The 72,089-nt window shown below is 42.7% G+C and overlaps 1 protein-coding gene across 1 annotated transcript; it reads right to left on the reverse strand.

The window, feature by feature from the left end:
• Window positions 1-12,059: 12,059 nt before the first annotated feature.
• Window positions 12,060-56,427, reverse strand: LOC145407669 (ionotropic receptor 93a-like). The gene is made up of 5 exons (XM_080278541.1): window positions 56,191-56,427; window positions 32,502-32,682; window positions 18,033-18,132; window positions 16,622-16,751; window positions 12,060-12,206 (listed from the first exon to the last, which is right to left on the reverse strand). Exons 1-5 carry the CDS (start codon window positions 56,425-56,427, stop codon window positions 12,060-12,062), a joined length of 795 nt encoding a protein of 264 aa, XP_080134667.1.
• Between the last annotated feature and the right edge of the window lie 15,662 nt (window positions 56,428-72,089).

The raw sequence follows: 72,089 nt of genomic DNA on the forward strand, positions 1-72,089 counted from the left end.
TTTGTTTAGTCTTACGCTACTAAAAAATTATTGCTTGTTGCCATACTAGACTTGAACTCTGCAAATTATTCCTGACTGACCCTGAGCGATAGTTGTGAAATTTCAATTAGTTCCGTTTAGGATCTCCTATTATCGTAACTAACGAACTGCTTCCTACAATTTTGAAATATACAGGTACTTTGGCATTGCTTTATTGTTTTTTGTAAGTTTTACGTATTAGGTTTCACCTCGTAGAGATATAAGGAAGAGTATGTGCACTGTCGCTGACCGAAAATTTCTGGATACTCCGCCGTCACTTCTTAGGCCGACTGTACAGATTTTATTCAGTAACGATCATAAGTTTGTTTTTTGTGTTCTTTTTTTTTTTTGCGGGGGGGGGGGGTCCCACCATCGTTCATCAGTTCTATTGCTTCGGTTTCCTTTTCAGCACGATGAAAGGGAACTTGCCCTATTCATCTCTAGGTTAGCTCTGCACCAATGTGTCATTATATGTCATTGTCTTGGACCTGGAGTTATTTAGTGGAGATTGCTTTTAAGCATATCATATCCATGCAATTTTCAGATCGTCACCAGTATTTATTGTTGGTGACTGCACTCTACCCTCTGGGGGTAAGGGTTTTTTTCAAGAATACTCCCCCAGTATCCCTGCTTGTCATAAAAGGCGACTAAAGGGTTGGCGGAGGGTTAGTGCCCCTCCCCGGAAAACAACTAACTAAAAAGACAAACAATAAGCCTTGGACAAGGACTGACCAAGAGATGGCGACCAAGGACCGGACAAAGGACATGGTTATCGGAACTTGGAATGTAAGGGGAGCGAATGATGAGGTGAAAGAGAGAGAGACTGTCCATGTGCTTGAGGGTGCGAAAGTTGATGTATACGGAATAACTGAAACGAAATGGAGAGGTGAGAGTGTGAGAGAATGGGAGTATGGATGGGGTTTATGTGCAGGAGTAGGTGAGAATGAGAGGGCAAAAGAAGGAGTATGTATAGTTGTAAGTAAAAGATGGAAGAAGAGCATAAGAGAGTATGGATCAGTTGGGTCAAGGATTGTGTGGGTAAGATTGAAAGTTGGAATACAAATGTGGGCGATTGTGTGTGTGTATGTGCCAACGCAAGATCATGCAAGCAGAGTAAGAGAAGAGTTCTAGACAAATGTGGAAGTGTGCATGGAAAAGTTTGGAAGGAATGAGTGTTTTTGATCGGTGATATGAATGGTAAAGTTGGGAATGTGAAGGTGGATGGAATAGTTGGTGAGTGGGGTGTGCCTGCTGAGACAGATGAGAATGGCAGTGCGTTAGTGGACATTTGTGCTGGGAGGGGGTTGGTGATAGCCAATACCCTCTTCAGGTACAAGATGACCCACAGGTATACATGGCGAGTGATGAGAAGGGTGGGTGGTGAACTGAATGAAAGGAAGGCAATGATTGATTATGTGTGTGTGGATGAAAGGATGCGAAAATGTGTAATGGATGCAAGAGCTTATAGAGGTTGGGGGAGTGGACTTTCTGACCACTACTTGGTGGTGGCCAGAATCAAGGTCCAATTAGGATGGAGAAATAGAAGAAGGGAGGGACGGGAAGAAGGAGTCTTTGTAAGGAGAGTGGAAAGGTTACAAGAGGATGAGAAAAAGGCAGATTATAAGAAAGAAGTGGAGGAACGATTGGGCAAATATGAATTGGAGCAGATGGGGGACGTGGAAGGTGTGTACAGGATATTTACATAAGAAATATGTGCAGCATGTGATGTGGTGTGTGGGATGAAAAGACGACGGAGGGGTGTGCAAGGAACAGCGTGGTGGAATGAAGCGGTAAGGCAGGCTGTGGCACAAAAGAAGAAAGCATACAATGAATGGATGAGAAATAGGAGCGTGGAAGAAGTTGAGAGGCGGAAGAGAGAGTTATATGTAGAAAGAAAGAGAGAGGTGAAAAGATTAGTAAGAGAGAGGATGAGGAATTTGGAAGAAACTTGAGTGTAAAGTGGAGGGACTGTAAGAAAATGTTCTGGAAAGAGGTGAATAGAGTAAGACAGGGTGGAAGTGAAGTTAGCAGGGGAGTGAAAGATAAAAATGGTAGATTACTAGTGGACTAGGGAGAAAAAGTGAGCAGGTGGAGAGAACACTTTAAGGAATTGTTGAACATAGAGGATGAAAGTAATGCGAGTATAAGTGGCTGGGGAATGGCTGGGAGAAGGAGGCAGGTGAGAAGACAGGAAGAAATCAGTAGGACAGAAGTTGTGGAAGCAATGAAGAAAGTTAAATTGGGGAAAGCCCCAGGAATTGATGGAGTGTGTGGTGAAATGCTGAAATATGGGGGAGAGATAGTAGTAGAATGGATGTGGAAAATGTGCAGATTAGCCTGGGAGGAAGGTAGAGTCCCGGAGGATTGGAAGTCAGGTATAATTATTCCTTTGTAGATAGGAAAAGGGGAAAAAGAAGTGTGTGGTAATCATAGGGGCATCTGTCTTCTTAGTATAATAGGAAAAGTGTATGGCAGGATACTTATTGACAGAGTTAGAGAAAGAACAGAGGAATTAGTTGGAGAAGAACAGGGAGGCTTTAGGAAGGGAAAAGGTTATGTAGATCAGATATTCATTCTTAGATCTTTAGTGGAAAAGTTTCTAGAGAAGGGAAAGAAGTTGTATGTGGCTTTCATGGATTTGGAGAAAGCATGTAACAGGGTGGATAGACAAGGATTGTGGAAAGTATTAAGAATATATGGAGTAGATGGGAAGTTGTTGAATGCTGTGAAGAGTATGTATGATGGTGCTAAGGCTGCAGTGCGTGTGGATGGTGAACTGAGTTAATTTTTCTCTTTGAAGGTTGGGTTGAAACAGGGATGTGTCATGTCTCCATGGTTGTTCAATCTGTACATGGATGGGGTAATACAAGAGGTACAAGGTAGAGTAGTGGATGTTGGAGTGGCCCTGGTGAGAGAGGGTAGTGTTTGGAAACTCCCTGTACTGTTGTTTGCAGATGATACTGTGTTGTTGAGTGAAGACGAAGGAGAGCTGCAAGGCTTGATGGATGAGTTTGGGAGAGTGTGTAAGAAACGGAATCTAAAGGTGAATGTAGGGAAGAGTAAAGTGATGATCTTTGAGAGAGGTGAAGTCAGTGAATGTACAGCGAGGTTGGATGGTGAGGAATTGGAAAATGTGAGTACGTTTAAGTACTTGGGTAGTGTGATGAGTAAGGATGGAGGTATGGAGGGTGAAGTGCTTGAAAGGGTACAGCAGGGAAGAAAGGTTGCTGGTTCCTTGAAAGTAGTGATAAGAAACAGGGAAGTGAGCATGGAAGTGAAAAAGTTACTACATGACAGTATTGTGTTACCAACTCTAACGTATGGAAGTGAAGCTTGGACGTTGCTGGAAGGACACAAGTCAAGAGTGAGAGCAGTGGAAATCAGTTGTTTTAGAGGAGACTGTGGCATCACATGGAGAGACAGGCTGACAAATGAGAATATAAAGGAGCGTTGTAGTGTGGATGTGGATGTGATAGGAAGCGTTATGAGAAATACACTGAGGTGGTTTGGCCATGTGGAGAGGATGGAGGGTGAAAGACTGACGAAGAGAGTGTATGTGAGTGAGGTGGAGGGGGAAAGAGGGAGGGGGAGGCCAAGGATGAGATGGAGGGATGGGATGGAGAGGTATATGAGAGAGGCGGGTGTGAGTTGGGAGCGGGGCGGTGAAATGGTGGGGGACAGGGCGACGTAGAGGCGATTTGTTTGTGGCCACCCTGAACGGGATTGAGGCGTCTGGCAATAGATAGACAGATAGACTACACTCTGTAATGTGAGGTGAGGGCTAACCCCATGTATCTGTTACTGGTGTTTAAGTTATAAATAGCCATAAACTGATCAAATATAAAGATTGCAGGTGTTCCATAAATGTCCACAAATGATGACATCTAACATATACAGGTGTTCACGAGTGTCTATATAATATCAGGGTTTTCTGAAACCTTTGCTCACCCAAATTCAATAATATATGATCGGTAACCCAAGGCCTTTGTGTGAATGACGCCTAATAATTCTTTGACATCTATGACAGCCCTTCTCACGAGTCATGTGGCAGTTGGAGGCTAGAGGCTAGTGGAGGGGGACAGGTGCCATGAATATGTAAAAATCGTCACCTCTTGTTGATACACCTTCCTATATGCCTATCAACTGTGCTGTCGTCACACGGGCAGTCTATTATACAACTGAACTAACGCGATTATTATGTTTGATCCGTGTTATGTGTGGACAGTGATGAGTTTGGCAACAGACTTAGCTAATCCTTACGCATGTCCTGTATGCACTGAGGTTATATTAGGTAGCTTGATGCAGTCCTCCAAAATAGTGAAGTATTATCAGATAATTTTAAACCATCAGTAAATTATATTTTATATTTCCTCTTAATATTCATGTTCCATTTCACATTTTCTTCGTTGTTGCACTATGCCAAGTAACTGATGTAATGTACAGTACATTTTACTGAAACTATTAAGGTACTTTTTTTTTTTACAGTGAAACTGTTAGTTTCACTGTGCCAAGCACCATAAAGTAGCTGGAAGTGGAAAATCTGGATTAACAAACCAATTCAATGGAATAAGTATTGAATAGTAAGGAGATTAACTATGTTACTTTCACTCTGAGGCGCGACCGAATTTCCTATGCTTTATGTACAGTCAGGGAAAGTTCCGCATTACCCACCTATTGAAGCGCTATTGTGAGACGGGCGAATGTGAAACGGTAGCCAGTCCTCATGTGTCTTGTAACTGTGAGTGTGAAGGAGGTGAAGGCAGGGTAGAGGAGGGTTTGTGATAGGTTGGGTATCACGTGTAATTCTGCAGTGTATGACTTGAACGGTGTGAGTTTATTTAGTGAGGATAGATTACGATATGATGCAACATGTTATTTTTAAAAATTACAAATATGTCTGTAGAGGTAGTGTTGTCAGGAAAATTAGGGAAGTTTGCTGAGTTCGGAAAGAGGTTTGGATGCTTTCATTCCCTCTCGACTTTAACATGAGACGTTTCCCCAGGAGATATTCGTAACGATATTATATATATATATATATATATATATATATATATATATATATATATATATATATATATATATATATATATATATATATATATATATGAGCAGCATTTGTTGTCATCAGACTATGCAAAAAATACACCATGAAAGTTATACAAGTATATGCACCAACTTCTTAAAGTCCAGATGAAGAAACAGAAACATTCTATGATGACATCTCCCAGATTATGGAAGAAGAAAAGACAACATATACTATACTTATGGGAGACTTCAATGCAAAAGTTGGGAAGCTGATAAATGGAGAAGCATATATGGGAAAATTTGGAATAGGACAAAGGAATGAAAGAGGAGAAATGCTGGTAAATTTTGCTGAAATGTTTAACATGAGAATAATGAACACATTCTTCCACAAAAGAACAGGAAGAAAGTGGACCTGGAGAAGCCCAAACGGAGAAACAAAGAATGAAATCGACTTCATTATAACAGATAAGAATAACACGATCACAAATGTCACAGTTATCAACAAAGTAAATATAGGTAGTGATCATAGAATGGTGGGTTCTACAGCCAGATTCAATTTCAGAAATGAAAGAAAGAAGACTATTAAATATAAAAAGATATGCCCAATATTAGTACGGTAAACGAAAACAAAGCAGCCTTTCAGTTGGAAATAAGGAACAGATTTCAGGCTCTAAGTAATGCTGAATGTGACATTTATGAGATGAATGACAGACTAACAGAAGTGCTAAGAGAGTCAGCAGAGGTAGCAGGAAAACCTAATACAACCAAAGCCAAGAAGTATTCAGAAAAGACACTCGAGCTTATGAAAAAACGAAAGGAAATGGAATTAAAGACAAAGAAAGACGAAATAGAACGAGCAGAATTAAATAAGCTTATCAACAAAAGACAAAGAGAAGAAAAAAGAAAGAGAAACATAGATCATATCAAAGAAACCATCATTAATGGAAAAAGTCTGAGACAGGTCCGAAGCAAAATGGCACTAGGAAAGCAACAAATGACATCACTGAAAGAAAAAAAACGGTGAAATCATTAAATGCAGAGATAAGATGGTGAAGAGAGTTGAAGAATTTTACAAAGAACTGTATGCATCAAAGACAGTAGTACCAATAGCTAACTTTTCAGTTGACACAAGTGAAATACCTGAGGTAACACCAGACGAAGCAAATATTTGTCTTAAAAATATGAAAAGAGGGAAGGCTCCCGGAGAAGATGGATTAGTAACAGATTTACTTTTGGATGCCGGTGTAGAATTACAAAATAGGCTTGCTCACTTATTTACCCACTGCACAAAACAGAAGAAAATTCCCAGAACATGGTGTAAAGCAATTGTTATTTTACTCTACAAAAAAGGTGACTCGAAAGATCTTAGTAACTATCGACCCATTAGCTTATTATCAGTCATTTACAAACTCTTCACTAAAGTCCTTACGAACAGAATAACAACAATTTTGGAGGAAAGGCAACCTTGTGAACAGGCAGGATTCTGAAGCGGGTATTCGACCATTGATCATCTACATACAATGAACCAGCTAATTGAGAAAACTATAGAATATAATAAACCAGGGAACCGCTACAGTTAAATTACATAAGGACTCAGAAAAAATTCAGATTGAGAAGGGCGTGGGTCAGGGAGATAAAATTTCAATCAATCAATCAATCAATCATTTCCTGTGGCACCCTCGGGGATGCATAGGGCCTCGATGAACTCACACCACCACATCCTATCTTGTGCTAACTCCTCAAGATCTCCCCAACACTCATCTCCAGCTTCCCGTCTCATTGTCCTCACCCACGTCTCTTTTGGCCTTCCTCTACCTCTCCTACCAAGTGCCACCCACCTTGGTGTACCTCGTACTATTCCCTGTCTCCTATACACATGCCCTAGCCACTTCCATCGTGAGAACCTAACATATTCATCGACCGGCTGCACTCCCATTATTTCTCTAATTCTACTATTTGGTATCCTTTCCCGCCACTTAACTCCTAATATTCTTCTAAGTGCTTTGTTTTCAAACACCAAGAATTTATTTTCCATAGCCACTGTGCTGTACCAAGACTCGTGTCCATAAATTAAGATACTCCTAACCATTACCTTATAAAGTTTGATTTTTGTATGCACAGAAAAATTGTTATTCCAAATATTTTTAAGCATTCCCATTGCCTAATTAGCCTTCTTTAACCTTTCCTCGAATTCAAAGTTCAAAGAACCATCTTTGGCTAAATAAGTACCTAAATATTTAAACCTATCAACTTGCTTTACAACCATACCTCCAATAACACATTCCTGCGCATTTTCCATATTCATATTGATTATTTCAGTTTTTCCACAATTAATAACCAAACCCACCTTGCGACCTTCACACACCAAACAGTCCAACACTCTCTGCATCTCTTCTGGTCCATCACAAATCAAAACTATATCATCTGCATAATCTAAATCCAAAAGTTTCCTGTTCTCTCCCCAAAGTATACCTGCACCGGTTTCTGTTCCAACGCGTTTCATAATGTAATCAATGACCAATATAAACAGTAAAGGCGATAGAACACCACCTTGAATTACTCCGGACTTGACTTCAAACGAATCACTCAGACAACCATCAACCATCACTTTACAAAATGTGTCCTCATGCATGTTCATAATGACCCTCACAAACTCCTCTGGTATTCCATAATGTCTCATGATCTTCCCCATAGTCTCTCTCGAAACACTATCAAAAGCCTTTTCAAAATCAACAAAACAAAGACTTAACGGTACTCTCATTTCATTAACTTGCTGCATCAAATCCCTAACTATAAAGATCTGATCATTGCAACCACGTCCCTTTCTAAAACCAGCCTGTTCATCCCTCAGAATACCCTCAACCACCGGCTCTAACCTATTTAACAACACTCTACTGAAAACTTTCAAAGCTATCGGTGACAAAGAGATTCCCCTCCAATTACCACATTCACTCAGGTCTCCCTTCTTCGGAACTTTAACAATTACACCATTCTTCCAAACTGATGGTAGTAACCCCGTCACCCATATCTTATTGAATAGCTTGGTCAAGATCATTATTAATCTATCCCCCTCCACACTATACATTTCCGGAAATAAACCATCCTTCCCTGGTGCCTTATTATTCTTTAACTGTTTTACTGCTTTCTCCACTTCTGCAAGCCTCAACTCTCCTGTTTTTATATTTAAATCTTCCTGAGCAGACGGTATATCCTCTTCTGGTGGTATTGGTCTATTAAGAACTGTCTCAAAATGCTCTTTCCATCTATTTTTAATATCTCCATCTTTGGTCAATAAATTTCCTTCCCTGTCTCTAACTGGTATTTCCTTGCGTTTACCTGCATTACCACTCAGTTCTCTAATCGATTCATATGCTATTCTTTGACTCTGTCCATCATTTTTGTTTATTAAGATTTCAGTCTCTGCAACCTTTTCATCCACACATCTTCTTTTATCTCTCCTAGCTAACCTTCTTACTTCTGAATTCAAACTCCAGTACACAGCTCTTGCTAATTCAATCTCTCGTTCATCAACGCATTGCATCTCACTCCTCAATTTAGCCTCACCTCTCTTTTTTATCATATCCCACGTTTCCTCTGATATCCATTTCTTTCTCCTGAATCTATGTCTCCTTCCAATCGTACATTCAGCAGTCTCATGCAAAACTTTGTTCACATCCTCCCACATCTCATCTACACTTCTCTCCCGCTCTTCCAACGTTTCCAACACCAAAAACCTATTTCTGCATTCTAATCTGAATTCCTCCTTTTCTTCTCCTTCCCTTCTAAGCTTAACAATATCGTATCTACCAACACCAGATTTTTCCTTCTTCTGGTTTTTAAGTTTAAACCTTATTTTTGCAATGCTGAGTTGATGGTCACTACCAATATCCGCTCCCCGTTTAACATGAACATCTAGCAGAGAACTTCTATGCCTCCTACTGATAGCGATGTGATCAATCTGATTTTTATATTTTCCAAACGGCGACACCCAAGTTGTCTTGTGTATATTGCAATGCTGAAAGAGTGTGCCCCCGATGACTAAGTCATTTGCTAGACAGAAGCTTCCAAACCTCACTCCGTTTTCACTCATCCTACTACCAACTCCCATCTTGCCCATACATGCCTCAAATCCCTCATTTGAACAGCCCATTACTGCATTAAAGTCTCCAACGCAGATCAAAACATCATGTCTAGGTACCCTTCCTACTCCTTCTTGCAACTTTTCATAAAATGTGTCTTTCCTTTCATCGAGTGCATCATTAATAGGTGCATAACACACAAACAGACTGATGTTGCCATGATTTGATTTAAACCGTGCGTATAACAATCGCTCATCTATAGGATCCCACTCACATAAAGCCTTATTTGCCTTACAACCCAGCAACAATCCAACTCCCTGATAATGCATTCCGTCCTGTCGGCCAGATATCAAAATTTCACCAAAATTATTTACAGCATGCCTAGAAAGTATTTTCAGAAAGCTAGACTGGGAAAACAATGCAGTGAACATTGATGGAGAAAAGCTAAACCATTTAAGATTTGCAGATGACATTGACCTAATCTCAGAAACAGCGGAGGCATTGCAAGAAATGTTAAATGACCTGAAGAGAGAAAGTCTGAAAGTAGGACTGAAGATGAACCGAAGTAAAACTAATGTAATGTTTAATCCACAAACACCAAAGAGCGTCATCAGAATAAGCGATGAAATTCTTGAGGAAGTTGAGGAGTACAACTACTTGGGACAAATACTTAAATTAACGAAAGATCATGATAACGAAATATAAAGACGCATTACAATTGGGTGGAAAGCTTTCGGTAAACTTAGAAACATTATGAAAAGTAGCTTGCCAGTTTGTATGAAACGAAGGGTATATAACGAATGCATAATTCCAGCTATGACGTATGGTTGTGAGACCTGGAAACTAAAAAAATCAATGGAAAATCAATCAATCCGTTCTCTGAGAGCAATGGAAAGGTCAATGTTGGGAATATCTTTAAGAGACAGGAAAAGATCAACTTGGGTGAGAGAGCAGAATAAAGTCAAAGATATTGTGGGGGTTATAAAAGAACAGAAATGGAGGTGGGCAGGCCATATAGCAAGAATAAGGGATAACCGATGGAGCAAGAGGCTTACTGACTGGACACCAAGAGAATGTAAGCGTTGCAGAAAAAAGGCCAGACAGGAGATGGAGAGATAAGACAGAGAAATTTGCAGGGAAAACGTGGCAAAGATTGGCTCAGTCAAGGAATTCGTGGAAAAGGTTGGGGGAGGCCTTTGTTCAGCAGTGGACTAGTTATGGCTGATGATGATGATGATGATGATATATATATATATATATATATATATATATATATATATATATATATATATATATATATATATATATATATATATATATATATATATATATTTTCCTCTGTCATCCAATTATAAGTATCCTCCTATATACATTTCCAGTGTTAATGTGGTAATTATTAATCTCAAACTTAGGGTCTGAGATAGCGTGTAATAATAATAATTTTTAAAAAGCAATCTATATGAGCGAGTAACAGACTTTTCGTTTTTCTTTAGACAAAATGACATGAGAACTCCTAATAGTAAGATCAGTCTCTGTAACTATCATTGCTATCGAACATTACAAAACGAAGGCAAAGAAGCATGCCACTGACATCAAACATGTATTATATATGCAGTAATGTAGACAGACTCAGGGAACAGTGTGATACCATACAAACAACATACCGCTTTAGCACTTTGAGAATACGTCGGACGAATTACCATTGGCTATTGATACTGTGACGTGAGCAACTCCACAAACCCTCCCACCCCCGGCCACCCTGCCTCCCATTCACAGTTACCAGACATGTGGGGTCTGGCTGCTGTTTCGTGACCCTTCGTCGACCACCAATGCTCCGAACAGTGGGTAATGCGGACCATTCCTTGACTGTTCATCATTTAGTTTTTTTTTTTTTTTAATGAGTACATACAAGGCAGCTGCTAAACCCAGTGCTGGTGAGGATGTAAACTGACACTTCTCTTGGTCAGTGCCGTGCTACTCAAGATGTATATTTATACCATGCAATTTCGCACATACTTTAGCGATGAACTTCTGTGAAATGGTCACATTTCAATACCCCACACACCTGGACCTACAAAAGTTTAACTATAGTAGACTTGGTGGCTTGACGCAACAGCATAAGGAGAGCAAGATAGAGAAGATTCATAAAATTCGCATATGTTCGCTATTCGTACATTTTGTTCCTAGATATGTTGGACCACAATTCAATGTTGTCATTAAAAAGAACAAAACCATTGTTTCCCAGGTTACTTAATGTTACCATTAAAAGAACAAAGTCTTTATGTGCCCGGTGATGACAAGTCGGTCTCTCAGTTTCCAATCACACAAAAATCAAAATTCCTCCTACTCTCATCAAACAGTGCATAATTCATTGTTACAGCCGCAGAGACAATTGTTTACAGTTAAAAATATCGCCTTGAACTTTTGACAGACACTAGTCACACAAGCGGCAAATGGGAGAATGAAGGATATTTGGTGTGCTGTAGCCAAGGAAACATTTCTCTTTGGTAAATGGTGGCTGGCATATTAAACTTTGCTGGCGCCAACCAGCAGAGTTAATGATCGTGCATGAAAAGTAATATAAGAATGTTCAGAATTAGGAGCTATCTTGACAATGCATAAAGGCCACAACTACATTCATGTATCGTTCTTGTTTTCAAAGTTCCGCAGTCTAAAGTAATTGTTTTAATAAGTAGTTTAACATAGACATTGTAATTATATACATTATTTTACCATCTAACACTTACTGTCTATAAAATGAAAAGGAAAGTAAGAGGCAAGTTTACCACGCAGTAATTTTAAATTTATTAATTTTCGGAGTTGGTGCAAAAAATATCTGCAAGAATTCACGAATCATGCCAATGTATTTTCAAATCCGTAACTCCAGACTCTATCTTTAGTCGCGCTTAAATATGTAGAACAGCAGTCACGTGGAGCTTAGGGTGAAGGATGATTGGCTGTGAGAGTCCTCTTGGTCGTCTGACACAAGCGGCCCCACCTGGTATTGGCCCCACCAGCCACCGCCTCAACCACCAGAACCAACACACTCAACAGGAGCCCCATCCCCAGCACCACAAACATTCCCTGAAATGTCAGAATGGGAATGATGACAGTTAACCACTGTACTTGCATGACGCAGTGTATAAATGCATTATCGCCAATGGCAGATCATTAAGCCCCACTTTGCAGAGACTTTTCGAAATAGAGGAATTTGACTGAATTAGGTAACCCAGTTGTCATGCAAAAAGAAGGAACCCAAGGCTGCCAGTCCTTTTCAAAATTATCGGACCATAAAGAAATCGTAATTCAGCATAAATTCCTTTCCAGGTGTTTGTATGAGTTAGAAAGGCAGAAAGAGGAAGACAGTTCTAGAATTCACCTGTTCCATATATTAAAGACAGGATATCGTTAACTGTTGCATTAGAGAGTTTGATATTTAAGATTAGGGTGTGTGTATGGTCATATAATATATATTTTTTTTATTTACCTATTAAATCATTTATTTATCTGCAGAAACTTTACCGTGGCAAAAATGTAGGCCTATGCAAATTGACCTCAGGGGAATTGAAAACAGAGACAGTAAATACTTCGTAGACTAGACCTTCAGACAGAATGACATAGAGGTATGAGGGTGGAAATCTTAGAGCGCGTCCACACGTGTGCTCAAGCATGTGTCGGCAACATGTAAGTAACACAGTAACGAACACGCTGCAAACATGTTGGGAACAGCAGCGTCCAGTTCATGTTGGCAACATCATGATGAAGTCTCAGCTGCCTCGTATGGACACACTTATCCCATCACTCGGCTGCGAGTGTTCGAAGCTGCACCGAAACATGTTTGCATACATCTGTCCAAATACTGCTGGAAACATGTTCCCGAGCGTGTTGCCAGCTGTGTTGCCAACATATGTTTGAGTACACGTGTGGACGCGCACTTATATATACACCTGCAACACTACATGAAACAAAGGGATACTTGACTTGGCCAGACGTACCATGATCTAACCTCACTTCACTTCACCCCGCATGAACTTGCATCCTAAACCATAGCAAACATATAAAAAAAATTTTTTGTCTGGTGGGTACTGCTTTACATTAATTAATTATTTCTGTTAACAGTTAATCACATTTAAAATGACCATAGCTTATGTTTACCATCTCATATGAACCGGAAATTAACTATGATACGGTTACGCGTCTTTCATGGGAGCTTTTTGACCTTGCGAGTATCTTAGAACCTGTCCAGGAAGTGTGGAATCATTGGATGCTTTGTGATGGAGTAAACCACGACTCTGCTGGGCCGTCCTAACACCATACTTATGATGGAAGGGCCTAGTTTCCAAATTTTATACATACTGTATATCAGGTCTGGCATGTTACTTTATGTGTAACGTCAGCAATACTTGATGGATTATTCTTGAAAGCTACATGTATATTAGGTTTTCAGTATGTGAACTACATAAAAAAATTTTCTTTGAAAGGAAGGACAAGGGTTCTTTGGCTGGTTTGGCGTTCTGCCCTTCTAAGACATAGAGGTAATCAGGGATAACGGTAATCTGACGACTGAGTTGTAAAAAAAAAAAAAATGTACAGGTATGTCTATGTGCATTATTACTCGAATCATCACATTTATGTAAAAAGATCTGTCATTATATATATGCTACTGAATGCTTATAGGATTTCAGACCAGCATTTCTAGAAGAACTACAAATGTTTCAGACCATAGGGAATAAACTTATATATCCATTCGGCATACTAACCCTGTGTCACAGTACAGCTAGAAAATGCTTTCGTGGAGGCAAAACTAAGGCCAGAACGTGAAGCCAGCCGGAAAACATTATCATTGTTTTCCTGAACGTGAGAGAGTCAGTCAGAACAAGATTGTAAAGAAAATCTTGAGATGACTGTGGTATCCACAAGCCAGTCAGCAGTACTCACGACTGGTGAATAAATTTACTCCTATACCCATAAACAAGTGAGTGAATTACCTTTTGACTGAGAAGTGAAAATAGCACTGTGTAACAAACTTTAAAAAAAATTTGTTTATGGTGAGTTTTACGCTATTTCTGATCAGTGTCAGTGCATAAATTCCAAATATGCTATTTGTTTTTGTGTCAGTCTGTTATAGAGTTACAGGAATTATGCAACAACATATGTATCGTACAAGGACAAGAACTGCAACTCGTTATCATTTCGAGAATGTTGAGAATATCAAAGAATTTATATATTTCCGGGAGTATATATTATGAATATAACTAGAAAATGAGCAAACAGTAACATCGCAAGGAATGCAGGACATTTAGTATCTAGAAATGCACTTTTGATCTTGACTTTCTTCTGTAGCTGTGATGACAATTGCGCAGCAATCCCCAAACGTAATCGCCCATCATCGCTTCGTTGCACCTGCCCTGATGTCTCGTTTCCATGACCAGAATTTCCTGGTGGAAACGTTCGCCATGCTCCTCGCTGACTGCACCCAGGTTGCATTTCAAGAAACCAAGATGGGAATGCAGATAGTGCACTCTGATTGACATTCTGCACCCAAGCCGGTGAAGTGCACCGATCAGGTCATTGACAAGCTGTGCAGAATCTGGTCTCTTCTGGTTGCCAAGAGAACCTTCCACAACCCCTCTAAAAGCATTCCAAGCGCGCTGTTCATCATCGGTCATTTTACCCCGGAGTTCATGACTTGCAAGCATTCTTTGAACTTGTGGCCTGGTGAATATGCCAGCCGTCACCTTTGCCATGCTCAACTTGGGAAACATTGATTGGATATGCAGAAACGCATCGCCATCCTTGTCGACAGCTTTCACGAATTGTTTCACAAGACCAAGTTTTATGCGTATTGGCAGGAGCAATACCTTCTCTCTGGAGATCAGTGGAGCTCTCAGTACGTTGCACAAGCCGGGTGTAAGACTCTTTCCAAAAGGCCAGTCTTTCCTCACAAAATGTTCCGCATCGCTCCGGCTGTCCCACAAGCATAAAAAACATAAGTACTTCGTATAACTGCCTAGCATTCCAAGTAGGAATGAACTCATTTTGAAATCCCCACAAACCGCCCAAATGTGATGTGAGTACTTGATCTTTGTCAGACAAATCTTCACATTCTCATAGCCTTCCTTCATTTCCACACAATGTGCAACTGGAATAGATGGGAGTTCGTTGCGTTATGCAAAAGTACAGCTTTTAGGTTCTTCAGGGAACTGTCTGTGAGAAGTCGCCATTCTGAGGCCTTGTAATCCACTCCCATGGCTTGGAACAAACCTCTAACATCAAAACAATAATACAACAAGGTTTCTTCACAACATATGAAGAAGGATACAAATTGCCGTGGCCATTCCTATAACTCAAATTGCAACTGGGATCCAACAAGGTGCATTCACTTAGACGTGATGCTAGCAGCTTAGCACTGGACTTGGTGCGTCCTAAATCTTGGACCAAGTCATCCAGTTCTTGCTGATTGGGAAAGTGTGGAGTGTCTCCGGAACATTCTCCAACATTCAATTCATCATCACTTTCCCCTCCGTCATCGACGATGTCCTCGTGGTCAGAGACAATTTCCGTGTCCGCATGAGGGACAGGAATCGCCAGCCATCGTTGTGAGGCACCGGAGAGATCAAAGAATGCAAATTTGGATATACAATGTTCATTCTGCCCTTAAAGCTCTTCACACCACTTATATTAATCATGCAAAAATAACAATCGTCATGGTGATTTGAAGGCTCTCACCACACTCTCGGAACTGCGAAAGGCATCTTCTTTCTTGCTCCTCGTCGCTAAGCTTCAAGTGCAGAGCGACAACTACCACAAGTGTAGTGTGGAGCCCAGTCCTTATCTTGATCGTCCATTGCCACACCAAATGTGCTTTGTATGCACGAGCAAATTTGGTATCAAGGTGGATATTGTGTTTGATCATCTTCGGTCCAATATATTCTCCACAAACATAACAAAATGTATCAGCTGACAGCTTGCAAGAACGTCTACTAGTCATTCTCATCAATAGAAACACCTTTAGGAACAGCATAAAAACACGTCGACCAGCCAAACTAGCAATGTGAGACTAACTCGTTGAATGAACCGACTCGATCCCTATTGCATGATGCAATAGTGGTTGTACCAGCAACTTCTGCATGGACGCAGATGGTGTGTGTGTGTGTGTGTGTGTGTGTGTGTGTGTGTGTGTGTGTGTGTGTGTGTGTGTGTGTGTGTGTGTGTGTGTGTGTGTGTGTGTGTGTGTGGAGGTTAGTGATACGTTAGCCATTACATGGGTGTGCGGTAACAAGAATTGAAATGAACAATTGCCAAGTGTTGATAAAAATATAGAGACAGACAAACAATACATACACCATTGGAATCAGCGTGGAAAACTGAGTCTAACAAGACAAAAAAAAATGAATAAAAAAAAATCTTTGTTACAGAGTGTAAGACTTAACCACTGACTGGCGGGTGAAAGGATACTGTCACTTACCTGTACACCAGTGAATGAGAAATGGGCTTACCCACAGACTGGTGAGTGAGAGGACGGTGTTAACAGTGACAATCTTGGGAAGGTTGTTACAGGCGGTGGCGTTCCCTTGTGAAAACTTCATCCATCTGTCGTAGAGGCCCGACTGAACCAGTGCCGACGCTCTGTAAACACACACACACACACACACACACACACACACACACACACACACACACACACACACACAAATCTGCAGTAAGTTCTTGCTATAAATCGATTTCCTTTAGTTTTGGTTTCCTCGTTACCCATTACTTAAGATGGCTTACATTTATTCCAGGCTTGCTAACTCTGAACGATTTTTTAATATTTTTTCGAAATGAAGAAATTAGGTATAACCTTGATTACCGAATTGGGTACTAGGCGACTGAACCAGTATTAATAAAATCGTGCGGTAGTATCCATGAGTGATATAGTGGTTAAGTGGTAGATTTAGAAATGTTGATCGTAAGGAACTGACGTCTTCACTTCACTGATTTTATTTTTGTTAGTTTATTGCTGCCACTTCTTCACGATTTTATTCCCCTTGTGAAAGATCTCCATTAATAACATAATTCATGAAGGATATACCCAAATACCTAATTGCCTTTCCCAAACTGAGAAGCGTTGTCAGCCAGTGGCAAAATAAAACTATACCCTTTTCACTTGGCCATGATTTTCTTCCTTCTGCAATGTCTAGCAACATATTCTAGTGTTAATCTCTTGTTGAACCTCAGGATTCAACGTTAAGAGATGGTAATTTTAGGCCAAGCTAGAATAAATAGGGTATAGCAAAGATATATCAATATAATGCTGCCGTTTTAGATTGACCCGGGCTGGAAGTGGGAACAGTGTAGAGATCTGAAGAACTAATCCAGTGCCGCGGAGCTGTACACAGATCGTCTGTTATTATACTCCTCTTACTCTAACTTGGCATAAAGTTACATTTCTTCATATTTAGAACAGGGATGCTAAAATAGAGGCTCGTCAAGAAGGATACTATCGAATGGACTTAGACCCAAAGCGTTGTCATTTTCTGCCACTGAGGTACGAGAATTAAGCTACTAAAGGTTTAAACCTGGGACAGGTTAGTGTAAATGGATTACAGTAAAGATATCACCATACTTTTGAAAGGGTTAAGATTGATCTGTGATAGAGCTGGGAATACTTTAAATATTTAAAAAACTTAGCCAGTTTCGTGGAGTTAAACACAATTCGTCTGTCATTATCCGCCTCCTCACCATCAGGTAACTCGTCTCTTAAGCCCTGCCCCCTTCCTGAAGTCGTGGCCCTGTCCGTCCCCACCCACTCTCGGGGAGGTAGATGAGGAGAGGCAGAGTGTAACAGACAAGTTACCTGGCGGTGGGAATAGCTGAAGTAGAATACTAGGCCTCCTTTGACCATACAAGGGCTAATGTAATACTTACATTATATTTAACCCTGGAATCAGTGGACTGTTTTTCTGAGCCAGAAGGCCAAGATGAGATATGACGTAGATGGTGCGAGACACATAGAAGTCACACCGACCTGGAGTAGTAGCAGTAGAATTATTATTATTATTATTATTATTATTATTATTATTATTAATCTCCGCCAGGAGGTATATGTTTTACCCCGCGTTGGTTTGTTGGTTTATTTGTCTGTCTGTCTGTCTGTCTGTTAGCAGGATTACTCAAAAAGTTATGAGCGGATTATGCAGAATTTTTTTGGAGGGATAAGGTACGGCTCAATGAACAATCGATTACATTTTGGTTGCGATCCGGATTTTGTTTGTTTGTTTGTTTACACTATATGTCCAAAAGTTCTCAATGAATTTCAATGAAATTTTGTGGGAGGGTGGGCCTTGGGCCAAGAAACATTTGATTATGTTTGGGGACAGATCCGGATCCTACCGCACAATATCTCCAAAAGTTCTCAATGAATTTCTATGAAATTTTGTGGATGGGTGGATCATAGGCTAAAAAATAATTCTTTAAATTTGGGGGCGGTTACGGGTCCGGATCCAGCATTGGCGAAGGTATGTGCTTTCTGAGTGCCGCTCTAGTTATTATTATTATGAGTATCATTATTTTTATTATAATTATAATTATAATAATAATAATAATAATAATAATTATTATTATTATTATTGAGATATCCACCTACACGGGAGACTCAGGGAGGGGTGTCGCAACACCCACCCTCTTGAGTACCCATGGCCCCACACCCACCCCAGGAGGAGACCACAGGGTGGTGTATAGAGATAGCACCAGGCCCGAGTGAGATGGGCCTAGGAACCCCACGACCTTGCGCCCCTCTTGCTTACAACACGGCCACCAGTAGGGAAGCAGTCCCGGCCAACTACATCTCAGCCAGGCCAGCCCTCGCCAGGATCGGGGTGGTACTTGTCTCCACACAGTCCCAAGCAGCACCGCGGTGACAGCCATTGTACGCACTGGGGAAGGGAAAGCCACTGTACTCCCTTCAGCTGTTGCCCACTGCAGCCCCAGAGTGACAACCACTGTATGCACGTCAGCTACAGCCACCCCTGGAACCAGCCCCGCGGTGACGGTCACTGTACGCATCGGGTAGGATGGGATGGCCACCTTATACATGTCAAGGCAGAACCACGGTGATGGCTGATTATATGCACCGGGGAAGGGACGGCGACTGTACGCCCTTTGCCTACTCCTTAGGGAACAGCACCACGGTGACGGCCACTGCACGTACGGGGGAAGGGACAGCCACTGTACACCCTTCAGCTGTTGTTTCTAGGGTTTGTGGAACTGTGGTGATGGCCACTGTGCGCACCAGGGAAGGGATGGCCACTGTATGCCCTTCGTCCACAGCCCCTGAGACTGCGTTTTCAGAGGAAGTCCCTGGCTGAGCCCACCACCCATCCAGAGGCCAAGTGGGATGTCTCTCTCTCTCTCTCTCTCTCTCTCTCTCTCTCTCTCTTTCTCCCCTCACAGGTGCAGCCCCCTAGAGGAGTTGCAGCTCGAGGAGTTATGGTGAGGGCCTCTCCTGGACCTGGGGATCCACGCCCTACAGGCCGCCCCTGGACGATGCCTGCAGCTGACAGACGCCACTAGGAAGGGACGCCGCTGGCATCTCCTGACGGCAGTCCGACCCAGTAGAGAACACAGCCCTCAGTCACCCATGGACACCCCCAGGACCCCAGGGCGGGACCTCCCGAGCCCCACCTGCAGACGACCTTCTCCCAGGAGCAGGTGAACACAGGCCTGCCTGTTGGCCCTGTTTGGCCCCAGTCCCGAGGGCCACACCACAGGTCGAGGCCCCACCAGGAAAGGGCCTCCCTGTAGACCGACCCACAGCCACACCCGGATGACCTAACCCCTGGCAGTAGTTCGTCGCCCCCTGAGGGAAGGCATGAATGATGACTTGCCTCGCGTGCTCAGGTGCCACCAGTAATCCACCCAGGCCCAGCAGCCCAAGAGGAACCTGACAGTGAATTTCCCTATGTCGTGTGTTATGTTGTATGGTGAAACCTGACAGTGTCCATATCTACCTGGCCATATATTGTGGTGTATATCGAGGCCTGACAGTGTTCATACCTACCTGGCCATATATTATTGTGTATATTGCAAGCCTGACTGTGTCCAGACTTACATGTACCGTATATATTTGTTCTGTGTTGTGAAGTTCAGAATTAAGGCAATATACAATATGTGTAAGGTTGGTCTGCTGAGTTTTTATACCTGTTCCTCTTGTAGTGTATTCTAGTTCCGGTTTCGAAAGAGAACCCCACTCAGTAGCTAGTGTTTTTAGGACGAGAAGTCGACCTAAAAACACCTAGCATAATAATAATAATTATTATTATTTTTATTAATTATTATTATATTGTTTGTAGGTAGGTGGGGGTGCTAACCATCCACTCACTCGTTGTAGTGCTGCTTTCGGGTGTCTGCCCTTTCCTCTCCTTCATCCTTCTTTCCTTCCATCCTCTTCTGTCTTTCTATACTTAGTTCTTTCCTTGTCTTTCTACCTGCAAGTGACTTTACATTCCCTCTTCTCTCTTTCTTTCCTTCATTCTTTCCTCTTCCTTCTGCCTATGGGTGATTCTACATAGAATGACAAGCCAAACGGTTTCCTGTACACCTGGAAACCATTTACTACGCTGGGTGGTAACCATATAACCAAATTTTGGCGCCTGGTGGTTTAGTGGGTAATTATTTCACTCTAATCGGATTGAACCAGTGAAGGCTTATATCCAAGGGGTGGTTGGGGTTGATTGCTCATGTAATGCCACTCAGGGATGAGTGAGGTTGGTCACTCTCATCTTAAATGTCGGGACCAACTGCCTAGCCCCGGGCTCCTACGCCCCTTATGGGGTATTGCAGGATTGGATGGTGGATGGATGGATGGATGGATATTGTTATTACCGACCTTATTACTGAAAGAGGGCGGGCTAAGATATAAGCACGGACCTAGTTTCTGACGGTCATTTACAGAACATCTGTACTTGTTAGCCTGGGCCAGCCTCCTTGTTACATCAGAGAGAATATTCAGCAATGACACTGAAAGGTCAAGCATGTTCTGTCATCATCACATGAAATAGAAATTATCGTCAGCAACTGAAGGCTTGTCGAAATGATTCCTTTCTCAGACTCAACAATACGGGCCTAAAAATCGTGTTCTTATTTATGATAGCGCGGGTGTGGCCAAGCTTTCATTTTCTGATATACGATTAAAAAACCCATAAGGACATTGGGTGCTGGAGAGCGACTCCTTCACATGGTGGCACCGATATAACGGGACGGCAGAGTTTTCCAATTACACAATCCCTCAATTCCCTCCCTATCCCTCGAAGGAAGGGTGGTAGTAGCACAAAAGTGCCCAGGAGTACGCATGCGTACTCCTCACACTGTGTAATGGGCATTCTCCCTCCCCCTCCCCCCCCACCCTCTGCGTACTACTGGGCATGCCTTCAGGCGAACCCCACTTCAAGACGCTGTCCAAGTCTACAGTATGCATGCCTAATCCTGGACAGTTTGTAATAGGCATCCCCCCACCCCTTGCGTACTACTGGGCATGCCTTCAGGCAAACCCCACTTCAACCCCCTGTCCAGGTCTACGCACACCTAATCCTGAACAGTTTGTAATAGGCATCTCCTTCTCCCCATTATTAGGTCACATACCTCCTGTCCAAATCTAAGCAGAATGAAGGTGTTTTAATCATGAGAGCTCATCTCACACGTCCACCTTCAACGGTAGGTGGTGGGTAAATGACCGAGGGAAAGCTCGAGTGAGTGGCCTTGACCAACTTCCACAGGCGAGTATCTCTCTCTCTCTCTCTCTCTCTCTTTTCTCCATATTTTTTTTTCTAATTTCTTACTATTACCACAGTCAATATCACTATACAGCTAGAATTAACGACCGCTAAAATGACTATGATTGGAAAAAAATAATTAATTGGCTAAGAGGGAGAACAGTAATCTTCCAGTCCCCCTAGTTCAACCCTGCCCAGATCTACGCGTGCGTACTCCTGCGCAGTGTTAAACTAGGGTCTCTCTCTCTCTCTCTCTCTCTCTCTCTCTCTCTCTCCTCATTCTGTTTTCTATCTAATTTCTTCTTATTCTCTACGACTACATTCACACTACAGGTACAATGCCGGTAACTACAATTAACACCACCACCACTATTACCGGCTTTAAGAAACGTCTTTTCATAGCTATACAGGACAAACTAAAACAAGATTTTGTTCTGAAGTGCTGCTCGTCACCTTCGTTTTAGAACTTAGGCAGAGCAAGAAGAAACGTAAAACACACACACACACACACACACACACACACACACACACACACACACACACACACACACACACAGATTATAAACTTTGTCATGCATTGCCTAGTTTTGTGTATCACTGCCTTAATATAATGTGGAGCAACACTGAACCTTAAAGGTCGGATTTGTAGAGCTCGCAGAAGTAATTTTGATTTTTGAGTTAAAAAAATAAAATGATTGTGTCTTGATTACTTGATGTTTACAGAGAACTAGTGAGACGGATCAGAGGTATTTTATTTACACTTTAGTGGCTTGATAAGGTTATGTTTACCGAGAGCTGGTAGGACAGGTCAAAGATGTTTACAGATATTTAAAAATGATTATTCTTTTATGACACAACGGTTGCAAAAGGGCAACATGTTATGGATAGGTTAAAGGATGCTGAGTGGCACAGGAGATTTCTCAACGCCTTATGCTTGGCGATTTATGCTGAACATAACACTTCAGTATCGTCTGTATGTTACTTATGCATACACCGTCGAGATAATAACTATACAGACAGCACACACGAGAATGGTAAAGTGTTATAGCAAACTATACGCTGAGGAGATGGTGCGAATCTTCCAGTGCCATCTAGAATATGACCTAAAATGATGAGCGGTTCCCAGTAATGATGATGATAATAGCCTGCAAATAAGTAACGTAGATGGTAAAGAAAAATGAGACTGGAGGGTGTGGAAATGGTGATGATGATGGTAATGATGATAAGTTGTCGATTAGGTAGTGAAGTATTGGTGAAGTGCAGAGGCGAGTAAGGTAGGGTGGTGATGATGATGATGATGATGATGTGCAATTAAGCTACGCAGCATTTTCAGTCGTTAAAGAAAAGATATGGGAGACTATGAATATGATGATGATGATGATGATGCGTTTTTAGTTTATGTAGTCAGTCGTAAAGAAATGGGAGCAGCTAGGTATGATAATGATGATGGTGAGTTTTTCCGTTAGGTGGTAAATTACTGAAGACTGCCTAAGAAAGATGAGATGGTAGATGGGTGTTTTCTTCGCCTGAATACAACAGTAAATAGATGACAGGGGCAGGTGGAGTAGGTTAACAGTCTCTCTTTCTCTCTCTCTCTCTCTCTCTCTCTCTCTCTCTCTCTCTCTCTCTCTCTCTCTCTCTCTCTCTCTCTCTTTCATTTTGCTACCACCAGCAGTGCTGTAACCAATGCGATTCACCGAAACCATATATTGCCGATATTTGCATTTTTCCGATTCAGAACCGATACCGATATTTACTGCTGATATCGGGATACTGGATATGGACGGAAGAAACATTAACATGACCTTTATTGAGTATATCCGTCATTGTTTTGCCTGATTCTGTGAAAGAGTGTTGTTACCTTGACACTGTTTTGCTGCCTAATAGTCTTACTAAGAATCATTAAATGTTCATAATAAGTGGACAAGTGGAAATGGAGAGAGAAAAAGAACTGAAGGGCGAAAGCAGCAGAATGAGGTGTATTGTGTACGCGTACTGGTGGTGTGTGAGAACACCGTGTGGGTTTATGTACACATAGAGTGTACACTTGCTGGTGAAATAAGCACGAAATGCCCATACTTATATGTTACTGTATTCTCTATCTAGTCGTAATAGTCAGTTTTCTCACTGGAGTCTAAATAAGAAATTATTTACTGCAAATAATAAGGAAGAAGATAGTAGATGGTAGCAATGAGAGGACAGTGACTCTAAGACATGGGATGTAAGACATTTGGCAACTTGTTGAAGCTCAGGATAAACAGTGAAACAATATTTGATGGAAAAAGTTTCATAAAGATCTTGCCAAGGCTTCTTCATTACTACGCTATACATACAGGGTTTGGAATTTGGTGTGTGCGTGTGTGTGTGTGTGTGTGTGTGTATGTGTGCATAAATACATGGATAGATAGATAAAAATACCGTATACACAAAGGAAAGACGGTAAATCGAAGGGTGTGTACGTCTTTTCATGATGTGTATATATCGTCGATCGTGTGTGTGTGTAAGCTACTGTGTTTGTAGACGTAAGCCCAGATTCGAGCGTCATCTCAGGATGAATATTTGGCGTGGCTGAAGGGGTGATCCAATGCGTCGCTCTCTTTAACCACATAACCCTCAATGCTTAACTTTTCAAAGTAAATAAGATATACGGTACTTGACTGAAGACTGCCTTAAAATCAACAGAAGCATAACATTTTGTGTGTGTGTGTGTGTGTGTGTGTGTGTGTGTGTGTGTGTAAAGTGAGCCACTACAGTAGCTACATATGTGGTTGGCATACACTGAAATTAGACATTTATTCTTTATTTCACGGAAAGCGGTTTTAACTAGGATATATATAGGGATCAGTTTTGGACTACTAGTGTGTTAAATCCAATCTCAGCAATGAAAGCAGGTGTATGTTTCCACTATGCACAAACTCTCGGCTGGTCTGACCTGAATTGGCTAATGATCAAAATGTTACGTACTGTGGGTCACAAAAGTATCGGTGCTCAGGTGTCCAGTGCTTACCGAAAATATTCAGACAGCTGCTTACATTACCAACATTCGTATTTTGTATGGACAGTGTTTATATAAACACACCATTTGCTAAATGTTTGCATAAGAATATTGTTAGTTGGCGATATATGACACCTCCCGACGATATGCCTACCAGCGTGTGGTAGGCCGGACACTAATATTTCAATGACCGTTCTGTGGTCCAAAATGTTTCGTGCATATTGTGCACCGTTACCTTTGTGAGCCACAGCACGTTTTAAATACAAATGTTGTTTATTTCCATGGCAAATGGCCGGTCGGCCAACATTATACACGCGGTACGGAACTTTGAAAGTAAAAAAGTTTGTTTATTATATGGTAATGACCAGAAGCTTATGTATGTTAAGCGTTTCATATATCGTTAAATCACCATGATCTAGCTTAGATTTAGAAGCTGTTAAACGTTGACTGTCTAATGAATTAGTGTTCTGTACCTTTACGGTGTGCGCTTTATGCTTCTTATTACTTTGCCCAGTTATCATTTTGTAGCTTCTTTGTAATAAAAACACAAATATATAAACTAAGGGAATTGTTATTCGATGTAATCTGATATATTAATATAGATATTTTTTTAAGTTAAACAAAATTAGATTTGCAAGTAACGACCAATTTGGCACTAATTTCCTTAAACTCAAAGAAAGGCAACGATGATTAAATTGTTTATTATTTAATCGCATGGATTTTACTGAACATTAATAGAATAAAATGAAAAACCCTTTTCTTCCCACAGCTCTTGTATCATGGAATGTATACATTACGGTTAAATCATATCACCGATAGAACACCGCCAGTGTGTGTGTGTGTGTGTGTGTGTGACACTCGCAAGTTCATACAAATCTGCCACTGCTTCTTGACAGAAGACCGTTTTCTAGGTATTTGTGTCGAGCTTCATTCTAACAAGTGATATAAAGTATGATTTAAATATTTCATATGTTTTAGTTCAAGCATTTTATCATTTAAAAGTCATTAGGGTGTTGGATACGACCGTATCTATGAAACATAATCATTTCATCGTTATTTCACATATACTGTACAGTAGAAGGGAAAGTGCTTCAGCCTAGGGCAGAGGTCAGCAACACTTTTTTTTTTTTTTTTTTTTTTTTATGCGAGGAAGAAGGAATCAAAGGCCATGACCCCGCAGTAACAGTTCCCTCCAAGAGAAAAACAAAATACAATAGAGAGCCAAATTCAAGATCCGATCATTTTGAGATGCCTGGACACACTGCGTTTGAAAGACTGGAGATCATAGGCAGCAGGAAATACAGATAGAGGGAGACAGTTCCAGAGCTGACCTGTTGCATAAATGAAAGACTGGGAGTAACGGTTAACTCTTGCATTAGAGAGTTGGACAGAAAAGGGATGAGAGTTTGCTGCCAGACGGGTGCTACGCGCACGTCGTAGAGGTGGAGGAATGCAAGCAGACAGTTCAGAGGAGCAGTGACCATTAAAGTAGCGATAGAAAAGAGATAAAGATGCAACAGTGCGGCGAAGAGACAGAGGTTGAAGGGAGTCAGTAAGAGGAGGAGAGTTAATGAGACGAAAAGCCTTTGACTCCACCCTATTGAGAAGAGCTGTGTGTGGGGAGCCTCCCCACACATGAGAGTTGTACTCCACACAGGGGCGGATAAAACCCCTGTATAGAGACAACAATTGTGCAGGGGTAAAGAAAGAGCGGAGTCGGCTTAGCACACCCAATCTTTTGGAAGCAGATTTTACAAGAGATGTAATATGATCTTTCCAAGATAAGTCCCGAGTAAATGAAACCCCAAGCATGTTCAAGGATGACGCAGGATTAAGCTGAGTATTATTAAACATTAATGGGTATACCTGTGGAAGATTTTGTCGGGTTGATAGGTGTAAGAACTGAGTCTTAGATGCATTAAAGACAACCATATTATTTTTACCCCAGTCAGAGATACGAGCCAAGTCAGACATTAGGTGTGCCATAGCCTCATCCCTTGTTTCTTGAAGTAACTGTTGAGATGGGCGTTGCGGGAACCGAATGGAAAGGTGAAGGGTGGAGTCATCAGCGTATGAGTGGATAGGGTTAGATGTACAGCTTAGAAGATCATTGATGAATAAAAGGAAGAGAGTTGGTGACAGGACAGAGCCCTGAGGAACACCACTGTTGATAGATCTAGGAGAAGAACGATGGCCGTCTACAACAGTGGCTATAGAACGACCAGAAAGGAAGCTAGCGATGAAGGCACAGATAGAAGGATAGAAACCGTAGGAGGGCAGTTTGGAAATTAAAGATTTATGCCAGACTCGATCGAAAGCCTTTGAGATGTCAAGTGCAATGGCAAAACTTTCGCCGAAGTCCCGAAAGGAGGATGACCAGGAGTCTGAAAGGTAGGTGAGAAGATCGCCAGTGGAGCGTCCCTGACGGAACCCATACTGACGATCGGAAAGAAGGTTGTGATAGGAAAGATGCCTTAAAATTTTTCTATTAAGAATTGACTCGAAAACTTTTGAAATACAGGACGTTAAAGCAATTGGACGATAGTTGGAGGGTTGGGAGTGGTCACCCTTCTTTGGGACTGGCTGAATGAGAGCAAACTTCCAGCAAGAAGGAAAGGTACAAGTTGACAGACAAAGGCGAAAGAGTTTGCCTAGGCAGGGTGTAAGCACAGAAGCACAGTTCTTGAGAACAACAGGAGGGACCCCATCAGGCCCATATGCCTTGTTAGTACTGAGGCCAGTGATGGCAGAAAATACATCAACTGAAGAAATTTTAATGTCAGCCATGAGGAAGTCAGAGGGGAGAAGTGATGGAGGAACAGCACCGGGATCGTCTAAGGTGGAATTGGAGGAGAAAGTCTGTGCGAAGAGATCTGCTTTATCAGTAGAAGAAATAGCTACAGAACCATCAGAGTAGAAAAGAGGAGGGAAGGATGATGAGGTAAAGTTGTTAGAAAGATTTTTGGCAAGGTGCCAGAAGGAGCGGGAAGAATTCGAGTTGGAGAGTTGAGAGCATTTAGTATGGATGAAATTATTTTTAGTAGAGCGAAGAACAGACTTAGCACGATTCCGGGCAGAAACGTAAAGATGATGTGATTCAGGGGTGGGTTGGCTCCGGTACCTTTTGTAGGCCCTCTCCTTGTTGCGGACAGCATTAGAACAAGCGTGATTAAACCAAGGCTTTCTTGCGTTAGTCAAAGGATATGAGAAAGGAATGTATGCTTCCATGCCCGAGAGAATAACCTCCGTAATGCGCAAGGCACACTCAGATGGCTCACGGCCATGGAAGCAATAATCATTCCAGGGAAAATCAAAGAAGTACTGCCTGAGGGCCTCCCAGTTCGCGGCTCCAAAATGCCACAGACGACGTTTCTCTGGAGGGTCCACAGGCCGTACCGGAGTGATAGGACAGGTTAAGGTAATAAGGTTGTGATCGGAGGAGCCCAACGGAGAGAAAAGATTAACAGAGTAAGCAGAAGGATTAGTTGTGAGGAAGAGGTCAAGTATGTTGGAGCTCTCTCCAAGGCGGTCAGGGATACGGGTAGGGTGCTGTACAAGCTGCTCTAGGTCATTAAGGATAGAAAAGATGTAGGCTTGTTCACCAGGTGGATCCGTGAAAGGAGAGGAGAGCCAAAGGTGGTGGTGAACATTGAAATCTCCAAGAATGGAGATTTCAGAGAAAGGAGAAATGGACAGAATGTGTTCCATCGTAGAAGTAAGATAGTCGAAGAATTTTTGATAGTCAGTAGAATTAGGGGATAAGTAAACACCACAGAAGAGCCATTTATTTTAAAGTTTCATAAAAATGTAGTGCTCTCGGAGCCGCAGTCCAAAAAACTGTCTCATAAACCGAAATCTGCAGTGCTTCTAAATTTAAAGATATGGCTTGCATTTCTAGAAATCATAACGATTGATGCCTGTAGATCTTTTCAAAGTTGAATTAAAAATCTTATGTTGCCTTGCATGTGTTATATGATGCCTTCGTTCTGAAAGAATAGATTATTATTTATGAAGCTCCAGGAGCCGCAAAAGTGTCCTTTAAGAGCCGCAGGTTGCCGACTTTTGGTCTAGGGTCAATAGGCAAAACAAGCATTTATGTATTTTTCATCGTTTCTCAGCGGATCAGGATAAGAATCCGATTATCGGAAAATTTTTCCCTATCGATACCGATACCGATATTAATCGATTTTTGGCTGTCGATTTACAGCACTAACCACCGACCGATTTTATTTAACTTTTAACAGAAGTTTAGTAGTGGAAAGGTTACTGAAAGCTATAATCAACTCTTCCATGTCAAAAAAAAAAATCTGTTCGTAATTTACAAAAATCGTGTGACGGAAGCAGTAACAAATCATTGGAGTGAAGTGGTTAAGTGATTATTTGTGACGGTCATTTATTCTCACAAGAAATTGTATATATATATATATATATATATATATATATATATATATATATATATATATATATATATATATATATATATATATATATATATTTATATAAAGGGGGGATGCCTATTACAATGTCCAGGATTAGGCATACGTAGACGTGAGCAGGGGCTTGAAATGCGGTTTGCCTGAAGGCATGCCCAGTAGTACGCAGAGGGGGGGAGGGGGGATGCTCATTACACAGTGCCCAGGAGTACGCATGCGTACTCCTGAGCACTTTTGTACTACTGATGGTGGACTGCAGGAGCCTGGCAATTTCAGCCAGAAGCCTACTTGGTTACCGGTGAGATGAACTTGGGGTTGCAACTACTACCACTGCCACAACAACAACAACAACAGCAGCAGAAACTACAACAACAACAACAATAACAACAACAACAGCAGCAGAAACTACAACAAGAACAAGAACAACAACAACAGCAGCAGAAACTACAACAAGAACAACAACAACAGCAGCAGAAACTACAACAACAACAATAACAACAACAGCAGCAGAAACTACAACAACAACAATAACAACAACAACAGCAGCAGAAACTACAACAACAACAATAACAACAACAACAGCAGCAGAAACTACAACAACAACAACAATAACAACAACAACAGCAGCAGAAACTACAACAACAATAACAACAACAACAACTACTATTACTACTACTTTTTTTGTAATTCACCTCCATCCATTGGGGAATTATATTGTCAAGATCAAAACCAGCCTTCCTAATACAGTTCACCATTTGGAGTTGAAATGTGAAGGTTAACACTAACCCTCATATTGCAATCCGTTGGCCCCAAGCACGCCAACGGCTGTGGTTACCAACCATCTACTATTACTGATATTACTTTATTTTATATTTATTGATATTACAGTGTAAATAAAGACATTGAACTACTGGAGTCGCTACAACTACTACTACTACTACAATACAGCAACAACAATAACAGGAACTACTACTACTACTACTACTACAATACAGCAACAACAATAACAGGAACTACTACTACTACTACTACTACTACTACAATACAGCAACAACAATAACAGGAACTACTACTACTACTACAATACAGCAACAACAATAACAGGAACTACTACTACTACTAATAATAATAATAATACTGCTGCTGCTGCTATGTTTATTTTTTTTCCAACTCGGTAGTGAATTTGTTATGCAACCAGGTAAGCAGGATAACTACAGCTAATTCTCACAACTCTTCCATATGGCCATCGAAATTTGGGAACGTGATATTCCTCTCGTCATTTCATTTTAAGTATACAGCCGTACTTCCTATCGACTGCACGATATTTGCTCGTGCATTCAGTTTTAAGTGTTGTGTTGCAAGTGCCTTTTCTGATTTCGTAATATTTCCTTCTGAACGATTCATTCTACATTATAGTTACACATCAATATCCTGATGCATGTTAAAAAGCAAACCATGTTGATATCAACACGTGTGGTAACATGAAATGAATGTTGACGTGTAATCTACTAAATAAATCGCTAATAAAAATGAGCTACGAAGCTTACGATGCGTCTTCGAATACAGTCCAAAGTCTTTATTTTCTCCTGGAATATAAGATGTAGTCGGCCTATATCCAGGTTACCAACTGTACTATTGGCTATACAACAACAAGGGGTAAATGTAATTTGTCCCAAAGTCTGACCGGCCCGAAAATCGGCTGACAGGAGAGAGGGCATTTTGTCATATAGCTTTTTGGGTTTGTTCAGTCACGAACAAAACGTTGCCTAATGTTCCACTGCTTTAAATTCATATTTAGGGCATGTCTGATTTTCTTCCCTGATGCCATATACTAAGAAGAATCATCTTTTGGCTGATCATTATAGCAAGCCTCTCTCAGCTTATCAGTTTTAGCCTGCAGAGGAAAGTGAGATGTAAGGGAGGTGAAATATTAGGCCAACTTTTGTTGCAAACAGCATATCTTCCTTCTCCTCCTCCTCATCATCATCATCATGGTAATCTATGTCAAGACACGTAAGCTAAAAAAAGAAATCAAATCTCTTCTTACCTAGGTCATTTCAGTCTGGATCACGTCACCTCTGTTTTTGGTACATTGACAGACAAAAGTTGGCCTACTTTTTTATCGGATGTGCTTCCCACTTATGACATATCGGTAACATTCCCTTTCTAACGCATCATATAAAAAGAATGAACCCTGAGCAAAAGAAATACGCCGTCTCCTTCAGTCAAGGAATATTTACATTCACAGAACTGTGGGAGAAGTGGTGAAATATTTTATATACTTTTATCATCGACTGTACATCTGTCACGTCCAAAAAGGTCATCCTCAGTTCATTCAGGGAATTTAAGGTCCAGTTAGACCGAATCAGGTGCAGTGACGGCAGTTCAGGCCTATTCATAGTACTTCAGGCTTAGTTTTATCCTTTTGGGTCCCACAGGCTACTCCGAGTGTAAATATGGTACTGCCATGAGTAAATGTTTGTTGAAACTTTCCTACCGACTGTGGCAATGGACAGTGTTAAATAAAATATTTTGTGTGATAGGAACATGAGTTACACAGCAAAAGAATATGAGAAGGAAGAATGCTCCCTAACGTTAAGGGAGAAATGAGAAACATGGGAGGGAGGACACAGTGCTAGCATTGGATTGCCGGTGTTTACTTGATCATGGCTGTATCTCGGATTCTTTTCAGTTTATTTAGGTCTCTCCAGACCCATCACAATAATTTAGGTGCAGTCAGATCAGTGCAGAAACAGTCGCGTCAAGTTTCATTCAGATCAAGAAGGTCAATACGCAGGGTGTTTATGATAATAATAACTCCATTTTCAGTGTGTTAAGGATGCTGTGAGATTTCAAAACAAAATTTTATTACCACATTTAGTAACTTTATTAGGTTACCAGAAAATGAACTGGCTTGGCTATGAGAAACAAAAAGAAAAAGAGTTAAGGTATTAAGACCTACGAGTATACTGAATTCCTAATAATAGCTGAAGTGTGACATTCCACCTCCAGCAACCTTTTCATGATATGGACTCAAATGACAAATAATCACCGGTAAAAGACTGAAACCAATGCGGGATATTTCAACGCTACAGATACTGCTAAATATTTAAGTCAGGCTAATGTCTCAAAGACGTTAGCAGCGGGGTAAAAGAATGCAGTTTCTCTCTCTCTCTCTCTCTCTCTCTCTCACACGAACCTGTGCGAGAGAAGTCGTTGGGCAGCATATTGTTGAAGTTGATATCGGCGTCGACCAACACATGGGATCCAGACCTCACGATAGTTCTCATGCTGTGTGTGATGTCTCTGAACGTGTTGTAGGTGACTCGCTTCGTGTCCAACAGGTCGCCCACCTCACGAAACACCCCCGATGTTGCTGTCTGTAAGGGGAATCAGGTAAGGCATACAGCATTTAGCTGTCTGTAAGGTGATTCAGGGGAGAATATACCTGATTTGGCTGTCTCTAAGATAATTCACGGTAGGACATGCCGATTTCGACTGCCTGGAAAGTGAATTAGTTAAGGACATACTGAATTCAGCTGTCTGGAAGGTGATTTAGGGCAGAACGATACCTATCAACTTTTAAACCTTGACTTCGACGATGTATTTTTGTATTTTACTTATTTAGTAGGGAAGTGACTGGATATATATGATTTGGAGCAGATGGAGGAAGTGGAAGCATATGTAAATTATTCACGGAAGGAATATGTACAGCATGTGCTGTGAAGATATGTAAAAGAATGCGAGGAACAGCTGTGGCAGAAAAGATGAAAGCATATAATGACTGGTCGAAATGTAGAAGAATGGACGATGTGATGAGACAGAAAAGAGGACTATATACAGAGAAGAGGAAAGAGATGAAAAGAATAGTAAGAGAGTGTAAGAAAATCAGAAAAGAGTTGTTGAATTTGGAAAAAAAAAAAAATGCAAGTATAAATGAAGGAAAGCCAAGAAACTGTTTTGGAAATTGGCCAAGAAGTTAGGAAAGCAGCAGAGGAGTGAAAGGTAAGAATGACAGAAAGCTGGTGGAGAAATGGGAAAATTTAGCAGACGAAGAGAACACTTAAATGAGCTACTGAATACAGAAAATGAAAATAGCTCGAGTATAAGTGTTGTGGAGTGGCTGGGAGAAGATGAGAGGTGGGTAGGGAGGAAAAGATCAGTAGATCGGAAGTATTAGAAACAATGAAGAAAGTTAAAATGGGGACAGAACCAGAACTAAGGGAACGTGTGATGAAATGTTGAAATACGGAGAAGAGTTAGTGATAGAATGGCTATGAAAGATGTTCAGAAAAGCCTGGAAGGAAGATTGGGTCCCGGAAGATGCACACAGTTTCTCACAGTTGACCTTATGGAAGGGGCTTGCTTAGACCTGTGTATCCAGCTCTGAACTATCAACTAAATAAATAATGCGGGTCGGTCAATATAATTTTGTCTAATTGTATTTTAGCATTATAGCCATACATCAGATCCTGGTCCTTAGAAGGTTTATCAAAATCAATTTCAAAATGCAAAACTTGTTTTGATTCCACTACATACTTGAGAAATACATTCCAGTTATTAATAACTGTAAATCAAAATGAGTTTTTACTCTAATCCAATTATATTCTTCCCTTGTAAAATTCTTGTGATGTCCTCTTGTGGTCTGGTCTCCTCTCAGTTTGAAAATATCCTGGCACATTTCTGGGTCATAAACTCCACACAAACTCTTATATGCTTCAGTCATAAATTATCACCTCTTGCTCTCCTATATGCCAGTGTAGGTAATCCTAGCTTCTTCAGCCTCTCTTCTTAGCTCAGAGTTTTCAGAGAAGGAACTAATATAGTTGCTCTTCTCTGTACATTTTCAATTGCCTCTCTATCCTATTAAATATGGACACCCTACCTGATTGGCATATTCTATATGTGGTCTTACTAGAGTCACATTTAAAAATTTCCTCATCCAGGGATACAAAGGCTCGCCCAATTAGTTCCACAATCCGATTTGCCTTATATTATCTGCCAAATGGTCCGTAAATTTAAGCCTAGTATCCATTATAACCTCTGTATCTTTTTCTGGATTCACTTCTAGCATTTTAACAACCATACTATATCCTTTGTTCTCAATCTCTGATAGTCCATTTTTCATGTAATGACATTTCTTAGGGTGAAACAAAAGTAGCTTTTTCCCCTACCATCTCTTGATGGCACATAAGCCCTCTTGCAACTATATGTTGTCTGTCTGGTTCCTAATCTGCCTGTAAACCTTTGTATCGTCTGCATACAAGTATAACTCACTACCATTCTCAATTACCTCCAGAAGGTCATTAATATAGAAGACAAACAGCAGTGGTCTGAGAACTGACCCCTGAGGAACTCCACTCTTAACCTCTTGCCACTCAGATTTATGACTGTCCACAATGACACATTGTTTTCTTCTTTTCAAAAAGGCCTCAGTCCTATTCAAACTTTTTTTTTTTCACATTGTAACTTCTTATTTTTTCCAGTAATCTTATGCGTGTCACTTTATCGAAAGCCTTCATAAAATCACGATGTTCCGCATCCACTGCATCACCTTCTAGTATCTGAATCCATTGGCCCGTCACACTGATAAGCTGAATAGTTGTTGACTTTCTTGGCAAAAAGCCGAACTTCCTTTTACTAAATAATTTGTCATCATATGGTTCATGATCTCTCTAATTAGGGACTCCATTAACTTGCAGACCACACTTGTCAGACTCACTGGTTGGTAGTTCCCAGGGTCGGAGCAGTCTCCCTGTTTGACGATGGATGTTACATATGCAGTTTTCCAATCATGCAGTAATTTGTTGTTATTGAACGAATGCTCAGATAATAATTTCAGAGGCTCAGCAAGCTGGTCACATCCTTCCTTAATAACTCTTGGGTGCAGTCTATCTGGTCCTGGGGATTTATTCGTCTTCAAGTTTTTAATGGCATGTTTTATCTGTGCCAGCGGAAACTCTACTGAAGACAATTCTGGTACCTCCTTTGTTGTAAGGTGTGGCACTTCCTCGTCTGGTTCCTGTGTGTATACCTCACTGAAATACTTTGTTAGGACATATGCCTATTCTTTGTCTGACTTTGACTTCACTTTACCCGAGTTGTTGGTATGTAATTCAGGGATACCTACCCTTCTTATTAACTTTTCTTGTACATATTTCCAAAATAATTTGGGATTATCTTTCACATGTTTAGCAATAGTTTGTTCCTTATTTTTCACTTCTTTCCTTGTGTCACTTCTGACCTGATTGTTGATTTGTCTATATTCTTCCTCCACTTCTTGATACTCACTGTCGGTTACAACTTCATCGTTTGCTTGTACTAACCTCTGTTTGATTTGTTTCATTCGGAACCAGAGCATTTTCTTTCTCCCAATTTTTGTCCACAATTTCCTATTAATTGTCTGTTCTTTGCTGGTCCTTTTTCTTGATGCTGCAAGGCCCTTAAATTCTCTCACTGGGATACATTCCATTATCACATCCTTGAGCTTATTCCTAAACTTTTTCCACATTTCTTTGACATTACTACCACCAAAAAAGTCCGTCCAGCTTTTTCCTCATGAGTTCGAAATCTGCCTTTTCATACCTGTACATAGATTTTTTATATGACCTTTCTTCTAATTCAATCCTGCAGGAGAAAGTTATACATGCATGATCACTCCTACCTAAGGGACTTCCTAATTCTTTGTCTTCCACAATTTCCTCCTCACTACTAAACAGCAAGTCTATTACAATTGCATTATCCCCACCTCTCAGTCGTGTGAATTCCGTAATATGTTGGGTCAAAAAGCAATCCCTCACTATTTCCATAAATCTGTGTGCCAGGCTACTAAATCCTGCTGTCGTGGTGCTGTTTTTCCAATTGATATTTGTCAAATTAAAATCCCCCAATGTTACTGTATGCTCAGTTTTATGGTTATGTATCTCCTGCAACACTTCCAAAAGTTTGTCACTCTCTACTCTGTTATTACTTGGACTCCTATATATTGAGGCAATTATTATGAATTCTTTCATCCCTTTCATTTCTATACTCATATACTCACAATACCGTTGTTTCAAGATTATCAATTTCATAGCTACCATACATCTTTCCTTGCATGTATAAGCAACCCTCAACCTCCCTTTGCACTTACGGCATTCTTGTCAATCATCTGATAACCATCAAGATTATATTCTACAAACGTCCTTTCAAATCTATCCTTTTTAGGTCTAATTTCCTGTAGGTAAGTAACATGTGGATCAACCTTGTTTTCCAATATTCTGGCTTTTAGTTCATTAAGCTTATCAGGAGTAAACACATCCACATATACTAAACACTATAATGAATTTATACTATTATAATAGGACTGCATCACCTTATAACCTGATTCACCGATTTCACTAGGGGTTTTCCTTTCCCTATCATGACTCTCTTCCCATCCTTTGTGATGGTAATCGCTCCCTTCTTCCGATACGGTGGGTGTCCTTATCCCATCCTCTGCTTCAGATATCTCTCCGGCCTTTGCAGCTGTCTTGGCTTCTTCCACTGCAGTTCTTGCTCAGATTTTTGTCTTGGTCCTCCCTTCCTTCTGTCCTTTCCCTGCTTTTTACCCTCACCAGATGTCTGTCCCAGGGTTCCCCCATCACCACATAAAAAACTCCCGATTCAATTTCCCTCATATTTTCGTTTTTATATTTACCTTCCTCTCTTAGTTCCTTGTCCTTTTGCCTTTCTTCCTTACACATGTCTTGAGAGATAATCACTTTATTTCTTATTTCACGTTTTGCATCTTTCAACTAGTAGGCATTTTTCATCACCTTGTCTTTTATTCCTTCCTTTACGGTAATCAGTATTGATCTCCCCATAGGCTTTAACTTCCTTTCTATATTTGGTTCTGTCCCTTTGTCGTATTTTCCAACTCTTTATATGTCAATTACATCATCTTCAAAGGCTTCAGTACCAGTTTCGTCATATACCTCTTGGAAAATTGCTCTGTCCTGCCTTATTTGTGAGATCGAAAACGTAGGTTGAGGTTTTCCCTTACTTGTTCTGGCACTCCATAAATGATGAAGTTGTTCTTGCTGTCAATCCTATTCAGTATTATGATTAGTCTTCTTTATCAGGTCATTCTCAGTAACTTGATGATCACTAACATGTTTGCTGAATTATTTCTGCTTCTCTCTTTAATACATCCCTGTAGCTCTCCATATCTGGTTTGGTCTCAGTGGATACTTTTGCTTTGATTTCATCAATTTCTTTCACAACGTTCTCATATTTATTGAGTCTTCTGCAGTTTAAACTTTTGATTTTACCTCATACAGTTCCCTCATTACTATCTCGGATTTATTCGCTGAACCTCTTTCTAGTGCTATTAACCTAGTTTCTGTCTCATCCTGTCTCTTAGGGAGCGTTGCTACATGTGACAGTATTTTGACGGTTACCACACTGCGCTTGTTTAATACCAGTGAACAGAGTCCACTGCATGACTCTTCAAGAAACCATATACATCTTTTGCTACATCCACACAGTCAACATGGTGCCACATCCCACAAAGATTACACTCCAATGCTTCATCCTTATTCTGTACTATACCTTTGCGGGTCCCGCACTTGAAATCACCTCTTTGTTTACCATTGGGTTTGACACCATCCACCTCAGTTGGACTCATCCTCACACTTATTATTTATCCTTTGAGAAAAAAAAAATATGAAGGTTTTCTCACTAGATTATATATTTTGCTGTTCTTAGACCTCACATTTGTGCTTATCCCAATATGCAACAAATGAAATTATTGAAAATACGTCAAAACTCTGAAAATATCAGAGCTCAAATGAACACGTCCACATTTGACAGCCACTACTACCATTGAGAAGTGTGTGGCACTCATAGGGGTGTTTGTTTGCTCAGTGTAATACTAAAAGTATATATATGGTAGGATATGTATCAAGAGAGTTAGGGTAATATCCGAGGAATCAGCTAGAGAAGAAGAAGGGGGGGGGGGATTCATGAAAGGAAGACGCTGCACGGATCAGATATTTTGTTCTAAAATGTTTAGTGGAAAAGTATCTTGAGAAGGGAGAGAAACTTTGTGGTGACTTCATGGATCTAGAGAAAGCATATGAGAGAGTGGATGGACAAGGAATGTGGAAAGTATTAAGAATATATGGAGTAGATGGGAACTTGCCAAGTGCTGAGAAGAGTATGTATGATGGCGCAAGGCCTGCCGTGCGTATGATAGTGATTTTTTTTTCTAAGTTTAGATTGGAGCAAGGGTGTGTCATGTCTCCATGGTTGTTCTGTTTGTATACAAATGCACTGTAATTATAAAAGAAATACTAGGGAGGAAAGTGAATGTTTGATTGTCTATAATAAGAGAAGGTAGGATATGGAAATTACCTCTCCTTTGGTTTACTGATGATACTGTATTGTTAAATGAGGATGAATGTGAAATTCAAGGCTTGGTGAGTGAGTGAGTCTGGGAGTGTATGTAGGAGTGTATGTTGCATGTGGAAGTGGATCTTTAAACCTACTGGAAGGATAAAAGTCAAGAGCAGGAGCAGTGGTGACAGATAAGAGATCATTAACAAGAATTAGGAAGAGGGTTGGAGCCAGAACTGATCCTTGTGGCACACCAGCATGAATTTAGTGGAAATTAGAATATACATCATCTACTTTTACTCCTATCTTTCTGTTGCTGAGATATGAGGGAATCAGAGGAACAAAAGACGTTAGTCTTTGAAAAAAATGAGTGAGACTGGATGATAAGAAAATGGAAAATTTGAGTGCATTCAAGTACTTAGGCTGTGTCATGACTAATGATGGAAGTTTAAAGAAGGAAGTGCTTGAAAGGGTACAGAAGGGTAGAAAGGTTGCTGGTTCATTGTAAGTAATGATAAGGAATAGGGAAGTGAGTACGGATGTAAAAAAAATAAAGTTGCTGCAGGACAATATTGTGATCCCCCCATTGTTGCATGTGGATGTGAATTTTAAACCTACTGGAAGGATACAAGTCAAGAGCAGGAGCAGTGGTGACAGATAAGAGATCATTAACATGAATTAGGAAGAGGCTTGGTGCCAGAACTGATCCTTGTGGCACATCAGTATGAATTTAGTGGAAATTAGAATATACATCATCTACTTTTACTCCTATCTTTCTGTTGCTGAGATATGAGGGAATCAGAGGAACAAAAGATGTTAGTCCACAGCAAGCGAGTTTAGTTAGCAGGGAATGGTGCTGCATATCAAGGGCTACTGCAAGAGTTTCTCCGTGGTGGTCAATGGACTGATAGATGGTGTGAGTCAGGTGATTTGGTATATCAATGGTGGACCTTTCGTGGCAAAAACCATACTATCTATCACTAATTAATTTATTGGATTCAAGATGTTTAACCCGCCCCGTCCCGACCACTTTTTGACCACTGGTACCCCCCAATCCCAGCCATTTTTTGACCCTTTTTTTTTTTTTGCTAAAACTTTCGCTTTTGATGAGAAACATCGAAAATTCATAGAGAAATTGCTCACCTGAGGTTTAAAATACTCATTACAGGTAGGAGAGCCTCCTTACCTTACTGGGTTTTCTATCAGGCTAGCACCAAAGAAAACGAGTTCTATGGGAGGATAACTATTTCACACCACTCATAAACGGTATTTATTTATTTACTGTTACGAATTTATATGTAGTACAAGAGTATATTGGTTTTCAAGCAGTAATATAGGCATTATAAGCATTGTTTCACTCACTAATACCTGACCTTTTTTTGCCACATTACCTGATCATCATTTCTAACTGTTTCTTCCTCTAATGCTATGTAAAGTTTGTCCTCCACATTGTCATTGACTGGGGAATCACTCTGGCCCTGAATTTCGTACCGTGGCATGACATGGCTATACTGGCCAGGTCACTGATAACAGGTGAATTGCTGAGAAAAGGGCATGCAGGGGGGGGGAAGGAGGTCATGCTCGGTAAGACATTGTCTCTGCCTGGCATCTTGTTGAGGCAGGTGTCCCGTGTATACGTACCAAAAATGACTCGCGAAAATTGAAAATTGTGGAAATTATGAACCTTGCAATTGCAGGACGTTGAAGTACGTCCTCGGGATTAGCTGTGACAAAACGTGAGGACGTGGAAGTACGTCCTCGGGACGGCGCGGGTTAACTATGTGCTTATTCATTCCGATTTCAGGTACCAAGAGAAAATGTGATAGCTATTGGTCTGTAATCAGAGGGGTCAGAGGAACTTCCTTTCTTTGGAGCTGGGTGGATATTGGCTTCTTTCCAAGAATTGGGGGATGAAGAAGTACGTATGCATGGTCTAAATAATTTGACTAGAACAGAAGCAAGTTCTGGGGAGAACTTTTTCAAAACAACTGGAAGAATTCCATCTGGGCCTGGAGTTTTGTTGATTGGTAAATTGTCTAGGAAGGATTTGATGTATGCAGTGTGTATTTTACGTGAAGCAATTCTGGGAGAGTGAAGTTCTAGTACTGTGACATTCTGGCTGACTTCCTCCATGTGGAATCACGTGGAGAAACAGAAAAACAGATGAGGAAATAACAATCGTTGTGATGCTGATGTGCATGTGATTGAAAGAGATATACTTTGAGATTAAATGTACACGTGGAGAAGAGAGAGAGAGAGAGAGAGAGAGAGAGACAGACAGACAGACAGACAGACAGACAAACAGAAAGAGAGAGAAGGAATGGAGGAGGGGGAGACCAAGGATAAGATGGAGGGATGGAGTGGAGAGATCTGTGAGGGAGGAGTGTGTGTTGGAGTGAGGACAGCCAAATGGCAAAGGGCAGCGACGTGGAAGCGATGTGTTTGTGGCTACACCTTGCATCATTAATGCATCAGCAGACAGATAGATTTTTGTGGTATCCAGACAATGTTTTTTTTCCAAGTACAGAAAGATCTTTCATTGTGAAGGGGTTTCTGAAGACTACTGTATATCCAACCTCTCCATCTCAAAAATTGTCTTTATAGGACTACATAATAGATAGATAGATAAATAGATAGATAGAGAGACAGATAGAAGCAGGAAGTCAAATGATGAGAAGGTGTTGTGTTTGCGAGAAGCGAGCAGCGCTAAACGCTTACACGGAGGAAAGCTGACGACAGCGGCCAGTAAGGAGATGATTCAGTTAGCTGTCAGCAGTCCTCTCGTGAGAAAGTTCTGTTGCCATGAGGAAGATACGTGACACACACACCCTACTACACGAGATGTTAGGAAAGAGAGTTTAGAAGGAGACAAGCGACCCTAGAGAGAGGTCGAGACGGAGATTAGCTTTAGAACAGAGAGAGAGAGAGAGATAGCGAGACAGGGAGGTAGCTACCCAGGACTTATACTATTATACCTGTTTAATATTTCCAAGACAAATAAAAATAGTCCCATACTATTCTTTACCTCTCCCGTCACAACATGACATCTGGTGGGGAAACTACTACAAGATATAAAAGCCGCTCGACCACAAGTCTAAAATATACTTCTCTACAATTAACTACAAAGTCTTTATGACATTTGGTAGCAGCGAACGTATACGAACCTCGTCTACGAATCAACATTAAATTCCTACAAAATATCAAGATTGACAACAACCAACAATATCAGCTCCTGCCCCTCCGTCTCCCAGATCATTACGCTGATGCAGAGGTCAAGAGATCACTCGACGCCTTGCAAGTAGCTTAACGACAAACCAGCAAATCTGCGGACATCGTCTCCGAATTAAAAGCAAATTTCTACAAAAGCAACCGAGACTACAAGGTTAGCTTCAGTTCTACAAAGTCTACAGCCACCTACAATCAACTACAGCCATCTACAATCAACTACAATTAACAACTCTACGTCGTCTGTATAATCTTCTACACGCACCTACAAGTAGCGGCAGTCTTCATCCCACAACGAATAAATCACTAGAGAAAAGGACAGAGAAAACTTCCACATAGAATAAAGGGAACAAACAAACGAAGAGTGAGACACGATTTACAACTCATCTTACTCACTCGTCTTCACTCAAGTTACTCATCGCTACTCATTCACTCACCACAGCTACCAGTGTGGGAAGCCGACGTCACCATGTGCTGAGATGACATCACAACGCGAGTCTGCCACGCCAAGCAACGTGTGACTGACACCAGGCACTTCTCACCCACTACTCATTACTCATTATTCACATAGCTCCTACTCATATTCACTTATTTTCACAGTTAAGTTGGAAATTCGACGTTCTATGTTGAGGTTTGCCTGGGACAGCCGTTAACCACTACAAATACCAGGCCATGGAGTTTCCTGAGTAATATCGTCCATCAACACACCACTAGAATTATCAAGAGATCTTCAATCAAACCAGTATTTTCTTCCGAGATCGACTTTTGTATCGACACACCTCTACGATCTGTATCAAGTGGGTAAAATTATACTTGCTCATTTCTTCTCAGTGCTAAAATTAGCTATATTCAACTTATTTAATCATCTAGTTTGCTAGGACATAAATAAACAAGAGGCGTATTTCATAACATCATATCTTAATGACAGGAATATTTTCGCAACCACCCACGTTAATACCAGATGACACACAAATTGCCACAACATCAGACTCACAATTAAGAGACAGCCCACCCATTGTACAACCCACACCACACGTTATAGATAAGGAAACAAATACGGGAGTTTCGGATGATGAGCGGGAAACCCCTTCAGACGTTGAGAGTATCGACTTCGCAGCTGCCTTAAATACGTATGCCAATATACTTAACAGGGTTCACCGGTCCGGTCATACATATTCTACCATTCCCTCACATAACGATAAACTCGTACAAGTTGAATTAACAGGGCAATCATTAAATATGAATCAAGAAACAAATACTGCTGATCTAAAAACCACACCTCACGTTTTTGTGTATCACGAGGATAAGACTGCCCCAAAATTCTCTGGCACAGACAAGGATCGCATTGATGTCATTTCATTAATCAGTCAGTGCGAACAAATGTTCATCAAGCGCCACATACTAGATGAACAAGAGAAAATTGCTATTTTTTCATCTTGCATAAGCCAGGAAAGATGTCCAGCAAGCAATTTATTGCGCTCCGATAAGCTACATCGTGCTAGGACATATGATGAATTTAAAACTGAATTTCTGAAGAAATTTTCTGGAGGTATGAACTTCTTGCCAGGTATAATTCCAGAATTACATAAAATTGTAGATCTTGTAAGGGAGCACACTACAAACCATGTGCTCAGTGAAATAACTGCTGATGTCTCCACAATCAAGAGAACCCTATTAGCTACTCTGGAGAATTCTAAGTGGATAACAGATGATGGAAAGATGTCCCCAGACCTCGTCGTGGACATCATTGGTTATGTAGCTGCCTTGTGTAAATTACCTGATAGAACCCTTAAGATCGCCAAAACAATCGCGTACATCCCTGGAATGTGCTTACTAGACTTAATGAACGAGGTAGAGATGCAGTGCAGTAAAGCAGGTGTGGTCGACACACATGCACATTCTGGTAGAATCAGGGTACCTGAGACAGTATCAGCTGTGAAAACATCAACACCGACCCCAAACAGAGAACAAAATCGATCGCGACCTGAAATGAGGCAGTCCAAACAGACAAAGACGCCTAGACCTCGTTCCCACACGCCTTCCTACAGGCAGTTTCATAAGTTTTCGCGCAGCCCGAGCAGGTCTCGCGCCATAAACAACACTTTTTATGGGAAATCACCTCGTAGGTCACAGTCAAGGGATAGGTCCATTCTGTGTCATTACTGTGCAAAACCAGGACACACAAGGTATGAATGCTTTATCAAGGCAAAAGAGGATAATCAAAAGACACAAGGGTTTGGTCCTTACTGTAGGCATCATAGATACCAAGGGCACTGGACTAGTGATTGCAAAACAGTAGAAAAAATTGTGTCTATGTTCAAATCGGGGGAAGACCAAGTCATGACAAAAAACGAACAAACGTAAAGAAAAACAAGGTTAAACTTCACATAGGAGGCATGTTGGGAAATGAGTGTATCTTGATACCAGCTGTATGTGAGGATCAAAACGTTTCCTTATTTTTAGATACAGGCTCTCCAGTGAACTTAATAACACATGAAGAACTAAATAGAATTCTTAAAAATAAAAAAGAAAGTAACTTTTCTGGATGAAGCTGATTTAGAATTAAACACAGTAGATGGTCAAGAGATTACAGTAAAAGGTATGATAAGATTAAATCTCAGTTTCACAGAAACTACAAGACCATTCTCTGCATTGTTCTATATCGTTGAAAACTTAGCAATTAAAGCTCATATGTTACTGGGCTTAAGATCCATGAGAACTGAGAACATAACTATACTCCCACAAATGAATGGAATAGACTTTGATAATGAATTTATAGAGGAAATACTTTCAGAGCCCTCACCGATTGGTAGAAGAGAGCCAAAAAGAATTGGTAATATTAAAGGCTTTAACAAACATACACAAACAGATGAGTGTATAGATCCACTTACACCAGCAACCCCATCCTCCAGAATTAGTGACCCAGCTAACAGTACTGATTTATCAATTTTTCCAGCCCATCTCACTAATGATTTGGTTATACCACCTAATTCATACATGAAGGTTACCATAAAGAGCAAATTACGGAATAGTACTGTTCTTGTCTTAGAAGAATTATGTAAAGTAAAGGGATTGTCAGTAGAAAACGCATTATGTCATACGAACGACGAAGGGCAAACTCAGATATTCATTATTAATCACATGAATGGGGAAGTTCAGTTGAAGAAGGGAACTTGCATAGTTAATATTGAAAAATGTTTAGCCCCTGTGAAGGAAATAAATATTGGTGGAGTAACAAGTGAGATAAAATCTACGGATAGAGAAAGAATAAAGAGAATTTAATTCACTCAGGTGAATTTGACGAAGAAAATTATTTGTTAACCCTGCTGGAAACACACAGGGACACCGTAGCCTTGCCCGGAGAACGATTAGGTGTACTAACTTGATTAATCACATGATTAATGTGCACCCAGAAACACCACCAATTTTCGTACCAGCTTATCGCATACCACACTCCCAACGTACACTTGCAAATCAGTATGTCGATGAAATGTTAAAGCTTGGAATTATTGAGCCTTCAGTTTCTCCGTGGAACGCTCCCTTTTTCTTTGTGCCCAAGAGAAATGGAGAAATGCGTGCGGTAGTAGATTACCGTAAACTAAATAATCACACAATCCCTGACAGATTTCCCATGCCATTGCTAAGTGATGTTCTACAGAATATTGGTCCTGAGAATAATATATTCTCGACCATCGATCTCCTAAACGGATACTATCAGATTCCGGTATCTCAGGAGTCACGTAAATACACTGCCTTTTCAACAAACAGAGGCCATTATCAATATACAAGAATGCCAATGGGACTGAGGACAGCCCCCGGTACGTTCCAGCGTCTTATGAATTACGTATTGTCCGGAATTTTAGGACAAGGAATATTTGTTTATCTTGACGATATTATTATCGCAACGAAGAATATTAAGGATCATCTCAGGAAATTAGACTTACTCTTACAAAAGCTTAGTGATGCTGGATTAAAAATTAAACTTTCTAAATGCAAATTTTGCTTTAAGGAAATAAATTTCTTAGGCCACAAATTAAGTTCTGATGGTATTCACACCACTGATGACAAAATACAGGCAGTGAGAGATTTTCCTGAACCCACTACGACTGACGAAGTTAGACAATTTTTAGGTCTGGCTGGGTACTATAGGTCCTTCGTACCACAGTTCTCTCATATAGCCTTCCCTCTATTCCAACTACTCAAAAAAGATGCTGTATTCCAATGGGAAGAAGAACAAAAAAGGGCATTTAACAATCTAAAAATTAAACTAACAAATGCACCTTGTTTAGCATATCCGAATTACACGAAATCATTTCTTATTTGTACAGACGCATCAGTTAAAGGATTAGGGGCTGTACTGATGCAGGAAGATAAAAGAGGAAAGAATCAACCAATTGCATTTGCCAGCAGACAAACAAGAGGTGCAGAAAAAATTATAGCACTACAGACTTAGAGGCACTTGCAGTGATTTTTGCATTACAAAAGTTTCGAGATTTGGTATATGGTTACGAAATCCACTTATTCACCGACCATAAACCACTGGTGGGTATGTTTAAAGAAAAACTCCTTTCTGGGAGGAGAGCAAGATGGAAATGTACAGTTGAAAACTACAGTGTACAAATACATTATATACAAGGTAAAATGAATATAGTAGCTGACGCATTATCTAGGAACCCGAACACAATTCAGGTTGCGGCGTTAGATCTCAAAGGAAATATCCCAAACCACGAGGATATCGCAAAGGCACAAAGACTTGACCCAGTATGGTCAAAAGTAATATACAAGTTAGAAAGTGGAGATGACATACAATTACCCAAACTGCATGTCCCACTTGAACAATTCACAATGGTCAATAATACATTATACAAAATTAACTCTAAACAACCAAAACGCCAAAGAAATACTAACCAGTTGGTAGTACCTAATGACATGATACCCCAAGTATTACGAATGATACACGACAGCCCACATGCAGGACACCCTGGAAAGGATAAGACATTCAACCAAGCCCAGCTATTATATTACTGGCCTTCATTACGAAGAGATATACACAATCATATAGACAGATGCGAATCATGTGCGAAACACAAAGGATACCCAATCACACCTGCACCGATGGGTAATTACCCAGTACCACATCAACCATGGGACGTTGTCGCTGTTGATTTACTCAAGATGCCATTATCATACAATAATAACCTATACTTATTCGTAGCAACGGATCATTTTTCCCGTTATGTCATTTTAGCTCCAATTAAAGATAAGACAGCAGAGACAGTAGCAAAGGCAATAACAGATAATGTAATATGTCGCTTTACTACCCCAAAGGTATTAATAAGTGATAATGGAGGAGAATTTAATTCTGAGATCTTACAAGAAATATGTAAACAATACAACATTAAAAAGGTTAACGTTTTGGCCTATCACCCAGCATCGAATGGGTTGGTAGAGAGACAAAATAAAAAGGTATTAGATGTGCTACGACACATTCTCAGTGAAAATTATGCAAGCTGGGATGATTGGATTCCCAGAGTAGAGGCCTCCATTAATGGGTCTATAAATAAATCCATTGGTGACACACCACATTTCATTATATATGGCACAGATAAAAAATTACCATATGAGCTCCTAGAAGGTGACAGCATGCCTATATACAATTACGATGATTACTCTAAACTCCGTTTACGTGAATTCCAGGACATTCACAAAAGAGTGCAAAAACAATTAACGATGTCCAAGGAAGAAATGACGGAGGCATTTAACAAAAAGGCAAAAGATTCACCTATCAGCTTAGGAGACATTGTTTACGGTGTCATTCATACGAGAGACAATAAATTATCCCCTAAATTTGAGGGCCCATACAGAGTAATTAACATAAAGGCAAACAAAGTTTTAATTAAGTCACTTTCAAGTGGCGAGGAAAAACAAGTTCATATTGACCATTTAAAACGAGTTTCAAGGGAATTATCACATCATTATTCAGCCTCGGATACAACCGAACAGGTGAACGTACCTCAAGAAACCAAGCAAGAACACAACAATGATTACAAAAAGAAATTAAGGTCATATACCAAACAATCGAACATAGGTGCAACTATTCCAATGAAATCTACAGTACATCATTTACGAGAATTAAATATCGATTTAAACTCCTTCTATAAATGAAATAACAGCCAACCGTAACGCACATCATCACTATCATCAACCACAGCTTTATAGGAAATTAATAGATTTTTTTTTTCGGTAGGTTACGATGAAGGGACTTCTGCTATGGATTCTCCTATACATAGTAAGGGTATATGCGCACCTAGACCCCAAGCATATAGTACGACAAGGATGCCTCATAGCTCCAACGGCCACGACTACAATCGTCAAGGACGTCATGAGTACTGAAATAAGTCTAGATTACTTGTATGACTTACCTACTTATATAGAAAGACTTGCGACGCCGATGCGAACTCTGGACTTCAAGATAGGGAATTATGTTTCACAATCACATATCACCAAGGAAGTGGATGAAATGGTGAAGTTAGCGAAATGGAAACTAGAACAGGCGAAGTCAACTATGCTCGTCATGATCCAAGATCTCCCATCTTATGGAACAGAGGTGCTGAGCGACAGGAACAACATCACACGTACTCGCCAAAAGCGCGGTTTGTTCGATCTGGGCGGCGCAATTCTTGGGAACATCTTTGGATTGGCTACAGAGGATGACCTTAAAGAAATAAACAAAAAATTTAATAAGATAGCTCAGGTACTAACATACCAAGATAAATTCATCACAGGACAGAACTTGGCAATGAAAACAATTGTGAAAAATCTGAAACAAGCAGAAAACGTAGCTCTCGAGAGTATAGATAAAATAAATAACTTGGAGGGTAACGTTACCCTTTTCCAGCACTTCTCCATCATCACAGAACATATTGACACGATTCTACTACAATTAGAGAACACTAGAGATCATTTCCGGGCACTTATGCAAGGAATTTCGAATGCTGGTGATGGCAAGATCACAAATGACTTACTCCCAGTTCATGAGCTACGTCAGATAGTTAGTCAAGGCATACATAAACATAAATTGAAGCCATTGTTCCGCAGTAGGGAATTTATGCAATATTACCCGTACTTGGAAGCAACACTAACACCAACATCAGTGATAGTTCATGTACCATTCATCACGGAAGACCTGTTCACAGTATACCAAATACACCCCTTCCCCTATAGAAACAACAACACTTTAGTCATCATCAACATCAACACAGACACCGAACTCATCATGGTCTCCAAGAGACGAGACACTGTCACTTTCGCAAGTGAGTCAACGATTGAGCGAAAGTGCCGCACATCCTTACATGCTGTTCATCTTTGTCCTGCGTACATTTTCACGTTTCAGCCTACTGATACGGTCCCTTGTGAAATGGCTATCATCAGCAATAACAATATTCATCATCATTGCAACTTCACTTTTGCTCCAGATAAACTTGTACACCATCAACGCATTGGACACTCGCAGTTTTTTTATTTCCCTCATAACACATCAGTTTACATAGTCTGTCCAGATATACCACCATCTCATACATCAGCCTCAGGATTATACATAGCACCAGACTACTGTGCGGTATTTACACCATCCATGTCTACTTTTTCCACCATCAATCACTACGCCATTATCAACCATACACACAAACATTTCCACCCACTGCCTGATATGGACTTAAACATGAGCACAAGTATTAAGTTGACTTCACCTAAGTTTGAAACTATGCAACTGATCAATGAAACTATGAAGCCCTGGGAAGATTTGAGTTTGAGTATGTTCAACCCATATTATGTGTATAGCCAAGCACCTTCTGTCTTCATAATTATCTGCATTGTGGTTGCAGTATTGCTGTTGGCCATGCACAGAATGCATGCAAGAATTGCTAATTTGGAGTCATTGTTTAGTGGGGGGAGAGTTAACATCACAGTTAACCACCCTGAATGAAGTGTATATATTTTGTATATAGTATTAATTATATATAAAAAAAATATATATATATATAATAATAATAATAATAATAATAATAATAATAACACAAAGAAGAATGACCCATATATGACAAACCAGTACCATTATCTTTGAATGAAATATTAATAACTCTTACAATAATCTTAATTTTAAACTATTTTTATTCTTGCATGTATGCATTTCACTATAATAACCCAAGTACATACTGTATTACAGTTAAATAATTTACTTTAATGCATTTATTCCAATATGTATTCAACTTATTTAAAATGTAATATTACTGAATAATCACTATTTACTATGAATAATATATGTATACAATATTCATACAATTATGTTACTTTACAATATTATGTATTTCACTTAATTAGCTTATAAGTTCATTATAATGTGTATGTAGTATGTATTAATATATTATAACTATTAAATGTCGATGGTACGTCATTTTCGCGCGGCCGAGCAAATATAGGACTACATAATAGATAGATAGATAAATAGATAGATAGAGAGACAGATAGAAGCAGGAAGTCAAATGATGAGAAGGTGTTGTGTTTAAGAGAAGCGAGCAGCGCTAAACGCTTACACGGAGGAAAGCTGACGACAGCGGCCAGTAAGGAGATGATTCAGTTAGCTGTCAGCAGTCCTCTCGTGAGAAAGTTCTGTTGCCATGAGGAAGATACGTGACACACACACCCTACTACACGAGATGTTAGGAAAGAGAGTTTAGAAGGAGACAAGCGACCCTAGAGAGAGGTCGAGACGGAGATTAGCTTTAGAACAGAGAGAGAGAGAGAGATAGCGAGACAGGGAGGTAGCTACCCAGGACTTATACTATTATACCTGTTTAATATTTCCAAGACAAATAAAAATAGTCCCATACTATTCTTTACCTCTCCCGTCACTACATGACATCTGGTGGGGAAACTACTACAAGATATAAAAGCCGCTCGACCACAAGTCTAAAATATACTTCTCTACAATTAACTACAAAGTCTTTATGACATCTTTATATATATATATATATATATATATATATATATATATATATAAATGATTATTATTGTTAAGGTTCATCATATAAATGGCGAAGCTTCTTGTTTTTGTTAGTATTATTATTTTTGTTTGCAATTTTTTTTTTTTTTTTTATCTTCATGATATACATAAAGGTACCCTAAGGTAACCTTAGGGCATCTTGTGCCAAATATAAATAATTTTGACCCATTTTTTTAAGGTCGTATACTCATTATTATTTTGAATATTGTATCTTTAGCAGCCGCGATAGCGAAGTTAGTATTGTTTTCAGTTTGTCTGCTTGTCTGTGTGTCTATTAGCAAGATAACTTCGCCACTGCTCAAGATATCATTAAAAAACTTTACAGGTGTGTAGTAGGGGAAATAATCGATTACGGGTTCGAAATTGGTGAAAGTAGGTCAATGTCTGTGTGTCTGTTACCATAATAACTTAGCAACTGCTCAAGATATCATCACAAAATTTACAGGTGTATAGTAAGGATGAAAATCTCCTACGAGATCGAAACTGCTGGAAGTAGGACAAGGCCAAGATCATATTCCAAGCTGCACTAGATATGTATTGGCTCATGGTGGGTGTGATTACCTCCTTGTGGGGACCTCTAGTTGAAACTGAAATATATCAAAAACTTATTGAGATAAAGCATTTTGGTTGAAAATCCTATGATAATAATGTTAGCAGAATAAATTTGGCTTAATGTTTGCCAATTAGCCTAGTGGAAGGTACAGAATTCAAACCTGCTCAGTTTTTTCTTTGCAGCATGGTTGAGAGAAAACCGCAAATGCTTTAAAGCGGTAGCTTTCCAGATATACAGTATACCTGTCGTACCTCTTATGAACTGAAAGGAATATGGTTACAGTTATGCACACAGTTAGCCAGGTATTGAGAAGAACGTACAGTTTACACATGCTTTCTTCGACACTCTCTCTTCAGATCTTGTTGATGTTACACAAGAAGTTACCTTAGGGACTTTAGAACTTGTTCATATCACTCATGCTTTATAAATCATGTGTAGTTATGGTGAAGCTTCCTTATTGTGGCTAAACAATAGGAATAGGTAACATATATTATCAAATTATTATTATTATTATTATTATTATTATTATTATTATTACTAGGCATCATCCAAATGATGGGGTTAGTATAATATCATCAGCTTCTTCATCATCGTCAACATCATCATCACATTTGCACTATTATAAATAAGGTGAATAGGATGCAATATTTGGAGAAGAAAATCACAAAGAATAATGATTATACAGCCCAGAGGACAAGGAACCCACCTGTCTCATTAGCACTCAGGCATTTCAGCTATTGTAGTGGTAGAAAATGCCTTGCATATCTTATCAGTATAAAATAACGAATATTCTTACAACTTACTCCCTACATGTCAGCAAGTGGGTTGGTGGAGGGTTAGTGCCCCTCCCCGTAAAACAAATAACTCAAAGTCAAATCCCTTACGGGATTATGGCATCTGGCAATAGATAGATAGATAGATAGAATATTCTTACATAGGTTTAAACATTCCCTAGCTTATGCTTAAGGATCTTTTTTTTTTTTTAGGCGTCTTACGTGGCTCATTATGGAATGGTTTCATATGGAAGCATACGTTGCAAATCATACTCATTCTGTATCTCAAGTACTAAGTGAAAAAAGGGAAATGAAACATTTCGGGTCGCTTTGTGCAGACAACACTATGCAGATGAAACAATGGATCATCTTCCATGAATTCTGCGGATAATTTCATTTTATAGCTCAGTACATATCAACCCACCCTATGAAAACGATGTGCATGTGCGTCGAACCCTATATGTGCGGACAGTGCCATTGACGTACATGTATGTTGGCAGTTTCTTATATATACCAAAAATCGAAAATATAAATTAGGTGCCAAAAATTGGCTGGGATAGTCCTGCGCCTCTCTAGATCTCTGTAGGCCTTCCTATATCGTCTATATACCCAACAAGAATGCTTTTGACTCCAATAGCATAATCACCAATGAAGAAAACGAAGATCTCCTACCTCACCTCAATGGGTGTTGGAGGTGGCTGATAAAGTCTATGGGCATTACTCCGAAGTTTTCAGCCACTTGGTCAGGAAGACTCGACCTCAGAAATGACCTAAATGGCTTCTGTGAGCTCATTTACAGTTGTTCTCAATGTTTTCTCATCATTTGTAACTTATCTAGCAAAAAAAAAAAAAAAGTCAAAAATTGGCCAGCACCACAGCTCCATTAGAGTCCAAAGTCAGCTGGCACTTGGCGGGTTAAAAAGAAAAAGGAAAAGAAGAAAAGAGCCTGCTCTAAACCCATCGCTTCCGGCACATATTCCCACCAACCCTTCTCCCGGCCGGGAATTTCTAAGAAAATTTTCTATTTTTAAACTTTCATATCTCAGTTAATATTTAACCAAAAATATAAGAACTACTGTAAGTGTCATAATACTCACCAATCCTTCGACTTCAAGCTGATTACCTCAGATGGTCCGTGAAATGTGTATAGTCAGAGAGAGTGACTGGGGAATGGTGGCAATTTTTGTTGCATTTTTGCCTGTGTCCATATGCGTGGCAAAGGTGTGGTGACACAACTAAGGCATAGATTAGCCCTCCACAATAATAACACTTCCAGAAGACTGCAGGCCACCACAAACACCATTTCCCTGAATGTTTTCCAAAAGTGTGGGGTGATTGCTGCTGTGAGTCCAGTAACCATAGCAATGACATTGAGGAAGGCTGGCTCAGGTACCTGCTCACCTCACTTGTTCCACCACCACTGCCTTACACACACACACACATGCACACACACACACACACACACACACACACACACACACACACACACACACACATGCACACATGGAGATGTATGTTAGGTTTGCATTGTCACATGATACTATCACCGCTGTGCCACTACAAGTTTGGGTATTATAACAAGTACTACAAATACTACTTCTACTACTACTACAACTACCACTGCTACAACTACTAGTACTGCCACAACTACCACTACTACAACTACTACTATTACTTCCACTACTACAACTACTTCTACTACTGCTATCACCACTTCTACAACAGCTGCTATTACATAAAACCTAAAAAGATATTGTGAACAAGGTAGTTATTCAAGTAGTCCATAATCGAAAATATTTTCCACTATAACATTTTTTTTCCTGTGATTTGTACTTTTTCATTGTAATAAATGCACACACATGAAAACTTTCAGTAAAAAAATAAGGCACAGATTTCATCATGAAACAAACTTTCTGCTTCCATCATTCACATAAATAAACACAGCGATGATGTGACGCTTGCCTCAACGCATTTCCCCCTCCCTCCCTCCCTCCTCCCTTTCTCCACTCCACTATATTTTCCTCTTTTTTTTCTGTGATTTGTACTTTTTCGTCTTAACAAACTTACACATGCAAATACTTTCAATAAATTACAAGGCACTGATTTCATCATGAAACAAACTTTCTGTTTCCATTATTCATGTAAATAGACACAGCGGTGGTGTGAGATGCCGCACTGCGCTTCCTCCTCCCTCCCTCCTCCACTTCTCTTTCTCCACTCCCTACCTCCTCTTCCATCTTCTCATCCGTGCCAATATCCTCCTCTCCAGGATCATCAATGCACTCTGAACCATTCCCATCATTGGAAACAGCAGATGAACGTACATGGGGAAACGATGGGCACACAGTGAAGGACTAATGTGATGCACCCTCCTCATGTGATGCATAAATATTGACAATCAACATGGTGGTTGCTTTCCTCAGAAGAAGAGTAATTTTCTCCATTCACAATTGGCAATAATGTCACCTTGGGTTCTCTCCCTATTGCACTATCACTAAGGCCTTTTCTTTTCCTGCCTTCAGACTTCATTGGTGTTGAAGTCGGTGACTGCAGGCACTCAGCCGAAGATCCAAACACAAGGAAAACTTTTTGCATAGGTCCGCCCATTATGGAGGTATGCAGGAAACTGCAGCGAGACTCGGATGCATGCAGAAGGGTTGCTAGTGACTGCGTGTGGTGATAATAACTCATGGAATATTCAGACAATGTCATGAAACACTAGATCATGTATACGTGCCACCCAGACGTCCCCGGGTCATCATGTATACATGTCACCTGGATGCAGTGGGTTAAGTAGCAAGATCAGTGACACAGTTTTGGTTAGCATCTCTTCCAACACATGTTTTCATTGGAAGTAAGTTAAAAAGTTTATGACACGGTGAAAAAGTAAAGAACATAGTTTAACCCGAGGCGTCCCATCGATGTATGGGTACTTTGCAACATTATGTAACTCCCAGTCCTGACGATGTACCAGTACATCGCGCAATTGCAAGGTTCATAATTTGCACAATTTTCACTTATTGCCCATGATTTTTGGTACGTATACACGGGACACCTTCCTCTATTCCTCTGCAAGATGCCAGGTAGGGACAATGCCTTACATCGCATAACCTCCCCCTCCCCTGGCACGCCATTGTCTCGGCAATTCACCTGTTACCAGTGACCTGGCCAATAAAGACATTCAGGGCCAGAGTGATTCCCCAATCAATGCCAATGTGGAGGACAAAGTTTACATAACATTAGAGGAAGAAACAGTCAGAAATAATGATCTCAGAAATGATGATCAGGTAATGTCGCCAAAAAAGGTCAGGTATGTTGATGAGTTAGTGAGTGAAACAATGCTTATAATGCCTATATTACTGTTTGAAAACCAATATACTCTTGTACTACATATAAATTCGTACCAAATAAATAAATACCGTTTATGAGTGGTGTGGAATAGTTACCCTCCCATAGAACTAGTCTTCTTTGGAGCCAGCCTGATAGAAAACCCAGTAAGGTAAGGAGGTACTGCTACCTGTATCGAGTATTTTAAACCTCAGGTGAGCGATTTCTCTATGAATTTTCAATGTTTCTCACCAAAAGTGGAGGTTTTAGCCCCCCAAAAAATTTCCAAAATAACTCTGGATTGGGGGGTATCGGACGTGCGAAATCGATCGGGACGTGACGGGTTAACAGTATCTGCACTTCCATGAAATACATTCTTATGAATGCACCATTAATGCATTGATAAAAAATACATCTTTAGACAGCTGAAAATTATGCAAATGATATGCCAACCATAACTACTTCATTGTTTTTGGTAAAAGGATAGTTTCTCCAAATATCCATTTCCCTTCAGAGTAACAGTGCTAACTCCGCTGAGTGCCAATACTATTAAGGTGAAGAGTCTTGAAATTAATTGGCCACCATTACTTACACGAAAATGATGATGAAGATTTGTGTTTTCCACAATTACAATCTTAACATCATCATCCAAGACATCCCTCAGGGTCTGGTACGGATTATCAATGTGTCTGACGGCCAGGAGTGACATGAGGTTACCCACATAGCTCTGTGTCAGCACCAGTATCATCATCATCCAAACACCCAGCGCCACACGTTCCCACCACCACCACTCTATAGTCGTCCTTATATCTGTTGGCCAGAACAACATATGTTCATTTCTTGTTGCTAAAAAATCATAAATGTACAGTTGACAGCATAAATTCACATCAGGTTTCTCTGTATGATACGAGGCTGATACTCTGTAACATGCATGTAATTAACTCTAAGCTGTTCAATAATCATTATATTTGGTTACTTGAAGCATATCCATCAACTCTTTGCCATACAATGTTACCAGGTCACAGTCTCATATACTGTTATGTGTGTGAGAATATGTATTTATTATATACATAGTGTGCGTGCTTCTTACAAGGGTGTGTGTGTGTGTACTTGTTTTCACTTCTGCATTTATGAAGTCTTAGTTGATTTTGTTTACTCTCTCTTGACGTGGGTATGGCTAAAATTATTTGTAATCAGTGACTTTGGTGGAGCTTTGGTGGCACGACATAGATGCTTATTTTCACCAGCGATGTTTATAATGTTCACAATGTGAGGAGGAGAGACTGAGTTACTTAGCTCTTTTGTGAATAAATCTTGTCTGGCTTAGCTGCTGTTCCTATGTGCTCATCACCGCGGGTGGGTATATAAGCCGGGAGACTTTGCATGGAGACAGTTATTTGTGGGTTGACGTCGAGGGAGAGTGTGTTTGTGTGGAGAAGAGAGGGAGGAGAGGCAGTTTGTGTTTTGTTTATATTCTGTACATCTTTTTCACTTTTATTAGTATCCTATCACAAGTATTATTATTATTATTACTGTATTATTATTATTATTATTATTATTATTATTATTGAAATGCATGATTTAGAACACAGTGCCCCCGGGAAACCACCGACACCCCCACACAGACCCCACGGAGTAGCCGCAGCCGAACCCCGAAACACCACGCAACAATGACACAAGTCAGCCCGGGCTGTGCGCCCCTATAACACCCAGCCGCCCCACCGTCCCCCTTGCAGGAAAAAGACCACCTTCGGAAAGTGGGGCCACCAAACCAGCCCAGGGTGGAGCTGATATTTCAGCTCCTGACAGCGCCCCTCTGGAGACGGCCTACTGCCGCTCCTGCCTTCATCAGTCGGCCCAGCGTCGCACTGAAGGTGTTTCCCCTGAGACGACCTACTGCCGCTCTTCTCTTCTGCCGAAGGAGACGGCCTACTGCCGCTCTGAAGGTGCTGCCCCTGAGACAGCCTATTGCTGCTCCTCCCTCCTGCCGAAGAAGACGGCCTACTGCCGCTCTGAAGGTGCTGCCCCTGAGAAGGCCTACTGCCGCTCCTCCCTTCCACCGAAGGAGATGGCCTACTGCCACGCCTCCCTTCCACTGAAGGAGACGGCCTACTGCCGCTCCTTCCTTCCACCGAAGGAGATGGCCTACTGCCGCTCCTCCCTTCCACCGAAGGAGACGGTCTACTGCCGCTCCTCCCTTCCACCAAAGGAGACGGCCTACTGCCACTCTAAAGGTGCTGCCCCTGAGACGGCCTACTGCCGCTCCTCCCTCCTGCCGAAGGAGACAGCCTACTGCCACTCTGAAGGTGCTGCCCCTGAGACGGCCTACTGCCGCTCCCCCCTCCCTCAGAAAGAGACGGCCTACTGCCGCTCCCACCTTCGCCAGATGGTCAATTGCTGCTCCGAAGGCACTGCCTCTGAGACGGCCTACTGCCGCTCCTCCCTCCTGCAGAAGAAGACGGGCTACTGCCACTCAGGAGGTGACCAGAGGTGTGCTGACTCCCCTACCCAGGCCACGACCGATTGCTGGGCCTTGGCACCGATTAGTCGCGCCCTTGGACAGCCACGGCCCATTGCCGGGCCCCACGGCCAGAAGGAGGTGTCACCCGTACCATTGCCCCAGTGTAAGATGAGAGCCCGGCCCTCCAGTACCAGAGAGCCCCTGCCAGGCCTCACGGCCTCCCCTGATCTCCGCTCCCTGTGCCTGGCCCTGGAACAGACCCACCTGACGGACCCTAGCTCAGGTTGGTGCCACAGCCCTTCCCTGATGGCGACCCTCGACTCTGGGGACCGCAGCCTGCTGTCCCTCCAGGCCCTCCCCAGGACACTCGGGTGTGATCTCTCCACGCCCACCAGGCGGTCTAAGGCCTCCACCTCCGGCCGAGACCTACAATAGCGGTTCCTGGACCTGTTCGGCCCCAGTCCTGAGGGCCATACCCCCGAGCCTAGCCCGGAGACTACGGGCTCTTCCGCTACCTGCAGCCCTGGATGTGAGAGGACGCCCCTGCGAGTCGTACCGTGCCCTCTCAGCACGCCCTTCCTTGATGGTGCCCCTTCCCTGGCTGAGTTGTCGCCAGCATGCCGCCCTGCCGCCCATACCAAATGAGTAAAATATGTTGAGTGTGATATTGCCCTAAACACAGTGAAGTGACTTATGTTAAGTGGACGGTGCCCCAGTATAAGTAATACAATGATTTAGAGTAAGTGTATGTCGGGCAAGTGAGATTACGGGCCAATAATTAAGGGCGAGTGCAGAAACTAAGTTTTGGTGAAGTAAATCCCTGAGTGATGCCCTTACAGAAAGTCGGTAAGCTTATTATCCCGATAGAGAAACTAATAAATGTCATTTGTTACTAGGGAGCAGTGAAGAAAAATGTTAAGAATACTCCCTTGCTGACATTACCATAACTAGTGTAAACTCCCAGTGCTCCCTCCCCCCCTTTCTGCTCTCCCTTAAAGAATCTCCTCCCAGCAGTCAGTGCGTGTAAGATCCTGAACGAGGAATAGAGTCAATTGTCAAAATTCCTCTGCTACCAGAAAACCTTTAGTCTGATCCAGTAATACTGTTTCCCTCCTGATATTACCATAACTATATTCTGAACCTACACGCGTTACCCCTCACTCCCCCTCCCCCATAAGACTCACCCTCCTCCACGCTCCACAGCCCTGTATTCACTTGTACACCTGTATCCTAAACTACAGTGTAGGCATCAATATCTGTTAAGCCAGTATCCTGCGAGATACTAATATCCTAGTTAAGGTTTCATTTCTGTCATATACTGTGTTGTAATATCTGCTGTATTTGTCCTGTGTCTTACTGTGTAAAGGTTATTGCCTGGAGTTTTTGTGCCCTACCTCTCTTTATTGCACCACGCCCCGGTCTTGAAAGAGGACCCCGCTACACGTTAGGTGTTCTAGGACCGAGGAGTCTGACCTTTTGCACCTAGCATTACACTGGTGGCCAGCAGTGGTTCTTGACCCGAGCGTAGAAGAGAGGTAGCAAGGAAATATTTGACAAAATGGTAACTAAACCACACGTACAGTTACCCAAGTTTGACCCCGACCAGTATGATATACACATGTATCTGGCGATAATCAAGCCCTTACTGGATATTGGCTTTGATAATGACCAACAAAAAATTGCCGTCACACTTCCACTATTGGGCAAAGCGGCGGCGAGCATAGCACCAAAAGTCGCCCCGGAGCTCACCTGACAGAACTTCACAAAGTTCGTTGTTCAAGCCATCACCCCATCATTGGGGAGAGTGGTGGCTCTATCCGAACTGGATAGTTTTTCGTTCGGCGGGAATTTGGATACAGGCCTAGTTACTGCTGCCTACCCGGAGGTAGATGAAGATACCCAGGACCAGCATACATTTAACACTCTGCTTAGAGTGCTTCCAAGTGTTGTCAAACAACACTTTACTATCCATGACCCAACTGGAGACATGGATAGAGATGTCCAGCTCATACGGCGCCTCCTGACCGCCTGCCCTACTGCCCAACAAATTAATGTGATAAAGAAATTTCCCACTCAACCCCCAGCTCCCCCAACCATGCCACATCCGCCTTTGCCTCACACCAGCCCTACCCCGGCGCCCAGCCCGCCTAGGGCACACCCCTTCCGCCGGCGCCCCACCCCACGGGAAAACCCAAATCTAATCTTAGTGAATCCGTGGGAATTCACAGCCTGCAGCTCCCGCTGTCCTCTACATGACATAAGGGATCAGCTTAAAGCTGCCCGCCACAGAACCACAGCCCCAGATTCACGTAAAGTGTCCTCCTTAGAAGGCGAGGCCCCCGAAGATGAATTGGCACCCACGGATGAGCCCCCTCCGGGAGAACAGGAGCAGGAACAGGAGAATGAAAGCCCCAGACAGCTGGATTTTTAGGCCCACCCTCGCACCAACTTACAGTGGCGGGGGCTATTACCCCTAAGTATCGCCCCCCAGCATACAAGATGAAATTAAACGGCAGACTGCTAGTCAATACGGGAGCAGCCAGGTCCTGCCTTTACAGCCACTATTTCTCCTGCCACAAATCGACCTTCGGCCCACTCCGCCCCACTGCTACTCACCTTGTGGATGCGGGGGATGGCCCCCTGCCCAGCCATGGGGAAACTTGGGCCCTATGGCTCGACACCCACCAGCCAGTGTCCATCCAACACCAATTTATTATTTTCGACTCCTCCTGCTGGAGCTATGACGGGTACTTGGGACTAGATTTGCTCCAAAAACTTGGAACTACAATTGACTGTCGCTACCAACAGCTTCAGTTCTGCCCCACTCAGGCCGTCTGCACCTGTACGCCACAGCCCCGGCCGGAGATTCGCCCCCTCCCCCCGGCCTGTACTCCCCTCCTCCCCTCCCTCTGCCCTCCTCTCCTCTTCCTCCAGTGCCCCCCCCCCGCATCACCCCTCCTCCTTCCTTCCCCGCCACCATCTCCACCGCTGTTACCATTCCCTCCCACCACGAGGCCTGGGTGCCCATTAACCGGCCTTCCGGTCCCTCTGTCTTGTTCTCCCCCCACCTCCCGCCTGGGCCCCTTTCAGCCTGCCTCTTATCTCCCACTTTTCTTCCTCCGCACCACACCGCCGTTGACATAGCCAACCTCTCCCCTTCCCCCCTTACCCTCCCCAAAGGGCTCGTTATCGGAGAGATGGAGGAAGCCGAGCCCTGCTCCCCACCCTCCTCCCACTTCCCCACCCCCCTACCCCCTATTCCCGACCACCTCTCCGCCTAACAGACTGACACCCTACGTCGCCTTCTCCTGGGTTTCCAGGACCTGTTTGCGACAAGACCAGCAGACGTAGGGCACACCACGTACCTGTCCCATGAAATTCACACGACAGGCCCACATATAAGACAGCCTTCCTGATGGAAGATCCCCCGACAAATGGAGGAAGAGGACCGCCAGGTATGCAAAATGATAGAGGCGGGCGTTATTTCCCCTTCTACCAGCCCTTGGTCCTCCCTCATCGTTCTAGTAAAAAAGAAAGACGGCATGATGCGATTTTGCATCGATTACCGCTGCCTGAAAGATGTCACCATCAAAGATGCCACCCCCCTCCCACGAACTTACGATTCCTTAGATTCCCTTGGTTTTCTACCCTCGACCTCCAGTCTGGGTACTGGCAGGTCCCTGTACATCCAGAACACCGAGTCAAGACGGCCTTTTCCATGAGCAATGGCAAACATTACGAATTCAATGTTCTGCCATTCGGCCTCTGTAACGCCCCCGCCACTTTCTCCAGGCTACTGGAATCTGTCCTGAGCGGCCTCACTTGGGAAATATGTCTGGCCTATTTAGATGACGTCATTGTTTTTAGCCAGACCTGGGCCAACCACTTCTAGCGCCTCCGCCGAGTCTTCACTAGGATTCACCAGGCAGGTCTCAAGCTCCATCTATCTAAATGTGTCCTGGCCGCCAAGACTGTCTCGTTTCTGGGACATGTTTTATCCCAGGCAGGAATCCGCCAGATCCTGACAAGCTCCGTGCCATAGAGGACATACCGCCACCATGGGACGTCCACTGCATCAGTGCCTTCCTAGGACTCACATCCTACTATCGTCGCTTTGTAAAGGGGTTCGCGCAAATTGCAAAGCCTCTTCACAATCTTACCAGGAAGGGGGAGCCGTTTGTCTGGACTGAAGACAGGTGAGCTGCCTTCCAACAGCTGAAAGACAAGCTTGTCTCTGCCCCCATCGTGGCCTTTCCTGATTATGCCCTCCCCTTTCGCCTCTACACCGATGTTTCCTTCACCGCCATAGGTGCCGTGCTAGCCCAGGTGCAAGCCGGTCAGGAACACATAATCGCCTGTGCCAGTCGCACCCTGAATCCAGCCGAGAAGAATTATGCCGTAACCAAGTGAGAATGCCTCAGCATAATTTGGGCCCTCCAACATTTTAGAGCTTACCTTTCCGGGACCCAGGTCTTGATTATCACCGACCACCAGTCACTCCAGTGGTTATGCCAGTCGGACTCACATAACGACCAACTTGTCAGATGGCGCGAGACCCTGGAGGAGTTTCAGTATGAAATCTCCTACAGGCCCAGGAAGCTCCACACCAAAGCCGATGCCCTCTCCCGCCTCCCCATCCACGTGGTACAGCCAGACCCAGACCTCCTACAACCATGACACCTAAAGGAACGTCCCCCCTGGATTCCCGTCCACCTATTCACCAAACTATGCCGACAGGGTGATCACCTTCTAACCCCATCCGGACATATCCTCCTGACCCCCGACATGGTGCGTGACACCCTGCGCCACCTTCGTGCCTATAATCCTGGGCACCAAAAAATTATTACAAGTGTTCAATGACACCTACTGGACACCAAACCCCTCCACCCTTGCCAAGGAAATCATTCAAGCTTGCCACGCCTGTGTGCTGGGGAAAGATGTCACCCGGACCGCTGAACCCTCAGGCCACATCACCGCCCACAAGCCCTGGCAGCTCCTGGCGATAGATGTAGTAGGCCCTCTCCCTCTCAAATCTGGATACAAATATGTGATCACCTTTGTGGACACCTATTCGAAATTTGTAGTAGCCTGTCCAGCAAAAGAGCATCATGCCCTTGCCATCGCCGATGCCCTTTTCCGACACGTGTTCCCATATTTTGGCATCCCTCAAGCCATCCATTCTGATAATGCCCCTGAATTCTCCGGGAAGATCTGGGAGGAACTCGCCAGAACCTTTGGATTTAAAATCTCCCACTCCTCTCCTTACTGGCTACAGGGGAACGCGGTATGTGAACGTAGCCATCGTACCCTCATGAACCAACTACGCATGCGCATCGAGGCTATGAAAATTGACGACTGGCCTGCTCGTGTAAAGATCGTCCAGTGGGGCATGAATTCCTGTCCCCGAGAAGACGGGGTTTCCCCACAGGAAAGGGTATTCAGTGAAACCCCTCTTCTATTACCACTATGCCAACACCTGCAACCACCCACCTCCGCTCCCACTACAGACCCATTGCACCTTCTAAAGGGCCGACTACACCACCTGCAAAAATCCCTAGACCTCGACCCTGACACAGCCACAAACCCTTTCCGCCCGGGTGACACCATCGTTATCGCCAAACTCCCCACCCCCCACAAACTTGCCCCCCGCTTCAAGGGGCCCTACACAATCACCCACATCCCCAACCCGTACCAGGTTATTGTGGATTATCACGGCACCCCCAGCACCCTCCGAAACTGCCACGTACGCCCTTTCTGCACACCCGCCACTGCAACCCCAACACCACACCCCCAACCTCCCCCTGCTCCCACGCCGCCTTCCACTTCCACATACGAGTGTTACATTTCCTCCTCACCCTCCCCATCCACCCCCCCCTACCGCCTCAGCCTCCCCGGCCGCCACCACCCCCCACACCACACCTGACACCTCACTCGCCATACCAAGCTCCCCCTGCTCTCCCTCACCCCTTCCCTCCACCACCCCACCCTCACCGCCCAGCCCCACGTGTCCCACCCACGCCACCACGCCCCCACCACGACCCACTACCACTGCCCACCGCCCACTGTACTTGCATACACCCACTCCAACAGCCTCACCCCCAACTGCACCCCCCACTCGTGCAGCAGCCAGTGCTGCCAAACTCTGCCCACCATGCACACCCACTTCCCCACCCACTCCCACCCTCAGAACCACCACCACCAGGTCAGGCCGCCTCTCACGCCCACCCACCCGATACATCCATTCTCCTACACCACCCGCCTCCCCTCAACTTTACACTATCATGATACACCAGGCCCAAATCCCCTCCACCTACACTCCCCAGGGACTCAACGCAGCATTACCATGTCACAAAACAAGACCCCGACCCTCAGTCTCCAGCATACAGCACCCTACCACACCAGCAACAACACCAAGCAACATGAAAGTCAGACAGACTGTATTGACACCAACCCTCGGCAAAAACCGCCGGCTCTGTGGGCCACACCACCTGCTGACCCTCCTCTGTCCCTACCTCACCACCTCCACACTCTTCCTCACCTGCGACGCGGAGCAAAAAGGAAATCAATACACTGCTGCCTGGCAGGTCCTACTGCAACACCTCCAGCCTGTATATGCAATGCACGACACTCACATATACCACCTCCAGCCAAGGGGACGTGACTTTTTCCAAGGGGAGAGTGGTCAAATGCGTGATTTAGAACACAGTGCCCCCGGGAAGCCACCGACACCCCCACACGGACCCCACGGAATAGCCGCAGCCCAACCCCGAAACTCCATGCAACAACGACAAGTGTCAGCCCCGGCCGTGCGCCCCTACAACACCCAGCCGACCCACTGTCGCCCTAGCAGGAAAAAGACACTACCTTCGGAAAGTGGGGCCGTCAAACCAGCCCGGGGTGGAGCTGATATCTCAGCTCCTGACAGCGTCCCTCTGGAGACGGCCTACTGCCGCTCCCGCCTTCATCAGTCGTCCCAGCGTCGCACTGAAGGTGTTTCCCCTGAGACGTCCTACTGCCACTCTTCTCTTCTTCCGAAGGAGATGGCCTACTGCTGCTCCGCCCTCCCGCCGAAGGAGACAGCCTACTGCCGTTCTGAAGGTGCTGCCCCTGAGATGGCCTATTGCCGCTCCTCTCTCCTGCCGAAGGAGACGGCCTACTGCCACTCTGAAGGTGCTGCCCCTGAGACGGCTGATTGCCTCTCCTCCCTCCTGCCGAAGGAGACGGCCTACTGCCGCTCTGAAGGTGCTGCCCCTGAGACGGCCTACTGCCGCTCTGAAGGCACTGCCTCTGAGATGGCCTACTGCCGCTCCCCCCTCCCACAGAAGGAGACGGCCTTCTGCTGCTCTCACCTTCGCCAGACGGCCAATTGCCGCTCCGAAGGCACTGCCCCTGAGAGGGCCTACTGCCGCTCCTCCCTTCTGCAGAAGAAGACAGCCTACTGCCGTTCAGGAGGTGACCAGAGGCGCGCTGACTCCCCTACCCAGGCCACGGCCGATTGCCGGGCCTTGGCTCCGATTAGTCGCGCCCTTGGACAGCCACGGCCGATTGCCAGGCCCCACGGCCAGAAAGAGGTGTCACCCATACCATCGCCCCAGTGTGAGATGAGAGCCCGGCCCTCCAGTACCAGAGAGCCCCTGCCAGGCCCCATGGCCTCCCCTGGTCTCCGCTCCCTGTGCTTGGCCCTGGAACAGACCCACCTGACGGACCCTAGCTCAGGTTAGTGCCACAGCCCTTCCCTGACGGCGCCCCTCGACTCTGGGAACCGCAGCCTGCTGTCCCTCCAGGCCCTCCCCAGGACGCCTGGACGTAATCTCTCCACGCCCACCAGGCGGTCTAAGGCCTCCATCTCTGGCCGAGACCTACAATAGCGGTTCCTGGACCTGTTCGGCCCCAGTCCTGAGGGCCATTCCCCCGAGCCTAGCCCGGAGACTACGGGCTCTTCCGCCACCTGCAGCCCTGGATGTGAGAGGACGCCCCTGCGAGTCGTCCCGTGCCCTCTCGGCACGCCCTCCCTTGACGGTGCCCCTTCCCCGGCCGAGTTGTCGCCGGCATGCCACCCTGCCGCCCACACCAAATGAGTAAAGTATGTTGAGTGTGATATTGCCCTAAACACAGTGAAGTGACTTATGTTAAGTGGACGGTACCCCAGTATAAGTAATAAAGTGATTTAGAGTATGTGGATGTCGGGCAAGTGAGATCACGGGCCAGTAATTAAGGGCGAGTGCAGAAACTAAGTTTTGGTGAAGTAAATCCCCGAGTGACGCCCTTACAGAAAGTCGGTAAGCTTATTATCCCGATAGAGAAACTAATAAATGTCATTTGTTACTAGGGAGCAGTGAAGAAAAAATGTTAAGAATACTCCCTTGCTGACATTACCATAACTAGTGTAAACTCCCAGTGCTCCCTCCCCCCCTTTCTGCTCTCCCTTAAAGAATCTCCTCCCAGCAGTCAGTGCGTGTGTAAGAATCTGAATGAGGAATAGTCAATTGTCATAATCCCTCGGCTACCAGAAAACCTTTAGTCTGAACCAGTAATACTATTTCCCTCCCGATATTACCATAACTACTGTATATTCTGACCCTGCGCGCGTCACCCCTCACTCCCCCCCCCCCCCGTGAAACACACCCTCCTCCGCGCTCCGCAGCCCTGTATTCCCCTGTACACCTGTATCCTAAACTATAGTGTTGTCATCAATATCTGTTAAGCCAGTATCCTGCGAGATACTAATATCCTAGTTAAGGTTTCATTTCTGTCATATACTGTGTTGTAATATCTGCGGTATTTGTCCTGTGTCTGACTATGGTAATATACGTGTAAAGGTTATTGCCTGGAGTTTTTGTGCCCTACCTGTCTTGATTGCACCACGCCCCGGTCTTGAAAGAGGACCCCACTACACGTTAGGTGTTCTAGGACCAAGGAGTCGGGCCTTTTGCGCCTAGCATTACAATTATTATTATTATTATTATTATTATTATTATTATTATCATCATCATTTGTGGCAATTGAGTGCAGTGTAGTTATCTTTTTGCATGATTTTTTTTATTTCTTAAGCTAGTTTGTTCCCAGATTTAGTGTGATTATTCATGGTATTATCAGGTTGACTATTTTTTTCCCATTCTTTTGTTTTTCATTATCTTATTGTAAATATTGTAAATATTATTAGCTTATATTATATTAGGTATATTGTTCATTGTGTTTATTTTGCCCTTGCTAACCTCAACTAATTCTATGTACTTTCGGGCCTGCGTTGCGAGATTGGAGTTAGTTTGTTTTTCATCACTTAACCATTAATTTATTTACCTTTTCACTTTGTTTTTTCTCAGCTTTAACGCAGTCAGATTGTTATCTTGTGTTGCCTATTCCCATCTCGTAACATATAAATTGGCTTTACCTCGCCCGGATAATACCCTGATATTTGGGTTATTATTACTGTCATTGTAGTGTGTCAATATGGAGATTAAAGCTATTGATGTTACTGTGGCGCCCCTACATATTGTGAGCCAGGAAGATGCAGTTGAATTTTTTAACTCACGACCAACGAAGGATAAGGTTAGGAGGTTGCAGAGGCAGGAGTTAGCCTTAGTTGCTCAAGCTCTTGATATTCAGAGTGAGTCAAGTAATGCCTTCCCGTTAACTAACTTAATCTGCCACCGACTGTTTGGCACAGACCCAGACGGATCCCCAGGATCCTTGCCAGACCTTGAATCAGTTTCTAGATCAGTTCATTCATCCCATGATAGTTTAGCTGAGGCCACTGTCATCCAGCAGAAAGAATCTGTTGATGCAGAGCGGGCTAAGCACGATCATGAGTATAGGATGTTATAGCTCCAACTACAGCTTCAGGGGGACGTGGAGAATAGGATGTTACAGTTTCAACTACAGCTCCAGAGGGAGAAGAAGGAAGAGGAGGATAGGACGTTACAGCTTAAACTGCAGCTTCAGAGGGAGATGAAGGAGGAGGAAAATAGTAGACTGCAGTAGGAGAAGATAAAACTGGAACAGATGAAGCTTGACTACGAGATGCGTATGAATTGCCCAAATGCCCCATCTAATTTTCCCCATTCTTTTTCAGAATTCAGAGCAGTTCACTCCACTAAATGTTCCCCTACTTGATGAGTGCTTTGTTCTGGAGTTCTTTGAGCGATTTGAGAAGATTCCTACTGGTAACAAGTGGCCCAGAGACAGCTGGTCATCTCTAGTTCAGACAGTAATCTAACGTAAGGCATTGAAGGCCTATGACAGTCTTAGCCACCAAGAATCACAGGATTATGAGGTATTAAAGAAAGCCATACCAAGAATCAAAGGATTATGAGGTATTAAAGAAAGCCATACTGCATGCATACGAGATGAGACCTGAAGCTTATAGGCAGAAATCTTGGAACTGTAGGAAGTGCCCTCATGACACTTTTGTGGATTTCAGTAGGCAGATGACTGATGCATTTAATCAATGGATGCTAAGTGAAGATGTCTCAGAATCTTATGTTAAGCTTAAGAAACTTGTTATCCTTGAGAACTTCCTTGATGAGACTGATTCAGACTTAAGAACTTACCATGTTGATAAGAATGTTAAGGATGCTGCCGAGGCTGCAGTTTATGTAGATGATTATTTATTGATTAAGAATTTGAATTAGGGTAAGGATGTTCCTAGGAGTGTTTCTCAGAAGTGTTACCCCTCTCAGCTCCCAAACAACCATCTCAGAAGCTCAACTCCACGAATTACTCCACGCCCAAACCTGATATACCTTACATTTCCCCAAAACCTACACGCCGCCCGTTTATTTGTTCATATTGCAAGAAGCCAGGTCACACCATAGATAGATGTTGGCGAAAGTCAGGTGTTGTGAGGCCAGTGAACTTTGTTTCTCGTGGAGCTCCCGTGGTTACCCCGTCAGTTGGTTCCCCTGTTGTTAGTCAAGGAGAGTCTGATGTTTTACCCCTTTCTAGGGTTGATGTTGTTCCGGAAGGTGGGAAGAAGGAGGCCACAGTTGTGTCGGAACCCACTGTTTCAGGAGGTGTGGTACAGGCGGTAATGGGCAGTGTTGCCCCTCTTCTTCGTATGCCCCCTACCTGTGTTCTGGTTCGGTGAAGGTGAATGGCGTGCAGCATCCGGTACGCATTCTTCGTGACACTGGTTCCACAATTTCATTGTGGGTAAGGCCAAATAATGAAGTTTTTGATGTTGCAGGAAGAGAGTTTGTTCTGATTAGGGGAGTAACAGGTGCAAAGACTCTACCACTAGTTTCTTGTGATGTTAAATGTCAGTTGTTTCGGCACGATTGGGTGTTGTAGATTATTTACCTGAGAGTGGTGTTGAATTAATATTGAGGAATGACCTAGTGAGAGGTGAGGAGATCATCACTCCAGTTTTGCCAGAGATGCCAGTACCTGAAGTTTCCTCGCAGGTTGAACCCAATGATGCAGACATATTCCCAGGTTGTGCAGTGACTAGGTCCATGTCATGTGCGGAGAGGAGTCGACAGGAGAAGGTAGCTTGTAGTGTGCCCAGCGTCACCTTACCAGAGGCAACAGTTAGTCCTACGTCTGAGGACATGAAACAATCAGACAATGTGATATCTTTGGCAGACACCTTTATGGGTTCTTTGGAAGATGTTCCAGCTATTCCATTGGAGGAGGTGAACACTGAGAAGTTAAAGGAGTTGCAGTCTGGAGACCAGGAGATTCAGAGGTTAAAATTATGTGCAGTGGATGATTTTGAGAAGGAGAATGGTGGATGTTTTTATGTGAAAGATGAGATTTTTTGGAGACGGTGGAGACCTCCACGTGTGAACGTAGATGATGGGATGTGGGACTACCAAAAGATCGTAGTACCTAATGTGTGCAGGCGGGAGTTAATTCAACTGGCCCATTCTACTCCATTTGCAGGTCACATGGGTGTAAGCAAGACCGTGGAGAGGCTGCGTGCAGAATTCTACTGGCACTGCATGGCAGTGGATGTGGTTAAGTTTGTCAAACATTGTCATACCTGTCAAGTAGTGGGTACGCCGATTCAGTCTGTCCCTAAGGCCCCTCTTGTTCCCATTCCTGCCATGATCCCCCTTTTTCCTAGTTAATTATTGATGTGGTGGGACCCTTGCTCCCAACTTCTAAGGGTAACTCATATTTGCTAACTATCATTGACCCCTCCACGAGGTACTCTGAGGCAACACCTTTACGATAAGTTAAGGCGAAGTCAGTGGTTAGAGTTTTGCTAGATTTCTTTACAAATTTGGTTTGCCCCCTGAGGTTCAGTCAGACAGAGGGTCTAATTTCCATTCCATCATCTTCCGGCAGTCATTAGCTCAACTTGGCATCAAACATATCAAGAGCAGTGCCTACCATCTGGAGATGCAAGGTGCCTTGGAGTGTTACCACCAGACTCTCAAGAATATGCTCCGAAAGTACTGTCTGGAGCACTCTAAGGACTGTGACCGTGGTGTGTCATTCCTCCTGTTCGCTGTGAGGGAAGTTCCCTAGAAGAGTTTGGGTTTCTCTTCTAATGAACTGGTGTTTGCCAATCGAGTTTGGGGTCCCCTGAGCTTGGTTAAGGAGACTTGAAGTAGTAACCTCGCCGAGAGCAACAGCTTACTCCGTTATATGCAGGACTTCAAGACCCGTATGAGTGAGACTTCGGAGCTGGGCCGGGAAAATCTCAAGCAAGCTCAAGATAACATGAAGGCGTGGTAAAATCAAAAGGCCAGGTTGAGGGAGTTTAAGGTCAGTGATGAGGTCTTGGTGTTGCTGCCACTGCAAGGTCAGCTGCTGGCTACTAAGTTTAATGATCCTTACCCTGTAGTGCAGCGTACTGGAGACGCTGACTACCTTGTGGAGACCTCTGACAGAAGGAAGACGCACCAGCTGTCTCATGTGAACATGCTGAAGCCGTACCATCGAGCACAAGATTCTCCAGTTCCCGTACACCATGTCTCCGCTACTGCTGCTGCTGCTGAGGAGGGTGCTGATAGCAGCTTGTTTGAGGTGGACTGCGAGTTTCCAGATTGTAGCTGAGTGGAGAATGATGAGGCAGAGTCCACTTTCAGCTCTAAGTTAGCACATCTACCTCGGGATCAAGCACCTCAGTTGGTTGCCCTTTTGTCAACTTACAAGGAAGTATTCAGCTGTACCCCCAGGAAGGCCGATTGGATTCAGCACGACGTTGATGTGGGTGACATTGTTCCTGTGAAGTTGCCCCCTTATCGAGTTAGTCCTCAGCATGTTGGCATGCTGGCTTATATCCTCCTGTGTTAGTCCCTGTGACTTTGCAGCCTAAACCAGATGGCACGGCAAGATTTTGCATAGACTACAGACGGGTGAATGTGCTAACCAAGACTGATACGTACCCATTGCCCTGGCTTGAGGACTTCATCAATCGCATTGGCTCGTCTAGTTATATCACCAAGTTGATCTCCTGGCAAGTACCTTTGACCGAACAGGCTAAGGAAGTCCCCTGTTTTGCGGCAGACAGAGAGACATATCAGTGTATTGTGATGCCATATGGTATGAAAAACGCCCTGGCGACATTCCAGCGATTAATGAATCAGTGGTATGAAGCATTTTGTGGTATACTTGGATGATGTGGCAATATTTACGGATGAGTGGGAAAGCCACTTAAGAGAACTAGGTGTTTTGCTGTCCTGGCTTTCTGAGGCTCGCCTTGTAGTGAATTTCAAGAAGTGTGAGTTTGTTTGTGGACAAGTTCAATACCTGGTTATGTTGTTGGTCATGGTTGTGTACTCCTCCCTGACTCTAAGGTGGAGGCAATAAACAGATTTAAGGCACCACAAAACAGGGGTGAGCTTTGGAGACTCCTCGGCAGTATTGGTTACTATCGTCACTTTTTGTCATCGCTGATTGTCCCGTTCTTAAGAACGAATTTTCCTAAGGGAAAATTCTTTCTTATGTGTGGGTGTGATACGTGTGTGGGAATATGTATATATGTTTTCTGTATCTTATGTATAGTGTGTGCATGTTACCAGGGTGTGTGTGTGTACTTGTTTTCGCTTCCGCATTTATGAAGTCTTAGTTGATTTTGT

The sequence above is a fragment of the Coenobita brevimanus genome, chromosome 8 (genome assembly GCF_032717465.1).
Source record: "Coenobita brevimanus isolate Jiangsu-jjx chromosome 8, ASM3271746v2, whole genome shotgun sequence".
In the NCBI taxonomy this organism is placed as follows: Eukaryota; Metazoa; Arthropoda; class Malacostraca; order Decapoda; family Coenobitidae; genus Coenobita; species Coenobita brevimanus.

Bases quoted from the DNA above. Each gene is read 5' to 3' on its own strand.
- LOC145407669 (XM_080278541.1), bottom strand. From the start codon at position 56,427: ATGTTGTTCTGGCCAACAGATATAAGGACGACTATAGAGTGGTGGTGG. The intron at 32,683-56,190 runs GTAAGTAATGGT...TTCCCCTTACAG, and splicing joins ATCTTCATCATCATTTTCGT to ACAGCAACATCGGGGGTGTT. The intron at 16,752-18,032 runs GTAAGTATTACA...GTGTGTTTACAG, and splicing joins ATTCCAGGGTTAAATATAAT to AGCGTCGGCACTGGTTCAGT.